Source organism: Humulus lupulus, chromosome 8, assembly GCF_963169125.1.
Source record: "Humulus lupulus chromosome 8, drHumLupu1.1, whole genome shotgun sequence".
In the NCBI taxonomy this organism is placed as follows: Eukaryota; Viridiplantae; Streptophyta; class Magnoliopsida; order Rosales; family Cannabaceae; genus Humulus; species Humulus lupulus.
Window position 1 is genome coordinate 176,123,966 of NC_084800.1, and position 72,089 is coordinate 176,196,054.

The following is a 72,089-nucleotide window of genomic DNA, read 5'->3' on the forward strand; positions in this document are numbered from 1 at the left end:
GGATATGTGTTCCGATGGACATTGATATCAGATGGGAGATTCTGGATGAATCTCATACTAATCCTTACTCTTTGCATCCAAGCAACACAAAGATCTATCAGGATGTTAGATCGTTGTATTGGTGGCCTAGGATGAAGAGGGATGTGGTGGAATATGTGGCTAAGTGCTTGACATGTCAACAGGTCAAGAGTGAGCATCAGAGGCCAGCAGGGCTATTATAGCCTCTGGACATCCTAGAGTGGAAATGAGAGGATATCACGATGGATTTTGTGGTAGGGTTACTTAGGACTATTGGTCAACATGATTCGGTGCTAATAAGCATGTTATAGCAATATCAGTGCTAATAAGCATGTTCTTGCTTATCATGCAGTAGTTAAGAGGTAGCTTTTTCTATGTATCTCATGTAGGCAGATAAAGTATTTATATTCTATTTAAGCAGTTAAAAACATAACCACATAAATAGTTACCAAATCATGAGTCGATCTTCAGTGGAGAATGTACATGCCTAGCCAATATACAGGAACCTTAAACCTTGGCACGCTCTGATACCAAGTTATAATGCCCTGGTTAGCCAAGACCATCACACTGTATACTTTAAATAGTGCTGAACTCGCTAAATGAGTCATTACGCCATAAACATGCATCTAGGTGTTATGAATGGGCCAGAGTGAAAATCTCGATCAAAAGGAATGGTTATATCTTACTAAAAACATTAAAATGTACATGGGATCCCATAAAAGTGTTTACAAAGTTGTTTACAATCCGAAATGGTCATTACAGTTCAAAAGTTACAATCTGCCGACCTAAGCGGCAAAAATAAGGTTAAACCCTAGTTCCCATGAGAAACACCTTGGCCGTGGTGGTCAAGCGGCCTCATATGTACACGTCGCCACCTAAGCTCTCCACTCAAGGATGGATAAGCTTTTCTTTCCCTTTACATGCACAACATAGCACCCGTGAGCCAAGGCTTAGCAAGAAAACTTATTACTGCATGTATACAATATAAATAAATGATCATGAAATCATTATGGGGCTTTAGCCATAATCAGATGATGACTATCAAGTCAATTTGGGGTATTGCGCCCTGGATATATGACTATTCAATCATTCTGGGCTCCTGTGCCATGGATAGATGACTATTCAGTCATTCTGGGGCCCCATGCCCTGAAAAGATGACTAATGAGACATCCTGGGGTCTTGCGCCCTAAAGAGATGACTACTGAGGCATCCTGGGGTCCTGCGCCCTAAGCCATGTGACTATCAAGTCACCTGAGCCTTTTAGCCTTGACTCTGAGTAAATAGTCATAGACTAGCCAAGCGATTTAGTTTTCTTTGACCAATAGGTTGATCAAGCATTTAATGCTATTGTTGATTAGATCTAATCATTTCAGCCTGTGTTCAATACACTATTGCCGCTCTTGACTCATAAGTCAATTTCATACGACCAGCGCTCAGTACTATTGCCGATCATGACTGATAAGTCAAAGCTTCACGACCAATACTAAACACCATTGCCAGTTATGACTAATAAGTCAGTGTCATTCACAAGTAAGCAATGCTGTCAGGCATTTATAATGCAAAAAATGTCCATAAATAGAGCACTTAACATGCATCATCAATAATCATGTATGTCACATACTAGGTGCAGTTTTCTTACCTCAGACTTGAGCGTAAAATAAATAAAGAATGAACCTTGAGAATGATCACGTCCTTAAGCCCTTAGCGCTCACCTAATAATAACCAAATATGAAATCCCATCAATAAAATGAGTAATAAAAGATTCATGGACTAAAAGCCAACTCCCGGGACCTCGAATCCTACTAAAACAGTTAGTAGATTTGATCCCGAGCCTTAAGGTTCAAAAACCCACGCTCAAAACTAAGTAAAACCATGCTTGGCCCAAATGAGACAGGCGAGTCACAACCTGCCCCCAATGGTCACAGCCCGCCCCTTACTACCCATGCTTACAAGATGCATCTTCTTTTTGGTAACCCATCACTTTAGAACTCTAAAGTTCATCGTGCTTGACCTGGAGTCGTGTCATGATGGGTGACCTCCTGGGAAGTTTTCTTAGGAAGTGTGTGAGTGAAGACAAAGCATGCTGGAAAGACTCCTGTTGGTTTGTAGGGCCAGTCGTCATTCCAAGAAGCAGCCAAAGTGATGTGGGGCATTACAAATGGTATCAGAGCCTTGACCCAGCCAGAAGTGTGGCCGACGAGGATGTCGAACCCCTAAGGGGGTGGTTGTGACAGTCAGAATCTTGTAATCTGCATGGGAGAGAACGGGTAAAAGTTATGCAATCCCACATCGCCTGGGGTAGGAGAAGTGTGATGATTCTAGGACTGTGTAGGTATGGGACTACACAGTTAAAGATGGCTTAAATGGATTGATGAGTACTACTTATGCCAACAAGATGCATCTTCTTTTCGATAGCCCATCACTTGAGAACTCCAAGGATAAGTGTGCTTGACTTGGAGTAGTCTCATAATGGGTGACCTCCTGGGATGTTTTCCCAAGAAGTGTGCGAGTGAGGACAAAGCATGCTGGAAAGACACGTGTTGGTTTGTAGGGCCAATCGTCATTCCAAGAAGCAGCCATAGTGACATGGGGCATTACAAAAAAAAAGTTGATTTTCATTGTCTTTCTCATCCTTGCTCACTACATGGCTCTACAGTCAAGGCATGACAGTCATGTAACATGGATACTTGTCCTTATGCCATCAATATAAGCCATTAATCATCTCATTCTTCCTCAAATCATATAGTTTGAAATTGAAAATTGTGGCCTTCAAGCTCTCTTCACTTGTACTATTACTCTTGTTTGTTGTGGTATTAAGCTCAAGTGTTGATGTTTCTATAAAGAAAGACTTGGAGCTGAAGCAGTGTAGGCACTATTGTGCACACCAGACAAACTTTGACGAAGCACATGAGCTAATGCACTCAAAAGTAATTTCTTATTTTCTTTTTTATTCTATTTTTGCATATATTAGTGTTATTTTTCATAATGCATGCAATGTGCTTGATGTAATACTTGAATAATTGAGAAATATTTTTTTAGTGTTAGTTTTTATAATTCTTTTGGTATGTTTATTTTTTTCATTTTATTAAGTGTTATTTTAGGGTTTGTTTCAGGCTCTTTCGATGTTTAGGTTTTCGGTTTTCTTGGGTTGTTGTTTTAGGGTTTGCCTTAGTAATAGATAAGCAAGTAAAGTATCTATTGAATTTTGTTTATGCTTCAAGTTTTATTCTGTTTTGTTGGTTTCTCATTTTTTTATTAGTTTCATAGGTTGTTTTTCTATTGTTTTGTAGTGATTGTTGTATTTTTGTAGCGTCATTTGTTGAGTATTTTTTAAAATAAGCAAGTGGTAAACGTGGACAGTGATACACTACCCATTATCTCTCTTTCTTTGTTTCTCGAGCCCAAAACCTCTCTCTCCATCTCTTTCTATATTTCTTCTTCTTCTTCAAATATTTACGACAACATTGACTTGTTATGCTTTGGTGTTGCTCTTTCGTTGACTATACATGTTTTGGATTAGACCATAGTTGTTACGATGTTTATCCGAGATTGATCTTATGTTGTTTTTTATATTCATGAATTAATTCATTTTGTGTGCCATGTTATTTAATTATTGTTTTCATTTATGTGTATCAATATCATTTTTATATTATAAAGATATATATATATATATATTTATGATATTTTTTTAGTTATTGTTTAGTTTCTTTAAGCGTTTAAGTTTGTTTTATTTCTTTTTTAAAGGTTAAACATGATAAAAGGGTGATCCTGTTCAAGAGAAAATTTATTCATTTTTAGATGGGATGAGTCAAGATGTTGTTGATGATACATTGCCCATTCTCTCTCCTTTTTCCTTTATCGTGCCCAACACCTCTCTCTCCATCTATTTCTTTCATGGGTAAATACTCATTTGGTACCCTGTGTTTTATCGAAATACATACTTGGTACCCTATGTTTTCAATAATACTCATTTGGTACCTTATAATTTGAAATCGTACATATTGGTACCCTGGACTTAAATTTTATCAATATGAACAAACTGTCATCAATTATATGAGTTTAAAATCAAAATTTAATTATTTAATTACATATAATAGAGGGCAGTTTGATTATATTGATAAAATTTTATTGTTCAAAATTGAGTCCAGGGTACCATATATGCACAATTTCAAATTACAGGGTACCAGATGACCATTATTGAAAACATAGGGTACCAAATCTGTATTTCGATAAAAAAACAGGGTAACAGATGGTCATATTCCCTTCTTTCATTCCTTCTTTTTCTTCAATTTTTTTTACAACAATGTTGTTTTGTTATTAATTTTGTGTTGATGTGTTTATTATATAGTTTGTATGCTAAGATCATTGACAACAACGTCAACACAACACGCCAACAACCTGGTAGCAACAATGTTTAAATTGAAATTTTAAAATACTTCCATGTTTTCATTATACTACCCAGAATTTTTAATTTAGTGTTTTCCCTTCCATATTTTTTTAAAATAACCATAAAACTAAATCAACACCACACAAACCTTTTAAGAATTAAAATGATTATGTTTTCAAACCTTTTCCCCTTATTAACAACATAGAGTTTTCCAATTTAAATATAAAAAATCAAACTTTTTTCAAACAACTTATAACAACAAATATTAAGAAACAACAACTACTAATCAACAAATATTTATTCATTTCTTGTGTCTTCATATTTTCAATCCTTTAGCATCAATTGTTCACTTGCTTCAAAATCAACATAATTATTTTTTATCATTCCGGTATCCATTGTTTTGTAAATGTGAGGTGAATACCATCTAAGGGAAAGTGCAAGGATGGTGGTATGCCACTTGTGCCACCATTCATGTAACTTATGATAGAGAGGTCTTCAAAACCTTTGAAGAATCAAGAGAAGGCAATGAGATCCAAATGAGTAATGAGAGGATAGATCCAAGGTATTGGGGAAGGGGAATGTTGATCTTTACTTTACATTCAGAATGAATGTTTTATTGACCAATGTGTTGTATGTTCCGGATATGAGTAGGAATCTTGTGAGTGGGCAGTTATTGAGTAAACCAGGCATCAAAGTGGTGTTTGAGTCCGGCTAGCTAATTCTGTCCCAGGGGAACTACTTTGTGGGGAAAGGGTATGTTTTTTATGGGATGATTAAATTGTGTATCAAAGAAAATTGTTTTGATAATAATGCATGCCCTTTTTCCTCATATATGATTGGCTTTGATTCTATTACTTTGTGGCATAATAGACTTGCTTATATAGGATATAGTACAATTAAAAGAATTATCAAATGTTGTTTAATTGTATGCAATGATGTTGAGCATGATAAATATGACTTATGTGTTAAATCTAAGATGGTAAGAGACCTATTCCAAGTGTTTAAAGGAAAACTAATTTGTTAGATTTGATGCATAGTGATTTATGTGAATTGAATGGAATAATTACTAGTGGTGGACATAGGTATTTTATTACCTTTATTGATGATTGTTCTAGATTCACATATGTGTACTTGCTTATGAATAAGGATGAGGCATTTATCATGTTTAAAATCTATAAACTCGGAGCTGAAAATCAATTGGAAAAGTAAATTAAAGTGATTAAAAGTGATAGGGGCTGTGAATATTTTTTCAATGAATTCAATGTGTTTTGTGAGAAGCATGGTATAATACATGATTTTACAACCCCTTATACACCCCCAACAAAATGGTACAGTGGAAAGAAAGAATAGAACATATGTTGAAATGATAAATGCTATGCAATTACATGCAAATTAGAGTTTTGCATTATGAGGAGAAGCCTTGCTTACCGCTTGCCATGTTCTAAACCGAATTCCTCTAAAGAAGAATAAAATTTCACCATATGAGATATAGAAAGGAAAGAGGTCCAACCTAGGGTATCTCAAAGTGTGGGGGTGTCTTGCTTATTGCAAGAGCATGAAGCTTAAAAGGACCAAGTTGGGTCCAAGGGCCATCAAATGTGTATTTGTAGGCTATGCCTCAAATAGCAAGGCCTGTGGCTATTAGATTTGGAGTCTAATGTGATAATAGAAGTTGAGTTCTTTGAGAATTGATTGTATAGTGACAATAAGCCTCAAGAACCAATATCATTAGAAGGAACTCAAGAGGAGTTACCTTCAAGGGTTGTAGATCAACCAATATTGCCTAGAAGAAGTCAAAGGCTTAAAGAGAGTGGATCAAAAAATAAATCATCTCAAGTGGAGGCTCTTTACCTAGTACAGGGAAACCACAAGGGAGACACTTGGAAGTATCCTATGGTACTTCAAGTGGAGGATGATCCTAAAACTTTCCAAGAAGCTATGTCCTCAAGGGACTCTAACTTTTGGAAAGAGACAATAAATGATGAGATGGATTCAATTATGTCTGACCACACTTGGGAGATTGTTTATCTACCACAAGGATCAAAGCCAATGGGTTGCGAGTGGGTATTTCAAAGAAAATACAACACTAATGGGATCATTCAAGCCTATAAGGCAAGATTGGTGGCCAAAGGGTTTAGACAAAAGGAGAGCATGGATTATTTTGATACCTATGCACCGGTAGCAAGGACAACATCTATAAGATTGTTGTTTACCTTAACATCAATACATAACCTATATGTTCATCAAATGGATGTCAAAACAACATTCCTAAATGGTTACGTTAATGAGGACGTGTACATGGAACAATGGGAAGGGTTTGTTCTAATAGAAAATGAACATAAGGTTTGTAAGCTTGTTAAATGATTATATGGTTTAAAACAAGCACCAAAACGATGGCATGATAGGTTTGATGAAGTCATTGTTTCAGATGGGTTTAGACACAATAATGCGGAGAAGTGCTTATACTCTAAGACTTGTGATGACTATGTCATTTTATTGTGTTTATATGTTGATATTAAGTAATGACATGAAATTCATAGTAGAAACAAAGAGGTTTCTATCTTCTAAATTCAAGATGAAGGACCTTGGAGAGGTTGATACCATTCTACGTATCAAAGTTAGAAGGAATGTGCATGGATATGCCTTAGGTCAAGCTCATTATGTTGAGAAAATGCTTGACAAGTTTAATATCAAAGAGGAAAACACACCCTTCAATTCAAGTCTAAAACTTGAAAATAATGAAGGGAGAGTGGTGGCTCAACTAGAGTATGCAAGTGCAATGGGGAGTTTGATGTATGTTGAAACGCCCTAACTCCTGGGACCGTTACGGTGTGCCTTGTAAACAGTGCTAAACTCGCTAATTGAGTCATTTGGCCAAAATCATGAACTAAGTATGATTAGCAGTTTAGGGATTAAACATTTTGGTTAGGGTGTAACGTTTCACTAGAACGTTTAATATATATATTGGGATCCCGGAAATATAAATTTCAGAGTTTATTACAGAAAATATTTACAACAGGCCGTTCTAAGCAGCAAAACAGGGTTCAACCCTAGTTCCACTTTAAACCTCGGCCGTGGCGGTCGAGCAGCTGCATATGTACACGTCATCACCTAAGCTCTCCAACTCAAGGGTGGTCCAGCTTCCTCTTGCCTTTACCTGCACCACATAGCACCCGTGAGCCGAAGCCCAGCAAGAAAACATAACACTTTTCATAAACATTATCAAATGATTATCATTATAATCACACTGAACATAAAGCTTTCAAACCAATGGGTGCACATCACATGACTCTAGCGGGAGAGTGGCAGTTAGGTAAGCCACTAGCCTCCAAGCTCTCTTTTCTAGCGGGAGAGTGGCTGTTAAGTGAGCCACTAGCCTCCAAGCTCTCTTTTCTAGCGGGAGAGTGGCTGCTAAGTAAGCCACCAGCCTCCAAGCTCTATTTTTGTTCATCGACCCTCAGGGTCGGTCAGGCATTAATGCTCCTTGAGTCATTCAATGCTAGTAGTCGATTAGATCTAATCTCTGTTGGCTTGCGTGATTCACGCTAAGGCCATTCTGACAAATAAGTTAGCGCTACCTGACCTGTGTCCAGTATCACTGCCGAACCTGACAAATAAGTCACAGCTTCACAGCTGATACCAACACTTTTGTCGATCTGACTAATTAGTCAGTACCATACACAAGTAAGCAATGCTATCAATATGTATCATATGCCAGTTATCCAAGAATAGGGCATTCAACATGCTTATTAAACAATTTCTAGCATAATCATGATCATGCCCAAACTCAGAGACTCAAGCTCTGACCAATCTCATATTCATCATTCATGGCATGCCCTAATTACATGTTTCTCGTGCATTACGTGCATCACACTTAATCATCCAGCATGCCTCAACAACAATCATATGCAAATGGGCAAGATTGCCAAGCATTCATTATGCTATCAACATTTACATTTAAACACCCAACACGCATCAATAATAACCATGCATGTCATACTCAATAATCAACCAACATGCTTCAATGATAACCATGCATGTCACATAAACACAGGGTGCAGTTTTCTTACCTTGGGTTCGAGCGAGAATTAATAAAAGAAACGACCTTTGAGAACGATCAGATTTTAATCCTTTAGCGGTCACCTAGTCATAACCAAACATAAAACCTCATCAAAATGAGTAATTAAATACTTCCAAACCCAACCCAAGCCTCCGGAACATCAAATCCCACTCAACTAAGTAGTAGGATCGATTCTAGGCCCTTAGAGTTAAGTTCCCATCACAAAAACACACTTTTGGGAAATTTTTCCCTTAAGGGCCGCGGCCCTACATGGACCATGCCGCGGCGCGCCCCCAAGACAGAGCCTCCACCACCTTCTTCAAGCTAGGGCCGCGGCGCCCAAGAACAGGGCCGCAGCCCAACTTCACACCAGCCATTTTTCTTCGTTTTTCCACTTCTAAAACCTTCCAAAAACCCATCCAAACATCTCTAAATCATCAAATCAAAGTTACCAAACTTCCCAATGGTCCAAAACCACCAAAACCTGAAGCTCAAACCAACCAAAAACTCAACAATTCACAAAGTCCAATTCTAAGCTTAAAAACTTAAGAAACCCAAAACTTAACTCAAAAACAGAGCACACCATTAAATTCATAACTGGAACTCACCTCAAACACGGTTTTGAATCCCCTTAAATGATTGAAACAAGTCCCCTAGCTGCCACCTTTGATTTCCTAGCTCAAAACCCCATGATGGCCTCAAAAACACCAAAGAAGGATGAAGGAAAGGTAGTGTACGGGAAGGGAAGAGGATAACCTCTGTTTTATCTTTGTTTTAATCTACCACTTTCCACAGCCAGCAGCCTTTAAATCATATATATCCAAAACCCAAAATGACCAAAATACCCTTAAGCCAATAAAAGCCTCTAAACCATTTCAAGGGTAAAATTGGTACTTTCCACCTATCCCGTTAATCATAATTAACGCTTCCCAATTCCCACTAATCTCCATATTCTCAAATACCAATAATTCACATCCCATTACCCTTTAATTCCCGGTAATGCTCTAATCATTAAATTCACCCCGAGACTCACCCCGAGCCCCGAACTTAAACCCGCTATGACTAGACCGAACACTTACATCTCATGATCGTCTCATGTCGATAGCTCGAACCAAACCACCCTATAATGTGGCTATATTAATTAATCTCAACCATGCACCCAAAATATACAATTACGCCCACAGTGACCAAATTACCAAAATGCCCTTGCATTTAAAATATGAGCCCATATGCATGCATTCACCATCATATAATAATATAATTCACATAAACATGCATATAATCATTAAATATCATAATAAATCAATTATGGCCCTCCCGGCCTCCTAATCAAGGTCCTAAACCTTATTAGGAAATTTGGGGCATTACATATGTCGTTCATTATACTAGAGTGGATATTGCACTTGTGGTTAGTAAACTAATTAGGTTTACTAGCAACCCAAGTATAATACATTGGGAGATCTTTGAAAGAGTATTTAGGTACCTTAAAAGGACCAAAGAGTTATGACTCCAATATTCTAAGTTTCCTAAGATACTTGAGGGACATTCCGATGCAAGTTGGATATCCGGTGTAGGAGATAATCTCTCCACAACTAGTTGGGTGTTCACCCTTAGTGGGGGTGTCATTTCTTAGGGATCTAAGAAACAAACATGTATATGTCACTCAACCATGGAGTCTGAGTTTGTAGCTCTAGCTCCAACCGACAAAGAAACCAAGTCGCTAAGAGATCTCATGTTTGAGATACTGAAAACTGTGGTTGATGTATCGATGATTTTGATACATTTTTATAATCAAGTCACTTTGATTAGAGCTTACAACAAGACATATAATGAGAAGTCTAGACATATAAGTCTAAGACATGACTATGCGGGGGAATTGATTGATAAGAGTATCATATCAATTTCATATGTGAAATCTTGTGAGAACTTAGCGGATCCATTTACTAAACCTCTTGGGAGAGATTTGGTGAGTTCTACTAATAAAGGGATGGGACTAAAACTGCTTGACCAATAGATTCCGCAATGATGGCAACCCAACTCAAAACTTGTATACATCAAGTGTAGAGTTCAACAGGTCAGAACAAGTCATTGATAAGGAAATAGTTTCAACATTAATAACTCAAAAGTCCCATCAAGGATGAGTTAATGTTGGTTGCTACTAGACATGAGGCTTAAGCCATAGGCTTTTAATGAAATTAAGTTGAAGAGCAACAAGCATCTCTAAAGGTAGCAAAGATGTTGTAATAATTTCACCTATGTGAACCTAGAGGTGATGCCGCCTCTCAAGAGAGTAGGAGTTTTCTCACCTGATGGTTTGTGAAAGGATCAAGCACGTGGTCATAAAAGTACTAAGTGCGAAAAATGGAAAACACATGAGTAATCAGATAGAGGTGTGTGAGACATTAACAATTTTTATCACTAGGAATGTAGAATTCAATCTTTTAAGAATACCTTAACATTTCGATAGAAACTTTGTAGTGTTTTCACTAAGATAAAGTTCAAACCCAAAAGGTACTTTATTTTATGCACTAGTATCATTTGGCTTGAGGATTGAGGATGTATTTAACCAAGTGGAGGATTGTTATGATTGGTTAAATACATGGTGAAATTGGTTAGGCACAAAGAGGTGCAAAAGCCATGACGGTTTCACTGAAGTCAATATGTGAGAGTTGAATTTTGGTATAAGCATTTATAAATCATATTTTTGGGTCCAAAGTGTTTCTTTGGAGTATATGAGAGTACCCAAAAAGTTTGTGAGAATTTTATGATGTTTTGAGACAAGTTTTAGAATGCCAAGGCAGAGGCATCAGGTGACGCATCACTCTCCTTTGAAAGAGGTACCCAGGCGATGTGTTGCCTGGTACTAGGCAACGCATCGTCTGCATCGCCTGAATCCAGTGACGTGTTTAGCTCCAAAATTCAAATTAAAATGCTCTAATCTCATTGGTTGAGTCTAATGGGTTCCTATACTATTTAAAGGGTTTATTTGAGTTAATTGGTGACTAGATCACTCCCCCCTCCCCCCCCCCCCCCCCTTTTCCTCTCTCTAAAAGAACTCTCTCTCTCTTTCTAGCTTTCAAGATTTCTAGTTTTCTCCAAGATCTTTATCAAGAAAGTTTGACTTGTATGTAGATCCAAGACTTGTGAATCTCAATCTTCATCATTATTAATTTTTAATTAATATTTTCATGCAATTAATTTGTTATATTTCAATTTGAAAAAACTTAGTTTTAATTTAATTTATGTTACTTTGTAGAGAAATATGGATAATTTTGCAAAAGATATGGACAAAGTGATAAAAAGAAGCCCAAAAGCAAAGTAAGAGCCCAAACCCAACTGAATCGCCTAAGCCCACTCTAGGAGCTAAGCCTCCAGCAGCCTAAGCCGAGTGCCTCTCTTGCTGCCATGTGTCACGAGCTGCTCCACTCTGACGACGCGGGTCCTAGTTTTTCTTTCACTCTAGGAGCAAGTGATGTGCACCACTTGCTTTAATTGGTGCATGTCAGTCATGCGAGCATCATGCCTCCTATCAGCCTTCCATGCATGAATTTCAGTGCCAAGTTTCCTCTTTCTTCACACATGGGACCCACCATCAGCTTGTTTTGTCTCCCATTTATGTGGAATAATGCCAATGAAAGAAGACGAAACTAAGAGAGTTTCCCATTTCAAAATATTCAAATAAAAGCTAATTTAATTATATTAATTGAAATTTAATTAGATGAATATTTTAAATTTGGGTAACTAGAGCATTATAAAAAAACTAGATTTTATGAAGAAAGGCACACTTCATTTTTCATTGTAATTTTTCTCTCTAGAATTTTTGTGGGTATGTTTTGTGTGATAGGCTAAGTTCTTCGGTGAGGTTAGAGATATCTTATATGTAGAGTGGATTTATTTGGGTTATAGATTTGAGTAAACTATTTTTCTTCAATCTTCTTTTGGGAAATTATTTATTAATATAATTGTGTTGTTATTTTTCATATAAATCTAGTCACACTCCTTTTATGTCAATTTTTCATGATGTAATTATATTATTTCATAATATTTTGCAAGTGTTAATGGTAAGAAATTGGTTTTTCTTGAATACATTTTAAAATATATATTTTATTTACAAAACATTGGTGCTAAATTTTCATATAAGTTCAGTCATGCTTTTCTTATGTGATTTTGTCATGTAATGCCATGTCAATAAGATTGTTTTGGCAAATTAGTCTTTTACTGCGTTATTGTGTTAGGGTATATTGTCATTCTTAGATAATTTGTAATATTAGCTTTCATTGAATCATACTCAAATAAGTGAGCGAAGCATAGATGGTATTCTCAAAACCTACTGTTTTTAATCGTTGATTTTCTGTAATGTCCCACAATTCCTAATAAGGCTTAGTGCCTTGATTAGAGGCCCCAGAGGGCAATGTTGGAATATTATGTGAATTAATTGGGTATTTATGTGATTATGTGAATTGCATGGGTTATATTATTATATAGCCGATTATGCATGTTTAGGTGTATTAAATGTGTGAAACAGGCCCAGTTTTATTTAAAGGGGCATATTTGTAATTTTGACCCGTTGAGGGTCTAATTGTAATTATATGATATTGTGTGTTTGATACCACGTTATTATGTGGATATATTTGAGATATTCGTTAGGAGTTGGTCCTTTCGAGCAAGATAGTGGTTTAGTCACAACGGGGAATTTATACCCGGCTTGAGGTGAGCTAAGGGGTATTTCAGTAATTCGGTGAGTTACCGAGACTCACTAGAGTATGAGTCGTATTTTGGAAGAATTTGTGATATTCCGGGTTTAGCGGAATTAATTGGGAATTCTAAGAGTTATGTGAGACGGTAGTGTAATTGATGATTTTGCCCTCAAGGGGTGTTGAGAGGAGAGAGTTTCCTTGAGGATATTTTGGTCTTAAACCATTAGTTATATTGAGTTGGCTGAGTAGTATAACTGAGGAAGCAGGGGGGAAACAGAGTAAAATAAGGCATGCCATTCTCTCTCTCTCTGTCTCTCTCTTTCATTTCTCACACTCTCTCTCTCTAAGCTTGGAGGATTTGAAGGAGGATTAAATTTTTAAGAAAGTTAAGGGCAAGTAGAAAGTTGTTTAAGTTTAAGGGAATCATAGCTCGGTCGAATTCAAGCAGAGGTAACTCAATTATTTGATTTTTAGTTCTGGTTTTCTAGTTTTTTTTAAAAGTTATATTGAATTCCTAGTTTGAAGGGATTTTGATTGAGTTTAAGATTGTTTATTGTATTTTTGAGCTGCTGGGACCATTATTATGGTTGAAACAGGTGAAAACCATGTTTTGGGGTGGTTTTTGGAGAATTGGCAATTCTGAAAATTGCTGGTTCTATGAGTTCGCCGTGTCGTGCCACGACTCTACTCTTGGGTGTCGCGGCCCTTATGAACTCAGAGGGACAAGATGGTGTCTCGAACCTCGTTGGCGTCGCGGTGCCAGGCGGATTGCGCAGTGGTGCGTGCCCTGTGGTTTCAGGCTCGAGGCTCTCTGACTTGTTGCATCGCAGACCTAATTGGGGGGCATCGTGTCTCTAATTGGGGAAATAAGAAAAAATGGGTTTTGGGAGCTGGGGACCTAAGTCTAAAGGCTCGGGAATGGTTCTACTACCGAGTTAGTAGAATGCATAGTCCCGGAGGCTAGGACTGAGTCTGAAAGCCTTAATTAGTTCCTTCTTGATAGTTATTCATTGCTATGGTTGCTGCTAGGGTGAATCGTTAGCCTCGAGAGGAAAGGACCATACTTGGGGGTCGTCAGATACTATTTACTCAAGACCTAAGGTAAGAAAACTGCACCTGGTTTGTGTTTAGGGCATGGCTCGGTTATAGTACATGATTATTACTATGCTTAGACTGTTTTATTAAACATGTTAATTGCGTTGTGTTTGCATGTATTAAGTATTAACTACTTATCTGGAAATCTAATTGTGAAACTTGACTTATAAGTCGAGGATTCATTTGTGTTATCTGATAAGAAGCTTGGTTTACTAGTCCAGGACATACCTGTTTTAAAAGACTCGAGTTATCAATCGAAGGTTAAAAGACTCGACTTATCAGTCGAATGTTAAAAGACTCAACTTATCAGTCAAAGGTTAAAAGACTTGACTTATCACTCGAAGGTTAAACGACTTTACTTATCAGTCGAAAGTTAAAAGACTCGGCTTATAAGTCGAGGGCGGAGATAGCATGCTAGGCACTGGCCGATGTGGTTGAACTAACCAAGAAACAAGATGTACGCTTAAACGGCCCTAAGGGCATCTAAAATGTTAAGCACTAGGCCCGCTTGGCCATCTCTAAGGTTTGTTATATGAGGAATTGGGTAATAGGCCCTAGTGTGATTTTATAGACACTTATCTGGATTGGAAGCATGCATGAGTAGGGTTGTTACTACTAGGCATGTTATTTATGATTTTGTAATCTAATGATTTACTGCTTATAAGCATGATTAAGTTTTCTTGCTGTGCCTTGGCTTGCGGGTGCTAAATGGTGCAGTTAAAGGAAAATAAAAGTTGGACCAGTCATGAGTTGGAGAGCTTCATGGGTAGAGTGTACATATGCTGCATGTTCGTCCCCCACGACCGAGGTTATCAGTTGGAACTAGGGATGGACCTTGATTTTTCCACCTAGGTTGGCTTTTGTATACACTCTATGTTGTAATTGTTTTAAACTCTGTTGGGATCCCATGTATTAAGATTAAACGCTTTTAATGAAATGGTTGACTTTTGACCGAAATTTTTATTTCGTAAACTTGTGGTTAGTTTCAATTACACAGTTTAAGTCCAAATGACTCGTTTAGCAAGTTAAGCACTATAGCGCCCTACTCCCTTAGAGCTATTACTAAGTGAGTTTAAAACGTGCATTTAACTCGCTAATCAAGGTTTTAAGGCAAAAGTGTAATTAAATCATAAACAGAGTCATAAACTTTAAAAGTAATTCCATTTACTAAAAATCATAAAGTGTTTAACATTTGGGATCCCAAAATACTATTTAGAAATATTTACAACTCAGAAATACAAATAGAGTCGACTAGACGACAAAATCTAAGTTTAGTACAATCATCTCCCAAAATACCCCTGGCCGTGGCAGCCAAACATGTACACGCTGCTTCACGCTCTCCGTACTCATGGTTCGTTGACCTTCCCCTTGCCCTTACCTGCACCACAGAGCACCCGTGAGCTGAAGCCCAGCAAGAAAACCCTCACCAGCAGATAACATATGCATATCAAACACTTAGCATATAAACAGGCCATCAATAGGCAACACACATACGGCTATGCCGTCCCAGGAACTTTACCAGGCCCTGGGTTCGCGATCCACACTGTGAGGATATCCTAGGCATGCTTTAGGGTCTCACCCTGGCAACTCGCACTCCGCGTGCTAAACGCTGCTCCCGGCCCCTTGTTGCACTCGGCCTTGCACTCCACGTGCCTAATGCTGTTCCCGGCCCCATGCCGTTCCTGGCATTGCCGACCTCAGCCTGCGCCATTCCTGGCTCCTGCCGAACATTTACACATATGCATACATAGCATAATAAAGCAAATACTAAACATGAGCAAACACAATCAAAGGGCTACGCCCTGCAACACAATCATATAGGGCCCTGCCCTGTATACAAGCTCTATGGGAACAATAGTTTTCTTACCTGCGTACCGAGCTTTCCAAGCATCGACGTCCCGAGCACAGTCTCCTAATCTGAGCCTCGAAAAAACCCTAGCCACAATGCATTAACAACATTCATCCATCAAGTTATAATTCAATAAATTACTTCGAGCCATAGTTCTAATCTCTGGGCCCTTGAATTCTATCAATTCGGGTGATAAAATCCATCCCAAGCCTTAACCTTTGAGTTCCCAAGCCAAAACACACCTTAAAGCTCAAAATTGCACTAAGAGTCGCGGCGTCATGAGGCCATGCCGTAGCCTGCCCTCAAAATAGAGAGCAACCCCAATTCAGGGCAGGTGCACCGCGGCCCTAGCTAGGGCATGCCACGGCCCGCCCTTCTCCCAAGCCACCAAAATGCTTCGGAGGGCCACGACTCAGTAAGAACTATGTCGCGACCTGACCCTTCGAACCTAGAAAAATCCTCCATTGATGCCACGAAAACCCATCCAATTCATCCCAAAATTACCCCAACAATCCCACTCAATCATCACAACATTTCCAGAGCAACCTTAGCAGCAAAACCCAACAAAACTATCCCCAAAACTTACCCAAACAATCAAGAGAAATCCGCCATTTTACTCACATGCAATCTCTGAAATTATCAGCTGAAAAGCAATATAATCCATCATGATAAAGGCTTACCTTTGCTTAATTAATTTGTGAGCTAATCTTCTAGGTTCCAAGCTTCAATTCCCCAAAGCTCTAGCTTGAATTCTGAGTTTTCCTAGCGTAATCCCCTCAAAGTTTTCCCCTTAGTATGGTTTAGAGAAAGAAAGAGAGAAAGGGAGAGGTTTGGGTCAATTTCTCCAATCTTCTAAATGTTTCCTTTGTTTTGTTTTATTTAACTTAAGCTTCTAAGGTTACCTCAAAGCAAGCTCGGGGTGCCAAAAACGTCCCCGAGGGCAAAATGGTAAATTTCCCCAATACTCCCTCCTAAACATTCTAACCTCAAATATATCTCCAAATATTTATTTTCATAACCCGATAACCCCATAAAATATCTAATACCCGAAATACCCCTGGACTTGCCCCGAGTCAGATTTTCAACCCCGTTGTGACTTTGTGGCTAACGGCTCCCTAGGACTGTCTCGGATCGTGCTACACAGATATATCACATTTATCACATTTATACCCTCAACGGGCTAAAATTACAAACATAACCCTACTAACCAAACGGGGTCCACATGCATATTTAATTCAACTAAACATGCATCTTTATCACATATTCACATAAAATCACATATTATAACAATAATTCACTTATTGCCCTCCAGGCACGCTAATCAAGGCCCTAAGCCTTATTAGCAAATTTGGGTCGTTACAAATATCCCCTCGTTACAGAAATTTCGTCCTCAAAATAACCTGAACAACTCGGGATGCCGCTCCCTCATCTCTGATTCAAGTTCCCACGTTGCCTCCTCAACCTTGCTGTTCCTCCACAACACTTTTACCAAGGCGATGGTCTTGCTCCCCAAGACTTTATCCTTCTGGTCAAGAACCTGAACCGGCTTCCCCTCATAGGAAAAATTCTGATCCAGCTCCAAATTCTCATAACTCAGAACGTGCATCGAATCTGGCACATACTTCCGGAGCATGGACACATGAAAGACATCATGAACCCCTGATAAAGTTGGAGGCATTGCCAGTCTGTAAGCTACCTCTCCAGCCCGTTTTAGAATCTCAGAGGGGCCAACAAACCTAGGGCTTAGCTTGCCCCGAACACCAAACCGTTTCACTCTCCTCAAAGGTGAAACCCTAAGAAACACATGGTCACCAACCTGAAATTCAACGCTCCTGCGTTTCAGGTCTGAATAACTCTTCTGGCAACTCTAGGAGGCAAGCATTCGCGCTCTAATCTTCTCAATCGCCTCATTGGTCCTCTGAACCATCTTAGGATCCAAATAACTCCTCTCACCTGTCTCATCCCAATGGATAGGTGATCTACACTTCCTTCCATAAAGCATCTTATACGGAGCCACTCCGATAGTCGCCTGATAACTGTTGTTGTACGAGAACTCAATCAAAGGGAGAAACTTACTCCAAGATCCCCCAAAATCTAGCACACAGGCTCGCAACATGCCCTCCAATATCTGAATCGTCCTCTTAGACTGTCTATCTGTCTGAGGATGATAAGCGGTACTAAACTGTAACTGCGTGCCCATAGCCTTCTGCAGACTCTCCCAAAATTTGGAAGTGAAGGTGGGGTCCCTGTCGGATACTATCGACCTCGGAGCCCCATGAAGTCGAATAATTTCCTTCACATACAACTCATCATACTGCTCTATAGTATAAGTCGTCCTAACAGGTATAAAGTGGGCAGACTTGGTATACCTATCCACAATCATACCGAGTCATGCTGTCCCGCAGTCCTCGACAAACCAACCACGAAGTCCATGGTGATATCTTCCCACTTCCATTTTGGAATCCCCAGAGGCTGCCGCAACTCTGCTGGCCTCTGATGCTCAGCCTTGACCTACTGACAAGTTAAGCACTTGGCCACATAATCCACCACATCCCTCTTCATGCCCGACCACCAATACAAAGCTCTCAAATCCTGTTACATCTTCATTGTACTCGGATGCAAGGAATAGGGAGTGGTATGCGATTCATCTAAGATTTCCCACCGGATATCAGAATCCATCGGAACACAAATCCGACCCTTGTACTTTAGTAACCCCATCTCTGAAATAGAAAAGTCCTTAGTCGCTCCGACTAAGACATTCTCTCTGTGACCTCTCAACTGGGAATCCTTCCCCGCGCCTCCTTGATCCTCTCAAGGAGTGCAAACTGAAGAGTGATGTTAGCTAACCGACCAACCACCAACTCTATACCCACTCTAGTCATCTCCTCAGCTAACTTATCAGAAATCTGTCTCGAACTGAACAACTGTCCTGGGCCTTTCTGACTCAATGCATTAGCCACTACATTAGCCTTACCAGGATGGTATAGAATATCACAATCATAATCCTTAGCCAATTCTAGCCACCGTCTCTGGTGCATATTCAGGTCCTTCTGAGTAAAGAAATACTTCAAGCTTTTATGGTCGGTGTATATCTCGCACTTCAAGCTTTTATGGATGGTATACCACCGCTGCCAACTCCAGATCATGCGTGGGATATCTCTGCTCATACTCCTTTAATTGTCTCGATGCATAGGCTATCACCTTACCAGCTTGCATCAACACACACCCTAAACCCTGTCCGGAAGCATCACAATAAACCACAAACTTCTCATATCTGTCGGCAGACTCAACACTGGCGCAGTGATCAGTCGCCGCTTCAACTCCTTGAAACTGCTCTCACATCTATCTGTCCAGACATACTTTGTCTTTTTCTTTGTCAATTCTATCAACGACATAGCTATTCTGGAGAACCCCTCAACAAACCGCCAATAATATCCCACCAATCACAGAAAACTCCTCACTTCAGGAACATTGCTCGGTCTAGGCCAATCTCTTACTGCCTCAATCTTACTTGGGTCAACCAGAATCCCCTCCTTACTGAAGATATGGCCCAGAAATGTAACTTGTGGTAACCAGAACTCGCACTTGTTGAACTTAGCATATAACTTATGCTCCCTTAACCGCTGCAACCGCAGATGCTGCTCATGCTATGTCTCTGACTGAGAGTACACCAAGATGTTGTCGATGAACACAATCACAAACTTATCCAAATAATCCTTGAAAACCCTATTCATTATATCCATAAAAGTTGTTGGGGCATTGGTTAATCCAAAGGACATAACTAGGAATTCATAGTGTCCACACCTCGTTCGAAAAGCGGTCGTTGGTATGTCCTCCTCTTTAATCCTTAACTAATGGTAACCTGATCGGAGGTCTATCTTTCAAAATACTATTCTTCTCTGTAACTGATCAAATAAATCTTCGATCTTAGGCAGTGGATACTTGTTCTTAATGGTTAACTTATTTAGCTCCCTGTAGTCAATACACATCCTAAGAGATCCATCCTTCTTCTTGACAAACAACACAGGAGCACCTCATGGTGAGAAACTCAATCTGATGAACCCCAAATCAAGTAACTCCTACAACTGAATCTTCAACTCCTTTAACTCTGCTGGAGCCATTCTTTAAGGTGTCCTAGATACTGGCTCCGCCCCTGGTGCCAACTCTATAACAAAATCAATCTCCCGCTGCGGCAGCAACCCTGGTAGATCTGCTAGAAATAAATCCAGAAATTCACATACCAATCTAGTCTCACCTGGTCCAATGGACCCTACCCTAGAGGCATCCACAACATTTGCTAGGAATCCTATGCAACCTTCCTGCATCAGGTCTCTAGCCTTCAAGGCTGAAATCATAAGTACTCGCGGTCCACCAACTGTCCCCACAACTACAAAGGGTAACTCCCCTTCTAGTTCAAAAGTCACCATCCTATGCTTGCAGTCAATCGTCGCCCCATACTTCGATAACCAATCCATTCCTAGGATCATATCGAAGTCATCCATCGCAAGCTCAATCAAATCAGCAAACAATTCCCTACCATCTACCTCTACTGGTAAAGCTCTAATCCACCTCCTAGAGACTACCAGTTCCCCAGTCGGCAATAAAGTCTGAAAACCCCTAGCATACAAAACACTAGGTCTACATAGCTGATCTATCACTCTAACAGACACAAATGAGTGAGTAGCTCCCGAATCAAACAATGCAGTATAAGAAGAACCAGCACTAGAAATTTGACCTGTCACAACGGAGGGGCTAGCCTCTGCCTCAGTCTGAATCAAAGTAAATACTCTGGCAGGAGCGAGACTATCACTCTGCTTCGGCTCCTCTTTCCTGACTTCTAGGCAGTCCCTCTTCAGATGACTGGTACTCCAACAGACAAAGTAGGCCCTAATCCTGCACTCACCCTAGTTTTGTCGTCTGCACCGTGGGCACACTGGAAAACTCCTCCAGTTGTCACTTCCACCCTGACGGCCAGTAGAAGCACCCCGTGCCCTCCTATCTGAACTGGGAGGAACAAAGGAATCTGGGGTCTTCCTCTTTTGCTCACTAGAGCCACCACCCCGACTGGATCCAATAAAAGGAGGCACTGCCCTCCTAGCATCGCGCCTAACAACGCTTTCCTTCCAAATCTGATCTTCGACCCCCTCACTTGTAAGGGCCTTGTGTACAACCTGAGCATAGATAGTAGTTTCTGGATCCAAGGTGATCTTCACATCACGACCAATCATAACGTTCAATCCTCGTATAAATATTTCTCTTCTTGCCGCATCAGTCGGCAGTAAATCTGGCGTAAACTTCGCCAATCTGTCGAATCTCAAAGCATACTCAGTCACGGTCAACCGATTCTGAGTTAGGTTGATGAACTCGTCAACCTTCGCAGCTCGAACTGCAACACTGTAATACTTCTCATTGAATATGTTTCTGAACTCTTCCCAAGTCATAACGGTCATATTCCTTCTTTGAACTACTACACCCCACCAGATACGGGCGTCCTCTCTGAACATGTAACTAGCACAAGCTACCCTCTCGTTTCCCTCAACCCTCATATAATCCAGAATTGAGGAAATCATATTCATCCACTGCTCTGCCTATAGTGGGTCTGATCCACCTTCAAAGGTGGGAGGATGTTGTTTCTTGAAATTCTCATACAAAGGTTCCCACCTGTTCTCCATAACAGGTTGAATCGGCACTGGCGCCACAACCTGTTGAACTGGCAACCCAGTGACCTGTGGTGGGGCCTGCTACCTCAGTTGCCGAATTTCTTCTTCTGTTCATTGCAGTCTCGCTTCCATTTCAGCAAACATCTCTTGCCAATTCTGTGGAGCAGGTGGAGGGTCCTGACCCTGGTTATCATCCTCAGCCCTACTACTGCGGAGTCTAGATGATTGCCAAGCCATCTCAACAAATATGCCTGCAACCAACGACGCTGCTCATCAGGCATGATAACAACATCCAAAACCACGTCCCAATCACATCAGCCAACCATAGAAATAATCCATATAACATAAAGATAACACATAACGCACAACGAGCCATGCCCTGGAATCGTGCATATGTTAACTCATTCATCATGCTCTATATGAATTAAGCAGGCAAACAGGACATTCAAGCACATATTCAAGCATACTAGTCAATCATACCAACCAACCCTGTGTCGAGCTTGTCACTGACAGCGAGCATACATGTTCGGTCAATCTCCAAAACCATAAACCTTGGCTCACTCTGATACAAAGTTGTAACGCCTTCTTCCTTAGAGTCATTACTAAGTGAGTTTAAAACGTGCTTTCAACTCGCTAATCGAGGTTTTAAGACAAAAGTGTAATTAAATCATAAACATAGTCATAAACTTTGAAAATAATTCCATTTACTAAAAATCATAAAATGTTTAACATTTGGGATCCCAAAATACTGTTTAGAAATATTTACAACTCAGAAATTCAAATAGAGTCGACTAGACGACAAAATCTAAGTTTAGTACAATCATCTCCCAAAATACCCCTGGCCGTGGTAGCCAGGCAGGCCAAACAAGTACGCGTCCCTTCACGCTCTCCGTACTCATGGTTGGTCGACCTTCCCCTTGCCCTTACCTGCACCACAGAGCACCCGTGAGCCGAAGCCTAGCAAGAAAACCCTCACAAGCAGATAACATATGCATATCAAACACTTAGCATATAAACATGCCATCAGTAGGCTACACACATACGTCCATGACGTCCCAGGCACTTTACTAGGCCCTGGGTTCGTGGTCCACACCGTGATGATATCCCAGGTCTCATTTAGGGTCTCGCCCTGGCAACTCGCTCTCCGCGTGCTAAACACTGCTCCTGGCCCCTTGGTGCACTCGGCCTTTCACTCCACATGCCTAACGTCGTTCCCGGCTCCATGTCATTCCCGGCCTTGCCGACCTCGGCCTGCGCCGTTCCCAGCTCCTGCCGAACATTTACACATATGCGTACATAACATAATAAAGCAAATACTAAACATGAGCAAACTCAATCAAAGGGATATGCCCTGCAACGCAATCATATAGGGCCCTGCCCTGCATACAAGCTCTATGGGAACGGTAGTTTTCTTACCTGCGTCCCGAGCTTTCCAAGCACCGACGTCCCAAGCATAGTCCCCTAATCTGAGCCTCGCCAAAACCCTAGCCACAATGCATTAGCAACATTAATCCATCAAGTTATAATCCAATAAATTACTTCGAGCCATAATTCTAATCTCCGGGCCCTTGAATTTTATCAATCTGGGTGATAAAATCCATCCCGAGCCTTAACCTTTGAGTTCCCAAGCCAAAACACACCTTAAAGCTCAAAATTGCACTAAGAATCGCGGCCCCATAAGGCCATGCCGCGGCTCGCCCCCAAAAAAGAGAGCAAATCCAATTCAGGGAAGGTGCGTTGCGGCCTTAGCTAGGGCATGCCGCGGCCCGCCCTTCTCCTAGGCCACCAAAATGCTTCGGAGGGCCGCGACTCAGCAAGAACAATGCTGTGGCCTGACCCTTCGAACCTAGAAAAATCCTCCAATGATCCCACGAAAACCCAGCCAATTCATCCCAAAATCACCCCAACAATCCCACTCAATCATCACAACATTTCCAGAGCAATCCTAGCAGCAAAACCCAACAAAACTATCCCCAAAACTTACCCAAACAATCAAGAGCAATCCACCATTTTACTCACATGGAACCTATGAAATTATCAGCTGAAAAACAATATAATCCATAAAGATAAAGGCTTACCTTTGCTTAATTAAGTTCTGAGCTAATCTTCTAGGTTCCAAGCTTCAATTCCCCAAAGCTCCAGCTTGAATTCTGAGTTTTCCTAGCTTAATCCCCTCAAGGTTTTCCCCTTAGTATGGTTTAGAGAAAGAAAGAGAGAAAGGGAGAGGTTTAGGTCGATTTCTCCAATATTCTAAGTGTTTCCTCTGTTTTGTTTTATTTAACTTAAGCTTCTAAGGTTACCTCAAAGCTCGGGGTGCCAAAAACATCCCCGAGGGCAAAATGGTAAATTTCCCCAATACTCCATCCTAAACATTCTAACCTCAAATATATCTCCAAATATTTATTTCCATAACCCGATAACCCCATAAAACATCTAATACCTGAAATACCCCTTGACTCACCCCGAGTCAGATATTCAACCCCATTGTGACTTCGTGGCTAACGACTCCCTAGGACTGTCTCAGATCGTGCTACACGGATATATCACATTTATTACATTTATGCCCTCAACGGGCTAAAATTACAAACATACCCCTACTAACCAAACGGGGCCCACATGCATATTTAATTCAACTAAACATGCATCTTTATCACATATTCACATAAAATCACATATTATAACAATAATTCACTTATTGCCCTCCAGGCACACTAATCAAGGCCCTAAGCCTTATTAGCAAATTTGGGTCGTTACAAGCACTATTTAATTACACAGTGTAATGTTCTATGATTAGGAGGATCTTGCAACTTGGTATCAGAGCCGTTTAGGTTTAAAGATTCCTGAAGATTGGCTGGTCATGTACATTCGCCGCTAAAGACAAGCTCGACTCAGGGTTCAGTAACTATTTATGTTAATCTGTGTTTACTTGCGTATTTGATATATGAATGTCTTATTTGCTTGCTTGATTTAGAATCATGAGTTATACTGATAGGGCCTGGCCCTTGACTGTTATGTGGATGATAAAGGATATGCTTATTAACACTATTACTACAATGAATATTAAAGAATATGCTTATTAGCACCCTGATTAAGCATGAATATGAATTGGCTTGCTTATTAGCATGATTGCTAAATGTGAATGCTAATGAACTGCTTATTAGCACTATTATTGCATGTGTATGCTAAATTGTTCGATCTTAGACCGTGGGGTGGTGTTGGGTACCGTTATTATTGCCTGATGTGTCGAGTCAATGATTGCAGATAGATTTGGAAGTATGCTTCCAAGGAAATAAAATGAACTAGTCGGCCCTGGAAGTCAGGTTAGAGACAACGACTAAGGTTAGAACCCTCCTCTAGCTCCTAAGAACTGGTAGCAGGTGTGTGCTGATATGCAAGCTATATTAAAGAGACAAGAAGAACAAATTCACCTACTGAGACAACACCAAGTTTCAGCAAGGAACACTGCACCAGCTGTTCCACCTGTTGTGGCACCAGTATTGCAGCAATAGCTAGGGGCTTAAAACAGGTCGGAGCCTCTCTATGAGCACTTTAGAAAACAACACCTGTAACGACCCAAATTTACTAATAGGGCTTAAGGTCCTTGATTAGTGTGTCGGGAGGGAATAATCAAAATATATGTGATTTAATGATTAAAAGCATGTTGTATGGCTATTTGAATATTTGAGATGCATGACTATGTGTATTAGTATGCATGTAGGCTCTCATTAGGGTAAAAATGGCATAATTGTAATTTTGGCCCATTGAGGGCATAACTGTATATATATATATATATATGCAATAATTGTTGAGACCACATTATTATGTGGATATATTTGTGATCTGTGATTCGAGATAATCTTAGTGAGCAGGTTAGCGAAAAAGTCACGGCGGGTATTTGTACCCGGCTCGGGGTAAGCTTGGGGGTATAAATGGGAATTTAGAGAACATATTGGGGTATATTTTGACCTCGAGGAATACAATAGGTGATTAATTAAATATCAGGAAGTAAGTGGTAAATATTAGAGACACTCGAGGAATTAGCGGGAATTGGGTGAAATGACCAAAATACCCCTAGGTGGATTAAAAGAGTTAGAGTTAAAAGGAAGGGTATTGTGGTCATTTGGCAGATAAGGACAGGCATAACTAAGGCTTTATGCTCAGTGGAGTTCGTAGAATAAAATAGAAGTCTGAAAAGAAAGAAAAGAAGGAAAAAGAAGGAAAGAAAAGAAAGAGAAAGAAGGGAAGGAAGGAAAGGTCGGTTTAGGCTTTTTCCACCATTTTTCTTGAGGGTTCTTGGAGCAAAGTTCAGAGGAGAGCTAGATCAAGTTGAGCCATAAGGTTTCTGAGTTAGGCTTGAAGAATTGGCAAGGGTTTAGTAAGAACAAACCATTCACTTGAGGTAAAACTTTGAAGTTTCTTCAGTTTTGGTTTTAATTTTTAACTAAGGTATTTAAGCTGAATTGATGGGGAATTCTAGGGAATTGGAGCCAAGGATTAGAGGAGGAGGAATCCAAGGAAGAGTAGAGGATATCCTAGCATCAACTCTCCAGTTAAAGGTAAGGAACTTTGATTTCAACTCTGAGATTTCTATGGTTTCTGCTAAGTTTCTGAGTTTAGGATCAGCTATGGTGAATTTTGAGATTAGAGATGCATGTGCTTGGGTTTTGAGTATTTGGGATGCTTGGGATGAGTGGAGTATGTTAATAAGCTTGTTTTCAAGTTTGGTTGAGGATTGGAAGAGTTTTGGTAAGGGTTGGCTTGGGGAAATTGCAGGAAGGGAAAATGTTGTGTTGCCTGTTTATGACTAGCGCTACAACGCTAGCCTTTGGGCGCTGTAGCGCTAGGCCAAGCATGCTGAGGGTATTTTGGTTCTGCTTGTAGTGCTGTAGTGCCCTCCTTAGAGCGCTGTAGCGCTACCCTATTTCCAGAAAGGGGTTTTTGAGTTATTTTCAAGGGTTTTTTCCCGGGGGTTCGGGGTTCGATTCCACTACCTCGTTTGGTGGAATTGGAGCTTCCTGAGGGCTCAGGATTGGTCCCAAGGCTAGGTTTTGGACTTGAGGTTTGGTGATGACTTTGATCTATGGTTGTGATTAGGTGAGCGCTAGGGCTCGAGAGGGATCGTGCTCAAGGAATCAAGTGAACAAAGCTAGCGAATTTAAAGGTAAGAAAACTACACCCGGTTATATGTTTGTGATGGGACTAAGAGCTCCCATTATCTGTATAATGTCAATGATGGTATTATGCTATGGGACATGTGATAGCGACCTAAGGGTGCCGTACACAATATTTGCGCACAGGGCGCGTGTAACGCCCTACCTCCTTAGAGCCGTTACCAAGTGCCGCGGAGTCTAGCTGATTGACGAGGCATCTCAACAAATATGCCTGCAACCAACGACACCGCTCATTTGGCAAGATAACAACATCCAAAACCACCTCCCAAGCACATCAGTAATCCACACAGAACAACTCATATAGCATATAACACACAGCGGGCCATGCCCTAGCATCATGCATATGTTAACTAATTCATCATGCTCTATACAAAATAAACAGGTATACAGGGCATTTAAACACATATTCAGACATACCAACCATCTTACCAACCAACCCTGAGTTAAGCCTGTCACTGACTGCGTGTGTACATGTTCGGTCAATCTCCAGAACCAATAACCTTGGCTCGCTCTGATACCAAGTTGTAACGCCCTACCTCCTTAGAGCCGTTACCAAGTGTGTTTAAAATTGTGCTTTCAACTCGCTAATCGAGGTTTTAATTCAAAACGTGTAACTAAGCCATAATTAAAAAGAAAACATTAGAGAAAGTAGTTTTTCATAGCTAATCATAAAAGTTTACACCTGGGATCCCAAAATGTTGTTTAGAAAATATTTACAATACAAAACTGATCAGAGTCATCAAAACGACAAAATCTAAGTTCGTTTACAAGCATCTCCCAAAATCCCCTAGCTGCGACAGCCAGGCTGGCCGGACATGTACACGCCGCCTCACGCCAGCTGCGCTCATGGTTGGTTGATCTTCTCTTTACCCTTACCTGGACCACAGAGCATCTGTGAGCCGAAGCCCAGCAAGAAAACCCAAAACAGATAACATATGCAGTACACAAGTCAAACATATAAACAGGCCACCAATGGCTAAACACATACGGCCTAGCCGTCCCAAGCGTTTACCAAGCCCTGGGTTCGCGGACCACACCGTAAGGATATCCCAAGTATCCTATTAGGGACTCGCCCTGGCAACTCGCAACCCATGTGCTCAACGCCGCTCTCGGCCTCTTGCCGTTCTCGGCCTTGCACTCATCGTGCTTGACGCCGTTTCCGGCCCCACACCGTTCTCGGTCTACACCGATCCCGGCTTTTGTCGATCACACATATAATATCAAACATAATATAGCAACAAGCACATAATTCAAGCATAGACAGATAAAGAGCCATGCTCTGCAATTCTAAAATATAGGGCTCGGCCCTGCATATCATTTCCATTCAACACATTGGGCTCAGCCCTGCACACAAGCTCTATGGAAACAGGGGTTATCTTACCTGAGTTCCGAGCTTCCTGAGCACCGATGCCCCGAGCACAGTCCGCTAACGTGAGCCTCGCCGAAACCCTAGTTACAACACATAACAATATCCGACCATCAAATTCTAACCCAACAAATAATCTCAAACCATAACCCTAACCTCCGGGACCTTGAATTCTATCAATCCGAATGATAAAATCCATCCCGAGCCTTACCCTTTAAGTTCCCAAGTCAAAAATATCATTAAAATCCTCACTGACACTAAGGGCCGCGACCCCTCCCACTAGAACCGCGGCTAGCCTTAAAACAGAGGCTAGCTCTCCACTGACCACCACGCGGGCCGCGGCGCGCCCTGCAAGCACCGCGGCGTGCTTAAATTCCCTTAGCCTCCCATGGCTGCGCGCGCATGTGGGCCGCGGCGCCATACAGCGAACCCAGATTTTCCATCAGTTTTTCATCCTTTCTTCAAGCCAATTCCCACCAAAGCTAAGCCAATAATCCCAGATAATAATACCTTCATTTCAGCTCAATATTAACACCAAAACTCAACAGAATTCTACTCCAAAATACAACTAGAACACCCAAGAACAGCCTAAATTCTATCCACATGCAAAGCTTAAAACTTGGCTGAAACTTGAACATAACTTCCATGGAAAACTTACCTCTTGCTGAATTCAAACCCCTGATGTTGAACCTTAATCCACAAGCTTTAAGCTTTTGTGTTAACACAACTGAATCCCCTTGCTTATGCTAGCTTGCACCAAGAATTTCCTATCAGTTTCCTCTTGAGTTTTACCTTAGAGAGTGTAAGAGAAAGGAAAGAAAAAGCTAACTTCAGTTCTCGGAAAGTATGGGTCGGTTTCTCAAGGTTTCTAAACAGTTCCCTTTTTTTTTTTTTTTTATATATAACTTAAGTCTAAAGGTTACCTCAAGGCTCGGGGTGCCAAAACGTCCCCGAGGGCAAAAATGGTAAATTCCCCAAATATTCCCGCCTAGGCATTCTATCCTCAAATATATCTCCAAATATTTATTTCCATGTCCTGATAATCCCATAACTCAACTAATACCCGAATTACTCCTCGACTCGCCCTGAGTATGAATCTAAACCTCGTTGTAACTCTCTGGCTAACCGCTCCCCAAGACTGTCTCGGATCGTGCTGTACAGACATATCACACGTATACAACATATACTTCATTTATCACATTTATGCCCCCAATATCCAGACGGGGCCCACATGCACATTTAACTCAATTAAACAGGCATCATAATCATATATACACATAAATTCACATACAAGCAAATTAAACCACGTATTGCCCTCTGGGCACACTAATCAAGGCCATAAGCCCAATTAGCAAATTCGGGTCGTTACAACTATCCCCTCCTTACAGAAATTTCATCCTTGAAATTACGTGAACAACTCGGGGTACCTCTCCCTCATCTCTGACTCAAGTTCCCACGTCGCCTCCTCAACCTTGTTGTTCCTCCACAACACTTTCACTAAGGCTATGGTCTTGCTCCTCAAGACCTTATCTTTTCGGTCAAGAATCTGAACCGGCTTCTCTTCATAGGACAAATCCTGATCAAGCTCCGAATTCTCAAAAATCAAGACATGCGTTGAGTCTGACATATACTTCCAGAGCATAGATATATGGAATACATCATGAACCCCCGATAAAGCTGGAGGCATCGCTAATCTGTAAGCTACCTCACCAACTCGTTCCAGTATCTCGAAGGGGCCAACAAACCTGGGGCTCAACTTTCCTCGAACGCCAAATCGTTTCACACCCCTCATGGGTGAAACCCTAAGGAACACATGATCACCCACCTGAAACTCCACGCTCCTACGTCTCAGGTCTGAATTACTTTTCTGTCGACTCTGGGAGGCAAGCATACGCGCTCTGATCTTCTCAACTGCCTCATTGGTCCTCTGAACCATCTCTGGACCCAAATACCTTCTCTCACCTGTCTCATCCCAATGAATAGGTGATCGACACTTTCTTCCATAAAGCATCTCGTACGGAGCCACACCAATGGTCGCCTGATAACTATTGTTGTACGAGAATTCAATCAAAGGAAGATACCTACTCCACGATCCCCCAAAGTCAAGCACACAGGCCCGCAGCAGATTTTCCAATATCTGAATCGTCCTCTCAAACTGGCCATCCGTCTGAGGATGATAAGCGGTACTAAACCGTAACTGCGTGCCCATATCCTTCTGCAAACTCTCCCAGAACTTGGAAGTGAAGGTGGGGTCTCTATCCGACACTATCGACCTCGGAGCCCCATGAAGTCGAACAATCTCCTTTACATACAACTTAGCGTACTGCTCTACAGTATAGGTTGTCCTAACTGGCAAGAAGTGGGCGGATTTGGTATACCTATCCACAATCACCCACACAGAGTCATGCTGTCCCACAACTCTCGGTAAAACAACCACAAAATCCATAGTAATATCTTCCCACTTCCATTCTGGGATCCGCAAAGGCTGCAATAACCCCGCTGGCCTCTGGTGCTCAGCCTTGACTTGCTGACAAGTTAAACACTTAGCCACATAATCTACTACATCTTCATCGTACCCGGGTGCAAAGAATAGGGAGTGGTATGTGATTCATCCAAGATCTCTCGCCGGAGGTCAGAATCCATCGGAACACAGATCCGACCCTTGTACTTCAGTAATCCCATCTCTAAAATGGAGAAGTCCTTTGTCGCTCCGACTAAAGCACTCTCTCTATGACCTCACAACAGAGAATCCTTCTCCTGCGCTTCCCTGATTCTCTCAAGGAGTGTAGACTGAAGAGTGATGCTGGCTAACTGTCCAACCACCAACTCTATATCCGCTCTGGTCATATCCTCAGCTAACTTATGGGATATCTGCCTCGAGCTAAACAACTGTCCTGGGCCCTTCTGACTCAATGCATCTGCCACAACATTAGCCTTCCCAGGATGGTAAAGGATATCACAATCATAATCCTTAACCAATTCCAGCCACCGCCTCTGGCGCATATTCAAGTCCTTCTGGGTAAAGAAATACTTTAGGCTCTTATGGTCAGTGTATATCTCACACTTCTCACCATAAAGATAATGCCTCCAAATCTTAAGTGCAAACACCACTCCTGCTAACTCTAGGTCATGTGTAGGATACCTCTGCTCATACTCCTTTAACTGCCTTGATGCATAGGCTATCACCTTGCCAGCTTGCATTAACACACAACCCAAACCCTGCTTAGACGCATCACAATAGACCACAAACTTTTCATTCTCTGTCGGCAAGCTAAGTACTGGCGCGGTAATCAATCGTCGCTTAAGTTCCTTAAAACTGTTCTCACATCTGTCCATCCAGACATACCTGGTCTTCTTCTTTGTCAGCTCTGTCAATGGCGTAGCTATTCTGGAGAACCCCTCAAAAAAATTGCTGATAGTACCCTGCCAAACCCAGAAAGCTTCTCACCTCAGGAACATTACTTGGTCTAGGACAATCTCTGACCGCCTCAATCTTGCTTGGGTCAACCAGAATCCCCTCCTTACTAACGATATGGCCCAGAAATGTAACTTGTGGCAACCAAAACTCGCACTTACTGAACTTAGCATACAACTTATGCTCCCTCAACCGCTGTAGTACTAATCGCAGATGCTGCTCATGTTCCATCTCTGTCTGAGAATATACCAAGATATCGTCGATGAACACAATCACAAACTTGTCCAAATAGTCCTTGAAAACCCTATTCATCATTTCCATAAAAGCTGCTGGGGCATTGGTTAATCCAAAGGACATAACCAGGAATTCATAGTGTCCATACCTCGTTCGGAAAGCGGTCTTTGGTATGTCCTCCTCTTTGATCCTTAGCTGATGGTAACCTGATCGGAGATCTATCTTGGAGAACACTGTCCTTCCTTGTAGCTGATCAAACAAATCATCGATCCTAGGCAATGGATACTTATTCTTAATGGTTAGCTTATTCAGCTCCCTGTAGTCAATACACATCCGGAGGGATCCATCCTTCTTCTTAACGAACAACACTGGAGCACCCCATGGTGAGAAACTCGGTCTAATGAACCCTAAATCAAGTAACTCCTGCAGCTGAATCTTTAACTCCTTTAACTCCGCTGGAGCCATTCTATAAGGTGTCCTAGATACTGGCTCCGTTCCTGGTATCAACTCTATAAAAAAGTCAATCTCCCTCTGAGGTGGCAACCCTGGAAAATCCGCTGGAAACAACTCCGGAAACTCACACACCACCCTTGTCTCACCCGGTCCAATCGGCACCACCCTAGAAGTATCCACAACGCTTGCCAGGAACCCTATGCAACCTTCCTGTATCTGGTCCCTCGCCCGTAAGGCTGAAATCATCGGTACACGCGGTCCACTAACTGTCCCCACAAACACAAAGGGTACCTCCCCTTCTGGTTCAAAAGTCACCATCCTACGCCTGCAGTCTATTGTTGCCCCATACTTGGATAGCCAATCCATTCCCAAGATCATGTCAAAATCATCCATCTCTAACTCTATCAAATCAACAAACAATTCCCTACCATCTACCTCCACAGGCAATGCCCTAATCCACTTCCTAGAGACTACCAACTCTCCTGTTGGCAACAAAGTCTGAAATCCCCTAGCATACACACCACTAGGTCTACAAAGCTGATCTATCACCCTAGCAGATACAAATGAATGGGTAGCCCCTGAATCAAACAATGCAGAATACAAAGAACCAACACTAGAGATCTGACCTGTCACCACTGAGGGACTAGCCTCCGCCTCAGTCTGTGTCAAAGTGAACACCCTGGCAGGAGCAAGACTGTCACTCTGCTTCTGCTCCTCCTTCTTAAATTGAGGACAATCCCTCTTCAAATGGCTGGCACTCCCACAAAAAAAGCAGGCTCTGATCCTGCACTCACCCTGGTGTCGTCGCCTGCACCGTGGACACATAGGGAAACTCCTCCAATTATCACTGCCACCCTGACGGCCGGTGAAAGCACCCCGCACTCTCCTATCAGTACTAGGAGGAGTAAATGAATCTGGAGCTCTTCCTTTCTGCTCATTGGGGCCATTGCCCCGACTAGTCCTGATATCGCCCAATAAACTCCTAAGCGGTCGCAGTAGTAATCGGGCTATGTCGTATCCACAGAGAGGCAAACACAACTAAAGATTAGATTAGTAAATAAAAGATAAAAATAAAGTAGAATTGAAGAGATGGATTTTGTGAAATTAAAATGATAGATTAAAGAAAGCGACCAGATAAAGAGCATGACAAGGTAGAGATGTAGTGCTGTAAAACCTATTCTAACATTGATATTAATTCAAAACACAGTTGCAATTCTACACCATTAATTGCAACTGGAAGATGTATATGGTAAAAGTACAAATTAAATAATCTAGATTAAATTGAATCTAACTCCTAATTTCATAGCATATCATATTATATATCCAAGAGCGACAAAATACCACTGGCAGAATGCAGTAAAAGACATACAATATAACAAATATACTAAAATAAATTAACAATCTAAGTTACATAAAAAAAGCATGACTGAACTTATGTAAGAGATGCTAAATAATTTTAGAAAAGAAATTAGAGGATGAGAAACAAAATAATTAATGAGATATGGAAATGAAGCATAAGAAGAATCAATATCACTATTGAGAATAAGAAATACAAAAACTACACTCTAACCTCACCAATATTTTTGTCACCTAATGTAACGTCCCTAAGGTAGGGTACGTCTGCCACATACTCGTAATTCTAGGGTTTACGAGTATGTAAGGCACTTGACCAAAAGAATTAAATAAAATGATACGAAGAAATACAGAAAAATTTAAAACTTTTATATAAACTTATTAGAAGAAATTATTACACGTATGAATACTTTAAATTTAAGGCAGCCATATGAAAACTCTAAAACCATTATTGCATTGCTACTGAGTCCGTGCTCCACAAGTTGCTCAACAGCTAAAGCCACACCTGGAAAAATGTTGGAAAATAACATAATGAGCTAACGCTCAGTAAGCAAATCTCATGCATACACATACACATGAATGTCGTGAGTTTGTAGTGCACATATACTAATATGCTGACTTATATACTTATGCATTTCATTTATTGCTCATGCACTTTCAAACTTTACTTTTATGCTCTTTCTTTTAGTTTCACATTTTTATGGGCCCAATATCACTTGTGCACACTGTTTGATTCAGCCAATGCCTGCAGGGCTTGTTACACATATCATATAGAATCCCATGGGTTCTCCTCCGGCTAGCCATCATCTCAGCTAGGCTCATCATAACACTCATTTCATCGTTGCCATAGCTGCCATACTTATTACACATATGGAGGAGAAAGACGGAAACATGGCAAACATATCTGAATGGTCAACTCTGACCTAGCCCACACTAGTGGGCAGCCACTATAAGTCTTATAGACTTCCGTCTTCTTTACTGAACTTACTTGATTGCTTCATCAAAACAGTGGCACCCTTTTTAAACATCTTATTATCACTTTGCTTAAGCCTTGTGTCATTAAAATGTTTAACTTTACATAAGACTTTTCAAGACATTTCATAACTTTTCTCATATTCATATGCATGGTCTTATAGCACATAATAATGTATCACATAACTGTACATGCCATGCATACATGCTGATGCTGAAATGCCAATGTTCGTGTTCATGACTGATGTTGATGGTATTCAATCAAGGCATTGTATCACATCTCATATAACTCAAAACATCTTTAGTCATAATACATGAAGCTTTGGGTTGGTGGCGTTGTTATACCTTAACGTAGAGCTATGGCTCAGGTCTAAGGTTTCCAGCCTAAAAACTTAAACGCTTCATATATCATAACATATAACAAATCATGAACATAGAGTAATCCACATATCCATCAACATAAGAACACATACTTGCACATAATTCATATCATTCTTAACCAAGTAAGACATCTTTCACATATCACAGAATTCATCAATTACATATCACACAACACCCTTATGGTGTTCATATAACCATTCTTCACATACTTATCATATGCATCATCATCATACCATACTTAACTCATCAGATGTACACAATCAATGTAGTCATGCATCTTACACTTAAGCACAAAAGGTGAGATTTACTTACCTTAGGTCCTTAGCTTATTTTAAAACGGCTCACCAAGAGTCAATCAATCAAATCCATACAAATCCTATTCAAGGCACATAATTTATTAAATTCTATCTAATCCGTAAATATACACTATTGATAGTGTATATTAATCATACCAGAAACTATATAAATGATAATAATAATTATAATCCTAACAACAATAATAATTATCGTCTATAATTAAACTTATTTCGATATTAATAACAAAATACTTCAATAGCAATACGTATATGGATGTATATATTCAAATAGTCATTTTATAAAAGAAATCATATTTGTAACATAAAGTTGTAATAATCAATATAATGATAATAATATAAATATAAATATTTATATTATTATTAGTTAGTCATAATATCAATTCCAGTGATATAATAAATATACTTTCTCCAAACTTCACCGGTCTTACAAATATCAATAACTGTAGGAAACTAATATTTGATATTATTTTAATATTCAAATATTAATATACAATAATAATGGTTAGATAATAGGTTTACTATAAATCATACTTTTCATATATATATATGAATCTGTATTCTTGATTTACTTAACAAAATAATAACAATAATAATTAAAATTACTTAATCATAATAATTTCCATATTAATATAAAATCAATTAAATATGTATTTTTATACTTGATTTAATATCTAATATTTTCTAGAAAATTAGACAGCACAACGGCTATAAAGTGGACAATTCCAAAATCAAAACCTGTATAAAAAATATATATAATCCCAGACAGCCAGTAAATTACAGAAAATATTCCATATATCAATAATATATAATTATATACCATAAATACACATAATAACAATTACTCTAATCAATCACAATTAAATCACAATATATAGGTTAAAGAAATTATACCAAAATGATCGGGTTCCACAATAAGTCAAACGATGATTTTCTGAGACTCAAAACGTACTTCGGAACCTCGAACACTAAGTTTCGACCGTCGGTCTACGGTGGATCGCGGTGGCTCGTGGTGGGCCCACCACCCAACTATGGTAGATGTAGGAACAAGTTATTGGGTTTTGAAGCCCACAACACGAGGAACACGATGGTGGTGACGGATCGGCAAACGGATGCCCGAGGTGGCTGAATCGCAACTTTGAAGTCGCGGGGTGGCCGAACTTAAATCGAGTGGTTGAGGCGTTTAATCGGCGAGTGAGCTCTAGATTCCCGCGTGGGTCGATAGTTCGGAGGCCTCTGAATCCAACGGTCCGGCGCGTGGCTAAAAATGGTGGCCGGAAAGTACTCCTGCGTCGTCGGCAACAGTAATACGCAGAGGAGAGAGAGAGAGAGAGAGAGAGAGAGAGAGAGAGTTTCTGAGGAGAGAGAGAGAGAGGGTTTCTGAGGAGAGAGAGAGAGGGGCTCGGGTAAAATGAAAGGCTGAAGCCTTTTATTTTATTTTATTTTTTTTTTATTTATTTATTTTTAAAAATTACACTTGGACCCAAAATACTAAAATTCTTTTCAAATAAGCCCTTTAGCCAAACTTTCTTAATTTTATAAAAATCCCCAATTAAAATTATTTGACATTTGGGTCCAATACTTGACTACTCAAGTTTCTCTTTCTTTAATCTCATTAAAAACATAAAATCATATTTTAAACACTATTTTTCCATTACTATTTCTTAAATTTGTAAAGTTGTACATTTTATGTATTAAAACTTTGATTTATAATAAATAAATGTATTATGAAAATGTTGGATATTACAATCCTTCCCCCGTTAAAATAATTTCGTCCTCGAAATTTCAAACTAAAATTTGATAATCGGAGACAATAACTACCATTACAAATAAACAGAACAACATTTCACAGCATAAGATTTTATACACAACACTTACTTTCACCCCGAAAACAAAACTTATTCCTGACTTCTTGTAATCCTTATCATATATAAAAAGGCGAGGATGTGTAAACACCTCACATGAGGACTACAATATAGATAGAAAGGAAATAAGCTATAACAATAGTATAAATTACAATGAATGTATACGAAAATACAAACGAATCCTCATCATCCATACTTTTGAACACAAACCACATAACGTAAGAAGAGAAAATGACCATCATCATGAAAACATCCTTGATCTTCATGTCTTACAGTCAATTTTTTTTTTTTTTTTTTTTTTTTAAGCAGATGCAATTGACTGGTTATACCTTGATAATAGATGCTAAATTGAGCAACAAGTTTGTTCAATAGAAAGTTTTTCGACATAAAAAAAATTGGATAACTAGAAAACAATTATATAGCCGATGAAGATTATTCTTTAAAACCAAGTCTCTGTGAAACCCTTTCGTTGTCAAAACCGACTTCTTGCCCTGAATGAGAAATAGTGAGATAGGCCATTCATTAGGTACCAGTTCAGAAAAGCCTGACTCTCATTCTTTCTCTAAGAAAACATTTAAAAATCAAAATTGTTTCCAAATGTATAAAATAATAAAGGGCATATTGATACTATGCTAGAATGCAAATAACCGTGGCCACTCGGAAATTCACACACTTAGCTTAGTATCCCTTCATTGAATAAAACATGGGATAAGTCTTGACTGACCAATCCACCACTTCATCTACGAAAACGAATAATTCTCACATGTCTAATAAGTTAGACATGTCTCATTTCAACACCTATACCAATAATACTCAGTCATCACTTCACACAAGTAATACATTATCTTACTTTCGGGATAAAACAGCTAATATACTATAATTTAATCGCCGAAAGTAATTCACACTACATAGTAATTCAGTAAATAACATTTATCACCTCGATTCATTCAACAATTTACAAATTGTTTCCATGTTCAAATCAGGATCGCAAAATCAATAGAAGTGATTTCCATGTCGACAACATCTAATAAGTTTGACTTTCATCATCAGAGAGGATAGCGTAACACATTGAACAAGATAAAATCTGTGATATCTATCTTGAAAACAAACAAATTCAAGGATCCAATGACCCAACAGTTCAACACATTTTTCTATAAATAAAATTCATCACATACACACTAAAACACAATCAATCTCAAGCTTTTGAAAACCAAATCATTATTACTTCCGTCCATTACTCAAGCTAAGCAACCTATGGCATCCTCATCATCTCAGCTGAACTTAGACCTAACTTTAGCTTTACCTGAGCCAAATCTTCCCACTATCGAATCTTCACCACAAATTTCTGCACCCCTACCACAGCTAATGGTGTATCCTACGGTACACATCCCAGAACGAAATACTCAATTTCCCAGAGTTTGGCTTCCCAAATTTTATTCTGATACTGGCCTTGTCACGGTGGAGGATTCAGCTATGCTCGATAAAAAGGTGGCCATTAGTATAGGTCAAAGCATACTCACCCCTAAAGACCAAATAATTTTATCCCATAGGTCAGACCTACAAGCTGTAAAAGATTCCTTAGTTCTTACCACTCAGGCGGCAGCATCGGTCTCAAACCTAGGCCAACGGGTTCTTGCAAGAGAACAAGAGGTTGACCACTTGAAAAGGTATATAGAAACACAAAAACAAGAGATGATAACCATTAGAAATGCCAACAAGGCATTGACTCGAGAGAAGGAGAAGTTGGTTAAGGAGAATGGGACTTTAACTACACTTCTTGCTAACTACTCAGTCGATATGAAGGAAAAATTTCAGACACTGCAAACTACTGGGGAGACCCTTAGAGTTGAACAACAAAAGTTGATTGACGAGGTAGAACGTGTCCAAAACCCCAATCCTTAATAGATTCTGTATTTTTTTTTTTTTTATCTATATATTACTACTGTTTCACTAAAGTCTCTTATTGTGTGTGCTCTCAGCAACAACCTAAAACTTTGCTCTCCAAAACACTAACCTGACATATTAACCCTTAACACACTAACTGAACTGATAGATCACTTTCAAAGCTTGAGAATATCAATTAACAATCCAAACATTGACATCGATAAATCATCAATTATTTATCACATCAATAATAAAGGCATGCATTCAGATAAATAACAAACTTCAATTTCTCTACCGTGCATGAGAATATTCATTTAATCCAAGCTCATACTTATATCATGGAAACTCAAACACACAATGAGTTTCTAATACAATTATACAACATCATTAACATACATTAACTAAAATATGGATAAATTATACTAACCATTAACGTGTGGCTTGTCTTGTGGCGGAACTCAGTAGCATTTCAGATCCCAAAATCTAATAACATAACGAGTATACGACATCTACAAACTCAAAGCTCTGATACCATTTGTAACGTCCCTAAGGTAGGGTACGTCTGCCACATACTCGTAATTCTAGGGTTTACGAGTATGTAAGGCACTTGACCAAAAGAATTAAATAAAATGATACGAAGAAATACAGAAAAATTTAAAACTTTTATATAAACTTATTAGAAGAAATTATTACACGTATGAATACTTTAAATTTAAGGCAGCCATATGAAAACTCTAAAACCATTATTGCATTGCTACTGAGTCCGTGCTCCACAAGTTGCTCAACAGCTAAAGCCACACCTGGAAAAATGTTGGAAAATAACATAATGAGCTAACGCTCAGTAAGCAAATCTCATGCATACACATACACATGAATGTCGTGAGTTTGTAGTGCACATATACTAATATGCTGACTTATATACTTATGCATTTCATTTATTGCTCATGCACTTTCAAACTTTACTTTTATGCTCTTTCTTTTAGTTTCACATTTTTATGGGCCCAATATCACTTGTGCACACTGTTTGATTCAGCCAATGCCTGCAGGGCTTGTTACACATATCATATAGAATCCCATGGGTTCTCCTCCGGCTAGCCATCATCTCAGCTAGGCTCATCATAACACTCATTTCATCGTTGCCATAGCTGCCATACTTATTACACATATGGAGGAGAAAGACGGAAACATGGCAAACATATCTGAATGGTCAACTCTGACCTAGCCCACACTAGTGGGCAGCCACTATAAGTCTTATAGACTTCCGTCTTCTTTACTGAACTTACTTGATTGCTTCATCAAAACAGTGGCACCCTTTTTAAACATCTTATTATCACTTTGCTTAAGCCTTGTGTCATTAAAATGTTTAACTTTACATAAGACTTTTCAAGACATTTCATAACTTTTCTCATATTCATATGCATGGTCTTATAGCACATAATAATGTATCACATAACTGTACATGCCATGCATACATGCTGATGCTGAAATGCCAATGTTCGTGTTCATGACTGATGTTGATGGTATTCAATCAAGGCATTGTATCACATCTCATATAACTCAAAACATCTTTAGTCATAATACATGAAGCTTTGGGTTGGTGGCGTTGTTATACCTTAACGTAGAGCTATGGCTCAGGTCTAAGGTTTCCAGCCTAAAAACTTAAACGCTTCATATATCATAACATATAACAAATCATGAACATAGAGTAATCCACATATCCATCAACATAAGAACACATACTTGCACATAATTCATATCATTCTTAACCAAGTAAGACATCTTTCACATATCACAGAATTCATCAATTACATATCACACAACACCCTTATGGTGTTCATATAACCATTCTTCACATACTTATCATATGCATCATCATCATACCATACTTAACTCATCAGATGTACACAATCAATGTAGTCATGCATCTTACACTTAAGCACAAAAGGTGAGATTTACTTACCTTAGGTCCTTAGCTTATTTTAAAACGGCTCACCAAGAGTCAATCAATCAAATCCATACAAATCCTATTCAAGGCACATAATTTATTAAATTCTATCTAATCCGTAAATATACACTATTGATAGTGTATATTAATCATACCAGAAACTATATAAATGATAATAATAATTATAATCCTAACAACAATAATAATTATCGTCTATAATTAAACTTATTTCGATATTAATAACAAAATACTTCAATAGCAATACGTATATGGATGTATATATTCAAATAGTCATTTTATAAAAGAAATCATATTTGTAACATAAAGTTGTAATAATCAATATAATGATAATAATATAAATATAAATATTTATATTATTATTAGTTAGTCATAATATCAATTCCAGTGATATAATAAATATACTTTCTCCAAACTTCACCGGTCTTACAAATATCAATAACTGTAGGAAACTAATATTTGATATTATTTTAATATTCAAATATTAATATACAATAATAATGGTTAGATAATAGGTTTACTATAAATCATACTTTTCATATATATATATGAATCTGTATTCTTGATTTACTTAACAAAATAATAACAATAATAATTAAAATTACTTAATCATAATAATTTCCATATTAATATAAAATCAATTAAATATGTATTTTTATACTTGATTTAATATCTAATATTTTCTAGAAAATTAGACAGCACAACGGCTATAAAGTGGACAATTCCAAAATCAAAACCTGTATAAAAAATATATATAATCCCAGACAGCCAGTAAATTACAGAAAATATTCCATATATCAATAATATATAATTATATACCATAAATACACATAATAACAATTACTCTAATCAATCACAATTAAATCACAATATATAGGTTAAAGAAATTATACCAAAATGATCGGGTTCCACAATAAGTCAAACGATGATTTTCTGAGACTCAAAACGTACTTCGGAACCTCGAACACTAAGTTTCGACCGTCGGTCTACGGTGGATCGCGGTGGCTCGTGGTGGGCCCACCACCCAACTATGGTAGATGTAGGAACAAGTTATTGGGTTTTGAAGCCCACAACACGAGGAACACGATGGTGGTGACGGATCGGCAAACGGATGCCCGAGGTGGCTGAATCGCAACTTTGAAGTCGCGGGGTGGCCGAACTTAAATCGAGTGGTTGAGGCGTTTAATCGGCGAGTGAGCTCTAGATTCCCGCGTGGGTCGATAGTTCGGAGGCCTCTGAATCCAACGGTCCGGCGCGTGGCTAAAAATGGTGGCCGGAAAGTACTCCTGCGTCGTCGGCAACAGTAATACGCAGAGGAGAGAGAGAGAGAGAGAGAGAGAGAGAGAGAGTTTCTGAGGAGAGAGAGAGAGAGGGTTTCTGAGGAGAGAGAGAGAGGGGCTCGGGTAAAATGAAAGGCTGAAGCCTTTTATTTTATTTTATTTTTTTTTTATTTATTTATTTTTAAAAATTACACTTGGACCCAAAATACTAAAATTCTTTTCAAATAAGCCCTTTAGCCAAACTTTCTTAATTTTATAAAAATCCCCAATTAAAATTATTTGACATTTGGGTCCAATACTTGACTACTCAAGTTTCTCTTTCTTTAATCTCATTAAAAACATAAAATCATATTTTAAACACTATTTTTCCATTACTATTTCTTAAATTTGTAAAGTTGTACATTTTATGTATTAAAACTTTGATTTATAATAAATAAATGTATTATGAAAATGTTGGATATTACACCTAAAATAAGTAAAACTAAACTAGAAACAAGAAAAGAAACAAAATAATAAAGTGTATTTTTCCCACTCTACAATCTGATAACTTACACTGGCTTTGGTTCTCTATTTATAGAGAAAATAGGACCCAAAACGTGTAAAATCGTGTACATTATAGTGGGAAAATGGCTCAAAAAGCTGATGAAAATGGGAAGTGGCTGCTGGTAAAGTGGGGGACAAGGAGCAGGCGAGTGGGACAGGTGGCAAGATTTCGTTGGTTCGGCAGGTGTGTGCGTCAGGCGCTGCAGGAGCGTGGCAGGCACGTCAGGGGGCAGCTCGGCTCGGCTCGGCTGGCGTCAGGCTGTTGGTGGGACGCGTGTCACATGTTGGAGGAACGACTTGGCTTAGGCGCGGCTCGGCTGGGCGAATGACGATCTGCCACGTGGCAGCGTGAGAACAGCCATAGGCTGGGTTTGGGCTCCATTTTGGGCCTATTTCTCCTTCAAAAATACCATTTTCTTCATGATTTCTTCAATTTTAATTCTTTCTTTCTCCTTTCTTTTTCTTTGTGTCAAAAATATATTTTATTTCCTGAAAATTAAACACAAATTAAATTAAAATTAATATTTTCAAATATAAAATATATGACAATAAATCCATGAAAATATTAATTAAAACTTAATTAATTTTACACTTTAAAGACTAATAAAATGATATTTTTGAGCACTAATCAGGTCCCAACAAAAGGAGGCACTGTTCTCCTGGCATCACGCCTAACAACACTGTCCTTCCATATTTGATCCTCAGCCCTCTCTGCAGTAAGGGCCTTATCCACCGCTTGGCCATAAGTGGTAGTCGTTGGATCCAAGGTGATATTCACATCGCGGGCAATCACAACATTCAACCCCGCACGAACCTATCCGTCCTGGCCGCATCTGTCGGCACTAGATCTGGCGCAAACTTCGCCAATCTATCAAACTTGATTGCATACTCTGTTACTGTCGATCGATTCTGAGTCAGGTTGATAAACTCATCAACCTTCGCAGCTCGCACTGCCACACTGTAATATTTCTCGTTAAAAACACTTTTGAACTCCTCCCATGTCATAACCGCAACATTCCTCCGCTGGCTCACCACATCCCACCAGATGCGAGCATCAGCCCTAAGCATATAGCTTGCACAATTAACCCTGTCGTGTCCTTCGACCCTCATAAAATCCAAGATCAAGGAAATCAGGTTCATCCACTGCTCTGCCAGCAATGGGTCCGAACCACCCTCAAAAGTAGGAGGTTGCTGCTTCCTGAACCTTTCATACAAAGGTTCCAACCTATTCTCCAGAGTAGACTGAACAGGTACTGGGACTGCAGCCTGCTGCATTGGCAGCCCAGTAACCTGAGGCGAGGCCTGCTGCCTCATCTGTCGTAGCTCTTTTTCTGTTCTCTGCAGTCTGGCTTCCATTTCAGCCAATATCTGTTGCCAGTTCTGCGGGGCAGGTAGAGGGTCATGACCCTGATCATCATCCTCGGCCCTACTGCCGCGGAGTCTAGCTGATTGACGAGGCATCTCAACAAATATGCCTGCAACCAACGACGCCGCTCATTAGGCAAGATAACAACATCCAAAACCACCTCCCAAGCACATCAGTAATCCACACAGAACAGCTCATATAGCATATAACACATAGCGGGCAATGCCCTAGCATCATGCATATGTTAACTAATTCATCATGCTCTATACAAAATAAACAGGTATACAAGGCATTTAAACACATATTTAGACATACCAACCATCTTACCAACCAACCCTGAGTTAAGCCTGTCACTGACTGCGTGTGTACATGTTCGGTCAATCTCCAAAACCAATAACCTTGCCTCTCTCTGATACCAAGTTGTAACGCCCCACCTCCTTAGAGTCGTTACCAAGTGTATTTAAAATTGTGCTTTCAACTCACTAATCGAGGTTTTAATTCAAAACGTGTAACTAAGCCATAATTAAAAAGAAAACATTAGAGAAAGTAGTTTTTCATAGCTTATCATAAAAGTTTACACCTGGGATCCCAAAATGTTGTTTAGAAAATATTTACAATACAAAACTGATCAGAGTCGTCAAAACGACAAAATCTAAGTTCGTTTACAAGCATCTCCCAAAATCCCCTAGCTGCGACAGCCAGGCTGGCCGGACATGTACACGCCGCCTCACGCCAGCTGCGCTCATGGTTGGTTGATCTTCTCTTTACCCTTACCTGCACCATAGAGCATCTGTGAGCCGAAGCCCAGCAAGAAAACCCAAAACAGATAACATATGCAATACACAAGTCAAACATATAAACAGGCCACCAATGGCTAAACACATACGGCCTAGTCATCCCAAGCGTTTACCAAGCCCTAGGTTCGCAGGCCACACCGTAAGGATATCCCAAGTATCCTATTAGGGACTCGCCCTGGCAACTCGCACCCCACGTGCTCAATGCCGCTCCCGGCCTCTTGTCGTTCTAGGCCTTGCACTCATCGTGCTTGACGCCGTTTCCGGCCCACACCGTTCTCGGTCTACACCGTTCCTGGCTCTTGCCGATCACACATGTAATATCAAACATGATATAGCAACAAGCACATAATTCAAGCATAGACAGATAAAGAGCCATGCTCTGCAATTCTAACATATAGGGCTCGGCCCTGCATATCATTTCCATTCAACACATTGGGCTCAGCCCTGCACACAAGCTCTATGGAAACAGGGGTTTTCTTACCTGAGTTCCGAGCTTCCTGAGCACAGATGCCCCGAGCACAGTCCGCTAACGTGAGCCTCGCCGAAACCCTAGTTACAACACATAACAATATCTGACCATCAAATTCTAACCCAACAAATAATCTCAAACCATAACCCTTACCTCCAGGACCTTGAATTCTATCAATCCGAATGATAAAATCCATCTCGAGCCTTACCCTTTAAGTTCCCAAGTCAAAAATATCATTAAAATCCTCACTGACACTAAGGGCCGCGACCCCTCCCACTAGAACCGCGGCTAGCCTTAAAACAGAGGCTAGCTCTTCACTGACCACCATGCGGGCCGCGGCGCGCCCTGCAAGCACCGCGGCGTGCTTAAATTCCCTCAGCCTCCCATGGCTGCGCGCGCATGTGGGCCGCGACACACCCCTCCTAGGGCCGCGACGCCATACAGCGAACCCAGATTTTCCATCAGTTTTTCATCCTTTCTTCAAGCCAATTCCCACCAAAGCTAAGCCAATAATCCCAGATAATAATACCTTCATTTCAGCTCAATATTAACACCAAAACTCAACAGAATTCTACTCCAAAATACAACTAGAACACCCAAGAACAACCTAAATTCTATCCACATGCAAAGCTTAAAACTTGGCTGAAACTTGAACATAACTTCCATGGAAAAATTTCCTCTTGCTGAATTCAAACCCCTGATGTTGAACCTTAATCCACAAGCTTTAAGCTTCTGAGTTAACACAACTGAATCCCCTTGCTTATGCTTGCTTGCACCAAGAATTTCCTATCAATTTCCTCTTGAGTTTTACCTTAGAGAGTGTAAGAGAAAGGAAAGAAAAAGCTAACTTCAGTTCTCGGAAAGTATGGGTCGGTTTCTCAAGGTTTCTAAACAGTTCCCTTTTTTTGTTTTATATAACTTAAGTCTAAAGGTTACCTCAAGGCTCGGGGTGCCAAAACGTCCCCGAGGGCAAACATGGTAAATTCCCCAAATATTCCCGCCTAGGCATTCTATCCTCAAATATATCTCCAAATATTTATTTCCATGTCCCGATAATCCCATAACTCAACTAATACCTGAATTACCCCTCGACTCGCCCCGAGTCCGAATCTCAACCTCGTTGTGACTCTCTGGCTAACCGCTCCCCAGGACTGTCTCGGATCGTGCTGTACAGACATATCACACGTATACAACATATACTTCATTTATCACATTTATGCCCCCAATATCCAGACGGGGCCCACATGCACAGTTAACTCAATTAAACAGGCATCATAATCATATATACATATAAATTCACATACAAGCAAATTAAACCACTTATTGCCCTCCAGGCACACTAATCAAGGCCCTAAGCCCAATCAGCAAATTCGGGTCGTTACAGCGCGGCTTGGCCACTGGTAGCTGAGGACAGCTTAATATTCACTAAGCTCGGTTTAAGCGGGCCGGAGTCAGTGGGATAACGGAGGGTGTGGCTTGAGGGTGCTAACCCTAGTTATCATTGTAATTGATGTATGACATGAGTTAATATGTTTGGTATGCTGATTACTTGGTTATCATGAATGTTTAAATGGTTGAGAACATGTTTATGGAGTATGTGATATTGAATCGTCTGTCGATTGCTTATGCTATGTTATTGTGTTTTCTTGCTGGGCCTTGGCTCACGGGTGCTGCGTGGTGCAGGTAAAGGCAAAGGCAAGTTAGACCAGTCCTGAGATGGAGAGTTGTGGGGCTGAATGTACATAGTTAGCTGTTCGGTCGCCTTGGCCGAGGAGTGGATCAGGACAGGGATCGCTAAACTGTCTATTTTGCCTCAGTATGGCTAATATTGTATTTAAATCATGAATCTTTTGTAAATGATTTTAATCTGATTATTTTTTGGATCCCGTGTAAACAAAGAATAATTATTTATAAAGAGAATGCTGTTTTTAAGACCAAAATCTTTTAACCCTAGTTCCATTATAGTTTTAGTAACACGTTTTCAACTTAACGACTTGATTAGAAAGTCTAGCACTTTTATAAACGCACAATGTAACGGTCTTGGCTATCATGGGCGTTACAACTTAGTATCAGAGCATCCTAGGTTTATGGGTTCCTGAAGACTGGCTGGATATGTACATTCGCCGCGAGAGACAAGCTCAACTCAGGGTTTGGTAATTGTGTACACCTGATTATGTGCCTAAATGATTTGAGTGAGATATGATTGTTGATATTTGTTTGATTAATAGGGAGCATGAGATACTGATAGGGCCTGGCCCTTGACTATTGCATGATGTTATTGAGGCGTGCTTATCAGCACTGCTATGCATGTTGATGAATATCTGGATAAATGGTTATAAATTGATTGCTTGTGAATGATTGGAGTTCCACTGATGGATCATGAAAGGATTATTACCTTGTCATCATAGCCTGTTTTCTGAGTCGTTGATTGCAGATTGACTTGGATAATTATGCATCCAAGAAAATCCACGCGATTGGCCTGCAGGTCTGGGGCTAGAGATGATGATCACGGCCAGACCCCTCTGCCAGTCCCTGAGAACTAGCAGCAACTGATGGCAGATATGCAGGCTCAGCTTCAGAGCCAAGATGAACAGATTCGAATTCTGTGGCAGCAGGCTCCGTTTGGGAGTGTTGCCCCTATTGTGCCACCTGCAGAGGTACTTGTAGTGCAGCCAGCTGAGGTTGGTAATAGATGGGAGCTGTTGTATGAGCGTTTCAGGAACCAGTAGCCCCGATCTTTGAGGGAGGACCAGATCCACTGAAGGATGAGCAGTGGATGACCATGATTACTACCATTCTTGATTTTATGAGGGTAGAGGGGCATGACAGAGTGGCCTGTGCCACATATATGCTGAGAGAGGATGCTCGAATCTGGTGGGAGGTGGCATCACAGACCATGGATGTTATTGCTTTGACTTGGGAAGGATTTAAGGATCTATTCAGTCAGAAGTATTATAATGTTGCCATTGAGGGAGGGCCAGATCTGTTGCGAACTAAGCAATAAATGGGTATGACCACCTCCATCCTAGACTTTATGGGGGTGGAAGGTAATGATAGAGTGGCATGTGCCACATTTATGTTTCCGGAGGACGCCCGAATCTGGTGGGAAGTGGTATCCCAGATCAGAGATGTAAAGACTCTGAGTTGGGAGGAGTATAGAGAATTGTTTTGTAAGAAATACTACAATGATGCAGTCAGAGCTACAAAGGCAGATGAGTTCAGTAATCTGGGGCAGTGCTCCATGTCTGTTACAGAGTACACCCTGAAATTTGATAGGTTCACCAAGTTCGCTACAGACCTTGTACCAACTGATGCGATAAGAAAAGAGAGATATGTTCGAGGACTAAATGTTATGATAGCTCGGGATGTTAAAATTACTTCAGTACCTGGAGCGATGACTTATGATAAGATAGTGGACAAGACCCTTATTGCTAAGGGCACTGAAAACAAGATATGGTGCAAGAACGCATGCATAAGGGACCTCCCTTTATTGGATCTGGAAGGGGCGGAGGCCCTAGTGACCAGAAGAGGAAGACCCCAGACACCATTACAATTCCAAGCCCAGACAGGAGGCCACAGGGTATACAGGTTGGCCAATAGGGCAGCAATGAGAGTTGGAGGAATTATCTGGAATGTGACAGAAGCAGGAGACGTCATCTGAGAGAATGTCGGGTGAAGGCCTACTTTTTATGTGGTACAATTTGGCATCTTAAGAAAGATTTCCCAAGGGGGAAGAAGAAAGGACCAAAGAAGGCAGACAACTTGACTCTAGCACGAGTGTCCGCATTGACAGAATCAGAGGCTGAGGCTCGACCCTTAGTAGTGACAGGTCAACTTTCTAGTGTTGGCACTACTTATTATGTTTCGATTGATTATGGGGCTACACATTCCTCTGTGTCTAGTAGGGTGATTGATAGGTTATGTAGACCATGTGAATACTATGCAGTTTGATTTAGGACATTATGTTGGGAATAGTGTCCTTAAAGCAATTGTAGTTGACAAATATTCTAAATGAAATAAATAATTGAATTGAATTATTATATATATATATAGACTATGTCTTATATTATATGATAATATTAAGTGAATATCAGAAAATTCCAAAGTTTATCAATGTGGTCTTAATCTCATATTGGTATGGGAGGATCGAGATTAAGATAATAAACTTAAATAGTTTGCAGTAAAACAATGTTATGGAATCTTTAGATTAATTACTGCTAGTATGGTCTACTAGTATTATGAATACATGTGACCTAGATCTAGGTTACTAGTGTAGAAGGACACTTTAGTGGAGGTACTTTGCATGCTGAGAGTATGTAGAATTGGACCAGATGTGATTTGTTAATACTTGTTTAAACACTGTTTCATAGTATTAATCAAACACATTAAATGATGATCATATACACGATGATCTTAATCCTAAGGCTACTATGAACTCCTATACATGTCATCTGATTCTTTGATTCATGCGTTAAGGTTTGTCAGAGTAATCAAGCTAAGAACAATTGTTTTGGGGACTCAATGATGTATATGGCTGGGGACGTAGTTTAACATATATGAAATTTATACCTTCTTATAGATTGAATAATGGTTCCCTATTGGGTTGACTTTTGGAACTGAAAAGGTTATGAATGCTCATGTCGCAAACTTGTTGTGACACAACCTTCACTAGTAAAGTCAATGGTACTCTAGGAACAAGATATAGCTAAAAAGGTGAAACAGCAATTTTAGTGTCTTTTAATTATGAACCATTAATAAAGGATTAACGTTGTATGTAATGATTATATCAATGAAAACTTTATTATTAATAAAGTACTTAGTAAATATATGTCTATAATTATCAAGAGTTCAATCTCTTATTTTTTGTGGAGTAATCATGAGATTAATAAATACGATTATTTAATCAAAAAGCTTTGATTAATAATTTAATATTTATTGAAGCTTGATATTATAGGTCCATAGGTCCCCAGGGTGGCTCTATCAACACCATTTCAAGGTAAGAGTTGATACATGGGTATAAATATAATTTGAGAATTTGAGAAGAATTTTATTCTTCGAGTCAAGTATGCAAGTTTATGATAATTGAGGTTGAATAATTAATTTAGAATTAATTATTAATTTCAAAAATATATTTTTTAATTTAAATATATAAATTTTTTAATTTCATATATATATATATAAATAAATAAATTAATTTTTGAAATTAATTATTTTATTTGAGTGAGAGAAAATAAAATTGGTAAGTCAAAAATAGTTTTTGATTTATTTAATTTTAAAAGATGATGATAATGATGATCATCAATTTGAATTTTATAATTTAGAATTTAGAATTTAAATTTTGATATATGGTTGTAATCTTTTCCTTAAAAAGAGAAATACCTTATTTTGTGGGAGACTGATTTAGTTGAATAATTAAATAAAAGAAAAATGCAAAATCTCCGTGTGACTTGTGAAATTAGCTAACGGTCGTATGTACAGTATACGACACCTTTTGAATGAAATGAATACAATATATGACAGAGTACAAATATCTTAAATAAAGACATAGAAACTTTATAGTGGTTCAGCCCTCTTCTGATGAGCAGTAATAACCTAATCCACTTAGTCTTTGGTATCGAATCACTCCATAGATAATTACACGGATGAATTGAAGTATTCGCTCATCACCAATTTGCCCAAAGTTTCCCCAAAATATCTCTCTCAAAATTGTTCCATGAAAGAAAGATACCAAAAAGTCCCCTTTATGAAGCCTTGGGTTCTTTATTTATAGTACCCAGGGGCTATTACATGATCAGTAATACTGGAGATCATGGTTTGGTACACGATTATTGGGCAGTGGAGATACATGTCCACCTCCCCATGATTATGAGATGTGGGTCTTCTCGTTGTTTCTCTGGATCGTGGTTGATGATGCACAATTGAAACCTTTGGGAAAATGCTAAGTCTCGGTTGGTCCATGAGACTTAGGTACTAGACCTGATGACCCTTAAGAGCTTGGGTGCTAGGCCTGATGACCATCTAGGTGCTAGGCCTGCTAATCTTCTGGGTGCTAGGCCTGATGATCTTCTGGGTGCTAGGCCTGATAACCTTATGAGTGCTAGGCCTGATGATTTCAGCTGGAACGAGTGTGAACTTTATCCAGCAAACTGTATTTGGGAGTTTAGGCCGACCACCCTATGAAGAATAGGGTGGGCCAACCAACCATGTGGCTCATGTCAGGCCAATAACCCCTAGGGGTTGGGGTCAGGCTGACCACTACTAGGGGCTAGGGCTAGGCCGACCACCCCTCGGGACATTACGTAGTACTTTTACCAAGTATCAATAATTTGATCAGCACTTATTTTTTTAAAAATAATTGTAATTCCTAAAAATAATTACATTTTTCAAGGAAAATTAATTTCCTAAAAATCTGGAATATTTTTCAAGGAATTTAGAAGTCCTAAAAATATAATATATTTTTCAAGGAGTTTTGAGGTCCTAAAAATATAATATATTTTTCAAGGATATTAATTCCTAAAAATACAAAATATTATTCAAGGAATTTGAATTCCTAAAAATATAATATATTTTTCAAGGAATTCGAATTCCTAAATATATGGTTAGCCATAGAGGCTATAAGTAGGGCCTCACTCATCAGACTCTTGATCCATGCGCCTCCTTCAGGTAGTTATGAGCTGTGGAATTCGCCAATTCTTCATCAACTCTATGTATCTCCTCTTTGGTAAGTATTCTTTCCCAATCTTTACGTCTTTGATGAATCTATCTGAATTTCCTTACTTTGCTCTGCTTTGATTCAAAACAACTGACTTGTCTGAACCAAAAACTTGTTTTTAATAAAAAAAATTACCTTGATCCTTGCCTCTTTCTATGTGATGCTTTAGGGTTTAGAGGTCAGTAAGACAAAAACCTTCATATTCACTTGATTGAGTAATTTCCAGGCTTGTAAAACCCTAACCTAGGCCGACCACTCTTGAGATTCACTAGCTTGGGAAGTTTTCAGGATTGTAAAACCCTAGACCGACCACCCTTAAGTTTCCTTGTCCTGGGCGATTTCCATGTTTATAAAAATCAGGGTTGGGTGATTTTTAAGGCTTCACATCTAGGCATAGGCGACTTCCAGGGTTTCAAATCCAAGTATATGCGATTTCCAGGGTTCCAAATTCCATCATTGGCTGACCACCCCTAGGGTTTCCCTTGCCTTGTGTGATTTCCAGGCTTACATATCCCATCATGGGCGAGCACCCCTAGGGCTTCCCTTAGCTTGGGCGATTTCCAAACTTGTGAAGTTTATCATGGGCCGACCACCCCTAGAACTTCCTTGGATTGGGTTATTTCCAAGCTTATAGACCTTATGATTGGGTGATTTCTAGGGTTACAAAATCTAACTCTAGACTACATTCCCCATGTCCTGAGCGATTTCCAGGGTTCCTTGTCCTAGGTGGTCGGCCTAAACCTTAGCATAGGCCGACCACCATACTCCCTGGGCAATTTCTAGGGATCCAAGATCTAGGGTGGTCGGCCCAACCATAGGGCGATCACCCGAGACCCTAAATTTTTTTTCCTTCGGTTTCTTCAATTTTTCTCCTTAGTTAATGGATATGCCCTCAGCTATTGGCTTCATTATGTTGATGCACTAACTTTACTCTTTATTTTTCATTTCTTGCCGATGTCCAGCTTCTCTTTGTTTGACAAGTCTTTGAGCGAGCATACTCCCCAAGAGTTGTTGGAAAGGGTGAAAAAGACTCTCCCCCGTTCCGCTCTATATTTATTCAGTGACAAAGATTTCTTGAAAAGGTATAGCCCAATGGCAAGAGCAAAACAAACGACTCAGCAAACCTCCAAAGATAATCCTCATATTGCCAGGCACATCACTCAGGGATCTTTGCCTAACTCTTCTCAGATCTCTTCTCAACATAGTACTCCCCATGGCTCTCAGGGCACATCTCAGCAAAGTCATTCTTCTCAGCAGAGTATGTCTGGTCAACGAGACTCCTTACAACGCCCTTTGCATCGGGATGCCAATCGCGTTCCCCATCACTCTTGTTCTCAGCGAGAACATATCGAGGGCTCTCATCGCCATGCTACTAATCCTCGGGAGCGTTTTATTCACAAGTTCCGGCCTAAGGTGGTTTGCCCTTCTCCCAAGAGAAAGACGGACTCGCCAGCCGCGTAGCAGAAGAAGAGAAAACAAAAAGAGTTCCATTCATGAGATTTTGGGGCCACCTTTGCCAATGAGATTATATAAAACCGGTTGAGAAGCCTCGCCCTGCTGATTACGAGGTGATTTGGTTCAAAGGGGCTGTGTCTGACGTGACTGAAGACAAGGTAAAGAACTTAAGGAAGACCTTTGACCTCTCTGACATTTCTATTACTATCCCTGGTCTAGATGACAGAGCTGAGGACCCCCCTTTAGGAATGTGTGCATGGACACGTTCTGCCATCAAGTCTAGCGCCCTACTTTCTCTTCATCCATATTTCGGGAGCATGGCAGATTATTTTGGAATTAGTCCCTCTCAACTGGCTCCCAATGTGATCTTGGTGTTATCTGTGTTGTACATTATTTATCATCGTAGAAAATGGGCTGCTCCAGTACCTCATCATATCCATTACTTATTTGATCTACGAACCCTTCTCAGTGCAACTTGGGGTACTTCCATTTCCACCATTATACGAGCAAGGGTTTCCGACACCTTCTTGGAAGAGATCGCTGGAAATAGCAAGGAATTTAGATATGTCGACAACTATTTCTTCACTAAGGATGCAGAGGCCAACTACTCCAAGTTTAAACACGTCGGACCTTTTTATAGACCACTCCACTCCCGACCAAGGCTATGACTGTTAGGGCTAAGGCGTTGATTTCCATGACCTTTGAGGAGAAGAATGTCAAGATCCTCATTACTTTAGAGAACCTTAGGAAGGTGGGCTATTTCCTTCTACTATCGCCGATGTTCTAGATGAAGATGGTCCCGAGCCCGTGAACGCCATAGACTCCCCTGGACCTATTCATGTTGAGGATACCCTCTTCACCAGTGCTGGCTGTACAGGAGGGTGATGAGGTGGGTGCATCTGCACACTTGCTGCTTGCTTCAGATGATTTTGATGAAGCCACGTTTGAACCCGAATCTCATTCAAAACGTCTGATTCTTTTATCATCTTTGTTTTATGTTTCATCTGTAATTAATATCTCGCTAATATTAGATCTTCTTTCGCAGGTTCAGATATGTTTGGCCTTGTTAATACCTAACAAAGTTCGAATTCAACCAAGACTAGCCCTTCTTTTTGAGTGGCTAAGAGGGCTAGGGTTGAGCCTGAGTCGATAATGAAGTGATAAGGTCATTTTCGTATTAATATTTGATAAGTTTTTTCATGCTTAGATGGTGTTATGATAGCATTTTTAGTAGTTTTAACTTATTTTCGTGACTCTACAATATATTTTATACATTGCTGTTGGCTGTGTTTTTAGCCAACAACGTGAGAACGTCAAAAACGATAAACCTTCAAGAGAATTTAAACGACACAGACAGTTTTATCAAGAAAAGTAAATAACACACAAGATTTTTATAGTGGTTCAGCCCCGATCAGTCGGTAATAGCCTAATCCACTTAGAGTTGTGATTATAGATCTGTACTCAAGATCAGATGGACTGAGCCAACTGAGTTTCTTCAGTACAGATTGCAAAAATACAAGAATCCTTTCAAATACCAGCACTTTCTCTCTCTAGAATACTCAGACCCAAATTTTCTCTCTCTAGAATACTCAGACCCAAATTTTCCCAAAAGTCTAGAAAGAAGAAACAACACACCCCTTTAATCCCATCAGCCCTCTATTTATAGGCTTAGGGTCATACATATGGTATCCCCTAGAATCGGGATATTTTATTATATTTATTACATTTAAATTACAAAAAACATTCAAAATGTAACAAAACCCCCCATTTGTGGGAAGAATGAGAGATTCCCGCGTATCTTGTTGAAGCCGTTTCTGGGAATCTTGACTTAGTCCTCCTCTAGCTAGTTGATCCACCTCACCTCCACTCTGGTCGATCATACACATGCTGGTCATACATACACTTGCTGGTAGGACACGCAAGTGCTGGACATGCACTTCTCTCCTCTAACATGACACTCTCCTCTAGCATGACATTTCTTTATTTGGACAACCATGCACTGGTTGGACATATGCATAAAGACCAAATTCTTGGGGTCTCCTCGGACCACACCCTTGGGGTCTCCTCAGACCACACCTTGGGATCTCCTAGGATGCACTCTCCTTAGCTCTCCTAGGATGCACTATCCTTAGCTTTCCTCGGACCACACCCTTGGGATCTCCTAGGATGCACTCTCCTTAGTTCTCCTAGGATGCACTCTCCTTAGCTCTCCTACGATCACACCCTTGGGATCTCCTAGGATGCACTCTCCTTAGCTCTCCTCGGACTAAGGTTCGAACACATGCTCCTTGGCTTCTCCTCGGACCAAGGTCCGACCCCATCTCTTAGACCCCTCGGACTAAGGTCTGACCGGACCTCTTGGGGCCTCTCAAGCAGTCCAAATTCTTCGTCAGTCTACCGGATCACTTTATCACAACTCTGAGGAGTCAATATATTTATTGACTATTAATATGTCTTTTACTGACCATGCACTGCCACTTGTCACCTTTATTGCCACGTCATTGATCTCCAATTTTTGGGGATAACAATTGCATTTTATGATGATAAATCTGACATTTTGATGGCAAGTGTAGTTTATAAATCATAGGTTGAAAAAAGACTCACTAAGATGAGGTTAAAATGAAGTTTTAGAAGCATTCCAGGCTTTCGGTATTGAAATGTTGAAGTGGCAGCAGCATACAAGCTATCTATGGTCGAGAACTGAAGAAATTGAAGATAGGCAGCGACCCATAAAATTCAGGCCGCGACACTTTAATTGGAATTAACGTTTTAGATTTTATGTTCCAGACAGGCCGCTACCCAGATTTTTTAGGCCGCTGCCTATTGTGTTAGAAAATTAAAGTTGGGCCGCAGCCCAATTTTTTCAGGCCACTACCTGCATGGCCAGTTTTGCCTATATTGTGCTTTAGGCCGCAACACACATTTTCCAGACCGCGGCCTGTGACGTTGTTTTTAGATTTTTAATTACATTTTAAATATAATTTAAAGGAGACTATAAAATATTATTAGGGTTAATCTTGAGATTAAGTTTTATTACAGTTTTGGAGAGAAAAATACTCAGAAAGAGCTAAAGAGAAGACTACAACACTACAACACTGTTGTTCATCAATCTAGTTTCTTTTCTTCCCTTAATCTCTTTAATCTTAATTATAATTATGTTTTTTATTATGATTGCTATTATGGAGTAGATTCTTTTTAGGTTAAGGGTTAATTCAAAACCCAAGACATGAATTCTTGATTGTTGATAATGAGTATTATTCTTTAACTTCTCTCAATATTAAATTGTTTCTATTTTTCCAATTGAATGTTATGAATTTTGTGATTTCTTGTTAGGTGGCCAACTAATTAAGGTTTTACATTGTTCAATTGTAATCTTAGAATTACTACTCACCTAATAGTTTAGAATTCTAAGTGTATGTGATAAATTGCAATTGATAGTAATGTCAAAAGAATTGTTGATTGTGATGAAAAATAAAACTTAGGTCAAATGAATTATATGCTTCATTAATTTATTGCCTAGATTAACTTGTCTCCATATCACTTAATGCTTTATCTAAGTTAAATAGATTGTATGCTTCATAGATTTATTGCTTAGCTAAAAGAGTTAATTATTGAGCGTATTTCGCCTTGATTACTTGTAATATGGAGACTGAGATAATTGTCTGCTTCAGCGTTATCTGCGGGGTTAATAGTTTAATTGAGAAATTGAAATAATATTTATTATTAGTGATTGAGAATGATTGTTGAGGGTGGAGATTAACCTTTAACTATTTCTTAATATCGTAATATCAATCTTTATTTGCTTTATAGTTTATGTTATTTAATTTTGAGTTCAAAATCTAAATCCCCTTTTAAGTTTTAGTGCTAACTATTGAATAATAAAGTGAATGATAGTCCTCGTGGGTTCGACCTGTGCTTGCTATTATACTAAAATAATTGGAGTATTGAAAGAAAAATAATTGTTAAATTTTTTGTGGTATACACGCATCACGGAGGTTCCTCCCAAGGTGTCTCCTCCAACTCCTTTGGTGTCTAGTCCTGTCGCAGAGGTAGAACCATTCTTGCTTACAGTGGTTCCTCCCAGTTTCACTGATGCGGGTGCCTCGTCTTCTGCACCTGCTCCCTTATCTGAGCCACACCAATCTTCCATACAGAACTTAGGTGCCATCATGGGCCAAGCATCCCATCTAGAGCTAACAACAATGATTTTTAATGGGATTAAGAATGAGTACTTGAGCACCATCCTCACGAAGTCACTCCTTGACATTCAAAGTGTAAGTCCTCTACAATTTTCTTTTTGTCTAGTTAGCTTTTGTGCTGACGTTACCTAATACTTATATGTTTTCTTGTAGACGCTGATGTTGGTCTCCCATGTCTATGATAGGTCTGTAGAGTATACCTCTACACTTTCCAACCTTCATTCTGAGCTTGAAGATGTCCACCATGAGGTGCTTGACATTAGGCACGTTCTTGGCTCTAGGAACGGGGACATTGCTTTGAAAGATGAAGAGATCAGCACTCTCCGTAGTACCGTTGAACTTAAACAGTAGGAAGTGACCGAGTTAACTCTTAGGGTAACCCAGATGGAGGGGAAACTTGTCGATCAACTCAAACAGTCTGAAGCTGAGAAGGAGAAGTTGATTGCTGACATGGATCAACTGCGGAAGGATCCTCTTGTCGAGAAAGAGCAAGAGGTCAAAGCTACCTGGGAAAAGGCTCGAGGGGAGTATTCAGAGACATCTTTCTCTTGCTTCTACTTGATCTGGAAGTCCAATAAAGATCTGAACTTGGATTTCCTTCCCAAGAAGATGCGAGCGAAGGAGCTTAGGAAGTGTCTGGCTCATGAGGCTGTCGAGACTCAAGGTGGTCTTTCAGATGATACTCCTCGCCGTAGTTAGTCTTTTTTTTGTCTCTTACAATGTCTTTCCTTTTATGCCATTGGTGGGGCACCTTGTACTTGAAATTTTTTACATATGACATTTTATGCCTTTATGCTTTTTTGTTATGAGTACTCAGTGTATTGATTGAAATTTTTTATTTCCCATGCTTACTAAGTATATCAACTCAGAACCCTCATTGGTTCAGGTATCAGTATACTTTTAACACATGTATTTCACGTGTCATACTAACCTTACTCCTTTACATTTTTCATGATAAAAACCATGGTAATGTGAGTAGTATAATACTTCACCAAGTACCATGAACAAAACAGTCAGGTCGACCACCCCATAGAAGATAGCCGACCACCTTATAAGGGTTGGTGGGCATGCCGACTGCACTATAATGGAAATGGCTAGGAGTCTCCTTACCAGTGCCTTTGTGTTTTTGTTTTTTGCACTTTTGGATCATATGTTGAACAAATGTCCTAGAAAAACTTGAGCTTGCTTAATACTTAAGGTCACATCCTCATTTCTTGTGTGTACACTGATCAGTATGTACAATATGCCCCCCAAGTGATCATAGGTTTAAAAGCCTCAGTCACTTGCTACTTGACCATGCCTTGCTTCGAGCGTTTAGACACATAGTACTATCATTTTCAACCAATGATGCAAGCAGAAAATGCTTGTCCCTCATTGGTAGTAGGGTGATGGTTTCATACTCAGTAGTAATGATACCTATACATAGATGCAGATTGTGTAGCAAGTTTCAATCACGATCTACGTAATCTCTTGTGTACTCGTTATAATGATTGTAGACAAAAGTGTCTAAGTTGGAACAATTGGGTCTAGATGGGCTAATCGAACCTGTAACAAGTTTTAGATCAAATTATTTATCGGTCCATCAAGGACCAGATTCAATTATGATCTGATGATGGCGACTAGTCTTCGGACCAGTCTCTTTTTTGATCGTATGGATCGATAAGTTCCTCAAGAACCAAGATCAAACATGATGAAATAATTTGGCGACAAGCTCCTAGGACCAATCTCTTTTTTGGATCATATGGGTCGATAGGCTCCTCAAGAACCAAGATCAAACATGATCCATAATGGCGATAGGTCCTCAGACCAATCTCTTTTTTGGATCTTATGGGTCGATAAGTCCCTCAAGGACCAATATCGAACATGATCCATAATGGCGACAGGTCCTCGGACTAGTCTCTTGTTTGGATCTTATGGGTCGATAGGTCCCTCAAGGACTAGAATCGAACATGATCCGATAATTTGAAGACAAGGCCCTTGGACCTATCTCTCTTTTGGATCGTATAGGTCGATAGGTCCCTCAAGGACCAAAATCGAACATGATCCGATAATTTGACAACAAGGTCCTAGGACCTGTCTCTATTTTGGATCGTATGGGTCGATAGGTTCCTCAAGGAACATAATCAAACATGATTCGATGGGGTTGATAGGTCTTAAGTAATCAGTCCTTCATTGAAAGAAATTTAAAGAATTAAGTGAAAGTTAAGAAATTAAATTCATTCATTCATTGAAGCACAATGGCTATTACATAGATAATTCGAAAATAATACATTTGCCTCCTGCTCGGCTATGCTTCTATCTGCCAAGTATTCGACGGGAACGAAATTCAGGGTGTCTGTATCTTTGGCACTAGCAAGCTTGGCCAAGGCAATAGCATTGGCATTCTGCTGCCTCGGGACTTGTGTAATCGAGTATCTCATGAAGTGTGCCAACAAGTCCTTCACCTTGTTCAGGTATTGCACCATCCTAAGTTCCTTGGCTTGATACTCCCCTAGTACCTGACACACTACTAGTTAGGAATCGTTTAATACCTCTAGGGATTGTGCATGCACATCCCGAGATAAGCATAATCCTGCTAGAAATGCCTCATACTAAGCCTCATTTTTTAAGCGTCGAATCCAAATATGAGAGTATAGTGATTCGATGATTCTCCAAAATGATCAGTATGATTCCTGTGCCTGAGTTGTGTTCAATGGATGCTCCATCAACATATAGCTTCCATATGGGAGTATCTCCTTCCTTCTCGATATCTCCATTCTCTGATTGGTAGGAAGGGTCTTCAAGGTTGGTTCCTTCGAAAATGAAGTCTGCCAATGCTTATCCTTTTATCGTTGTCCTCGAATGATAAGTGCTATCAAAATGTCCTAACTCCACCGCCCATTTGAGTAGTCGTCCCGAGGCCTCTGGTTTCTGAAGAACTTGTCGTAACGGTTGATCGGATAAGACTCGGATCTAGCGAGCTTAGAAGTATGAGCGCAACTTTCGAGAGGCAATTACTAAATAGTAGGCCAGCTTTTGAAGAGGGGGATACCTAGACCCCGCACTTACTATCATTTTACTAATATAATACACAGGGTGTTGTACCCTGTTCTCTTCTTTCACCAAAATAGCGCTAATGGAATGCTCGATGATTGCCAAATAGATGAATAGTACTTCACCATATATTGGCTTTGCTAGGACAGGCGGTTGAATGAGATGCTCCTTCAAGGCTTGGAAGGCTTTGTCACATTCCCCGGTCCATTGGATCTTCTTGCTGACCCTCAGTGAGTTAAAGAAGGGGACACACTTGTCCATAGAATTTGATATGAACCTACTAAGGGTAGCTACTCTCCCTGTTAAACTTTGCACTTCTTTGATTGTGGCACGTGACTTCATGTCAATCAATGCTTTGATCTTCTCGAGGTTAGCCTCGATTCCACTTGAGTTCACTATGTATTCGAGAAACTTACTAGAACTAACTTCAAATGAGAAATTAAGAGGATTTAACTTCATGCAATACTTTCTAAGTATTGCAAAGCATTCCTCCAAGTCTTGAACATGCCCTCCAGCTTCTTTGGACTTGACCAACCTGTCATCGACCTATACCTCCATATTTTTGTCGATCAAATTCTCCTAGCACACTTGCTATCTTGCTTCTAAGATCCTTTATTTTTTAGTCTAGCTCCTTCCTTCCCCTGTTTAATAAGTTCCTAAGGTCGTTGCTGGGCGGAGCTTATGTTTTATTCTTCTTCATGAAAAAAGTTATGGGGAATTTTTCTCCCTTGACTCCATCTTCTCTTTGTTGGGGCATGTCTCTCTCATCCATCAGTGTCTCCTTGGAGGCGGAGGTGTTTGCTCCATGTGTTCGCTCCCAATTTCTTGGCCGCGTCTTTGGCATGGAACCCCCATGGTGCTCCAAACATGGGGAATTACTTTTTAAAAGTTGGATCCTTCCACCATCGACTGGTAAGGTTGTTTCCTTCCTTCCCTGTTTCTCCCCTGCGCACATGGTGAAAGGTACGCCAAACTTTGCTTGCACTGTGTAGTTGAGTACTTCTAGCATTTTTTGCATCGTTTCTTCTATCTTCTAGTATTTTAGGCTTAGCCCATTTATATCTCTCTCATAGGTTTGAGTTCTGATCTCCTCGGTGACTCAAGGGACTAATTTTTGTGGGTTTGGTTCCTCATGTATCACCATTGCCAAGGGTTCCCGTGGTTTGGAAGCTATCCTAAGGGAGGTGTTGTAACACTCTCTGTCTTCTATTTTCTCTCCTTTCAAGCTTGCCACTCCTCCTGGTGTGGGGAACTTAATGGATAGGTGATAAATGGAGGTCACTGCTTTCAATTCTGTCGGGGAAGGTCTCCCTAATACCGCATTGAAAGTTGGGGCCCAATCGAATACAACGAAATTTGACATAACAGTGGTTTGCCTGGATTGCTCCCTCAGGGTGACGACTAACTTGATCATCCCAAAGGTGGTATCGTGTCCCCAGTGAATCCATATACAAAGGTGCTGCATGGTTTCAAATTCTTGATTCCGAAGCTCATCTTCTCTAAGGCTGGGCGATATAAGATATCCACTTAACTACCATTGTCCACATGGACTCTGTGTACTCTCATGTTGGTTAGCTCAACGGTCAGCACTAGAGGATCACCGGGAGGGAAGTGCACGCCTCGAGCATCTTCCTCTGTGAATGTTATCGTATCATTTTCCCCTTTAGCTCTTTGGGGGATGTTGTTCGAAGCTCATCATGCAAGGAGGTGGGCTTCGCCTGGCCTCTCGGGCGTATCAAACTATTCATTTTCTCAAATCTCCTTTGAATCCAGGACCTCCAAATATTTTTCTTGAGCTCGTTGCGAGGCTTTCCTATCCTTTGGTCTCAGGTTCTCTCTTCTAACATACCTGCCCAGGTGCACCCTGCGTATGAGCTCCTCAATTTCCACTTTTAAATGGGTACACTCTATTGTGGTGTGGCCTATATCCTTATGGTATTGGCAATATTTGTTGGGGTCCCTTTTAGATCGGTCTTGCCTCATCGATGGAGGTCTCTTGAATGGGACCTGGTTTTCACTCGTGGGGAAGATGTGTTCCTTGGTATTTTTCAGGTCTCTTGATACGTATCATGTTCATCATCAAGATCATCCAAGTGAAAGAAGGCATTAATTTCCGCACTACTCCAATCAACTATCTTGTCCATTACAGTTGTTTTAAAAGAATAATTGTGGTCAGAAGCATTAACATAGAATTCTCTCAATACTCACTACTACAAAATCCCCCTTTTGTGTCAGTCAAACATGTCAATCAAATTCATTAACTGGTGCGGTTGACTTTGTTTGAGCATTTGTGTCAGTTGGAAAATGACACAAATAAAAGGGCATTTGCATCATTTATAAGACTGGCGCTGTTAAAAATAGCATTTGTGTCAATTTTCAACTGACACAAACAATTTCATTTGTGTCAGTTTTGCACTGACATAAATGAACTTGTTTGCGTCAGTTACAAACTGACAAAAATATTATTTTTAATTTTTATTAATGTTTCACTAAATATGGGCGCATACCCTATCAGCCCAAAATCGTAACCCTAACATTTTTCCCTCCTTTTCTCTACCAGCCACCCCCATCTCCTTCTCACTTTCTCTCTCTCAATCTCTATCTCCATACCCATCTCTCTCTTTCTCTCCTCTCTCTCTCTCTCTCTCTCTCATCTCTCTCTCTCTCTTAGCCTCTCCCTCTCGTGGTCTCTATCAATGGTCACTTTCTTTGTTGATTTCTCTCATTTAATCTCACTATTTCCTTTGATTTTTTAGGTTTAGTGGTGGTAGGTTTTGATAGAGGCTCGACTACGGGCAAGGATGGGTTTAGGGTTGTGATGTTGGGGTTGTGAGGCTCAGGTTGTAGGGCTGGGTGTGCGCATGGGGGGTTGGGGTCGCGGGGCTGGGTGCGCACAAGGGTTAGGTCGCGAGGTTAGGTTGGGCTCGAAAGTTTGGTTCGTGGGTCTCTTTCTCTCTTTTTCTCATTTTCATTTTTTTTCTAATATCCTTTCCATTGCAGGTTGTGGTCATGGTTGTGGCTCGTGATTAGGGTGGTGGTGGTGGGTGCTCGGTGGAGGCAATTAGTGGAGAAATTTTTCTGTTTTGTTTGATTTTTGTTTGTGTAAACTCTTGATATTTGAAAAAAAATGTAAAATTATGAGGTATTGGGACTTGTAATATCTACGGGAATATCTTATTTTTGTATAAATTTTTATTTGGTTAGAGGTTGTAAATTTGTTTTGTATTTTGTATTCAATCAATTTTGAGTTTGATATTGTATTTTTTATATTATAAGTTTGGTTTTAAAATAAATAAATATAGTTCTGTTTGCTGGTGGTTTTTAAAATATATATTTTTAATATATCATTTGCGTCAGTGGAACACTGACGCAAATGCCAGGTTGGTATGCGTCATGGGATTCCGCATCACTTTTAAAACTGATGCAAAAATAAATTGTGGCAGTTGGGAACGGATGCAAATGACAATTTTTGTAGTAGTGACTAGAAGAACTGCAGAGACAAATGGAGCATAGAAAAGTTGCCATTTGTGAGCATTATGAAATTGACATATTCAAGAGGCACAACGAATGCACCAACAACATTTGTCGCAAACCCTCTTTCCCTAATCATACTTCAAGGCTTTTCTTGCCTATACATATGATTGATGGCAGTAGAATCATCATGGGGGTTGGGGTCAAACTCAATTTCTGGCTCTTGGGGTGGTGGTGGTGGTTTTTTTTTTGGGTACTTTAGGATTTCTACCTAGATGGCCTCATGGCAATAGTACCAACAATTCAATAATGACCACAACATCAAATTTTTACAAGTTTGGGAACAATAAATTCACATAATACACCAAAAATCCTTACAAAAAAAATTAAACAATTCTCAAATATCAACAACTATCACCAATTCAATAAGCATATTCAAATTAATGCAACATTTCTTTCCCCAAACTTATGCCCTAGAAATGCAAACTCCCCAAATTTCTTCAAATGTGACCCAAATTACTACAAAAAGCAATGCAATGTATATCTATAATCCACAATAAATACAAGAATTACATCAATTTGCATGTCAATTGCATCATAATATCAATAATTTTAAAATTCCCCATTTTAGGTCAAAGGTTCTCCCAAACTTTCAATTTCTCAAGAAAATTCAAATCAAACAATTTCCCAAGAGATATGAAGCACAATAATCCAACAGTAATCGAAAAATAATGAAAAAAATGGACATAAACACTTGTATTTTCGAATAACTCATGAAAAAAAAAAGTTTCACATGAAAAAAAATTGAAGAAAACTTACCTTGATTCTTGAGGAAGATGAAGAGTGACCATGGAAGAGAAGAAGAATGAGAAGATTAAGAGTAGTAGAAAGATGATAGAAAAGGTGGGGAGTAGTGGTAACGTGGTCCCGCGGCCGCGCCAGATCCATTTTTGGCGTCGTTGGCGCGACCGCAACCAAACCACTATGACCGCGCCATTGCAACATTAAGGGCTAGGCGTCTGTGGGCACGGCTGTGGCAAGATCACCATGGTTGCGATAATTGCCTAGGAATCCTCTTTTTTCACATATTTCACGATTCAATCATTACAAAATCAATACTAAAATTTAAAAATATAAACTAAAACCTAAGAAAACAAAAACAAAAATGTTTCAATGAAATTCATTTTTACATACTAAAAAAATAATAAAATAAGTGGGTTGCCTCCCAATGGCGCTGTCGTTAACCTCGTTTAGTCAGAGGCTGAAATCCTCTTCAGAGTGGCTTTAAGAGAAGGACAGACTTGTCTTGATCAATAGGACCACCAGACTATGGCTTAACTCGCTAACCATTCACTTTGAACGTTTCATTGTTCTTATTTTTCAATTCCACCACTCTATAAGGAAAAATGTTCACCACCGTGTATGGCCCTGAACATATTGACTTAACTTTTCTAGAAACAACTTCACCCTTGAAATAAACAATAATGCTTGTTGCCTAGGTTTAAACTCCTTGTGAGCAATATTTTTATCATGCCAAGCCTTAGTGTGTTCCTTATAAATCTTAGAATTCTCATATGCTTCATTCCACCATTCATCAAGTTCATTTACTTCCATGAGCCTATTTTTACTAGATAATTTCAAATCCATATTCAACTGTATCATTGCCCAATAAGCTCTATGCTCCAGCTCCATCGGTAAGTGACACGCTTTACCAATCCTATAAGTCTGGTAAGCTCTACGCTCTAAGACTAAGTGGTAAGGAGACATACCAATGAGAGTTTTAAATGCCGTCCTATAAGCCCAAAGCCCATCATCAAGCTTTTTGGACCAATCCTTCCTTGAGCTATTGACTTTCTTCTCTAGAATGTTTTTAACCTCTCTATTGGACACTTCTTCTTGACCATTTGATTGGGGATGATAAGATAACGATGTTTTATGCCTGATTTCATACTAAGCAAGCAAAGCATAAAAACTTTTATTGTAGAAATGACTCCCTTCATCACTTAGGATAGCTCAAAGAGTTCCAAACCGAGTGAAAATATGCTTTTATAAGAAATTTAGAACTACCTTGACTAGGCTTTATAAACCTTTTTTTGTATTACAACTCAATGAAAAAATCATACAAGTAAATCAGTCTCATAGAATAGTTGAACACGAATTACATAAACACAATGGATAAGTAGACCTTCCTTGAAGAACAAACCCTAGGGACATAAAATCACAAGCTATGATTTTATGTGGGAAACAAAAGTGACAAAGCTTGAAACAAATGAAGAATCGTCATCCAAAGATCTCTATTCCTAGCCTTCCCTTTGAAGATTCTTGAACCTACAACAAGTGGAATGAGATTGGGATTCACAAGCCTTGGATCTCCATACAATTCAAGCTTTCTTGATGAGAATCTTGGAGAAAACTAGTAACCTTGGAGTAAGAGAGAGAAAGTTCTTCTTCGGTGAGAGACAGAGAGGTGAGTGATCAAATCACCAATTAACTCATTCGAACACCTAAAATAGTATAGGATCCTCACTAGCCTGAACTAATGAGATTAGAGCATTTAAATTTAATTTTTGGAGCTAAAACACGTAACCGTACGGACACTCCATAACAGACTAGGTGACGGGTAGCTTAGCACCAAGTGATGCATCGCCTGGCAGGTGATGCGTCTATTGGCGAAACTTATACACGATCTTGTTTATTTTCATGTAGATCTTATATTAAATGAATTAATATAAGAAAACCTAAAACATGTTTCTAAAATTGAATTCAAATAGAAATAATGATAAAAATACTTACATTATACGTAGCGGAATGATATAGTCCTTCCTTCAGTTTCTCTAACCCTTGTATCCTTTCTGTCGCAAGGTATTACCTAGAAACTAAACTGCTCTACAATTTTCTTCACAGCCTTCCAAAGTATCCTTAGAATCACCTAGACTGGGGTGGGAAATTCTCAACACACGAGATAGATATAGAGAGAAGAAGAGTAAAGAATAATGAGGCTTTAAAAAGACTTATGTTTGTAGAGAGAATTTAAAACCAACTAGATCTTCTGATCTTCTCAGAAGCTTATGTTTCAAAACTCTAATTGCAACTCTCACTAAGCATTCCTTTTATAGGCTCAATTAGGTCATTTATTTAATTAAAAAATCAATAAAATAATAGCCAAAAATCAGTCCTAGGTTGAAATTATCATGGGCTTTAGGCCCGTGAAATTTCTCTTAATTATAAAGCCCATTGGACTTAAAATCAAGGCATGTATTATTTTCTATTGATTAAATTAATTAAATAATTATTTAAATCATTTATCAAATTAATTATTTCTATTTTGAACCTTGATTTAAAATTATTTATTAATTTAGATACCAATTTATCTTAACTAATAAATCTGCCATAATTTCTCTGTGAAACAATCCAAAATTGACCTAGTAAACTTTGATAATTCTAATTGATAATTAAATCAATTAATTGAGACTATCTAAATGTTTTTATCTAAGGTACAGTGGGGACCATGGGCCTATGAAATGGAGCTCCAATAAGTTATCATAAATTTAAGAAATAAATTTTCTAACTTATTAATTCCTCGTGACTTCACTAAAGACTCGGAATTGTACTTTAGAATTCATAGAACGCTCTATAACAAATATAGATACATTATTAATTATCCATTGTTACAACTGTTGACAGTGAGAACTCGTCAACGATGTTAAGTTAGAAAAATCGAAGTATAGTGCTTTTGAATGAAGAACCTCAAAAATCTAATTAGAAACTTAGAAAATAATTGCAAAAGAAAAATGGAGAAAGGAACTTGTATTTCTCTGTTGTATCAAGCTACAATGTTTTTTCCAACCCCCCTCAATGTTGAAGAGGGGTTCCCTTTATAGTAGGCTCTAATGGCCTCTGATACATTTTAGTCTAGGGGACCAGATTGTACACAAGTACATTGTCAGGAGAGTGGTATCAGGTGTAGTGGTGTTGGGAGAGTGGTGGTCGGCTCTAGCGCATGTCAGAGGCGTGGAGGTGGCGCTACCACTCCTTGTACTCCCCCCTACCACCACTACTTGTCGGGTACAAGTGTCAGGCCTGTGCCTTGATCCTTGCAGGCATGTACGTACCAATCTAGAGGTACCTTGTTCGTACTTCTTGTCTCTTGTGGGCTACCTTGAACAACATACTTGGTTGGCCTTATATATTCTAACCTGATACCAAATCATCACGGGGTATTTCCTCTATCTGTGAGTTATTCCTCCCCTTGCACATATTCATGGAGTTCCAGACTTTGTACCTCGTAAGAGGTCCCAATTGGCTAACTATAAAGGGTGTACCTCATTGGTGGCCCCAACCTCAGCAAGTGATGTAGGGCCTTTTCAACGAGGTGGGTGGTGCGTGTAATGAGGCTAGTGAGATCTCGTGCGGACATGGGGAGGGGAGACCATGGCCTCTTTCATGGATGCTAAGAGGCAAGGTTTAATGTTTCTCATGGACATAGGAAGGTTTTGGCGCCTCATGCACTCTGAGGCATGAGGCGCCATATGCACTTGCGAGGCAACATGGGTGCGAGGTGCTACATGCACCCGCGAGGTGTTGTATGCATCCGTGAGGCGCGAGGCGCCATGGGCGTCTGAGGCAATGCGACCTCGTGAGGCACCTGGGCGTGCGAGACCCATGTGGGTGTGCGAGGAGACGAAGCTCACGAGACGCCTGGGGCGCGCGAGACCCATGTGGGCGTGTGAGGCAACGAGGCTCACGAGACGCTTGGGGCGCGCAAGATGCTTATGGGTGTCTGAGGCAAAGTGGTCATTTGGAATAAGGTTGATCCGCATGAGGCGCACCCAGAGTGAGCTCACCCTAGGCAGCTGGTATTGAGTGAGGCTTATGCATTATTAGCCTATGCTTCATTTCATATCTCCACCCTCATAGTGTTTGAGCACTACTTTGAGGGATCAAAGGGACTTCAGACATGGTTGCTTTGGACCTCCCAGTGACCTTAGACATGAGATGTTGGTCTTTTACCGGTGTAGAATTTTCAGCATCCACAACAACCATAATTGTCACTCAATCCTCTATAGACGATCTACAATGAGATTGGACTAAAATATTGTTTTACCCCTCATTGTATTTTATCCTTAAAATACTTAGTTCCTTGTAAATGATATTTCAGTAAACTAATATTAATCACTGAAATGAGATCTCTATCATTTAGCTCCTTGAACCAAACTAAAGGGAAACCATCGTTTCACTTCTTCATCAGAAGCTATAGATGTTCATATCTATGATTAACACTCCCACACAATTATACTAGTGAGTTCCCAAGATGTAAGTATGGGCTAGTCCGTAGGGTAAGCTGGTAACGAACAAGTCAAAGAACTCAAATAATACAATCAGTTAGAATACTAACCACTCAGAATTGAGAATGAATTGACCTATGGTCGACTATATGATATGACTAGAATAGATAGTAACGGTATGTTTACTTATCCTATCAACTGTCAATATCGATCCATCCTGATGTAATAAATACATCTGATTTTCTCTACTTTGCTAATGCTCTTGAAAGAGCATAACACTGCGATGTGTAAATAGATAATATCATAGATTGGCAAGTCATTGTAAATCCTGTGCACTGAGTAATCTTAGGAATAACTTATTTTAAACATATAATCATATTTATATTCCACTGTGATTACATCACTATAAATATGATTAGTTATATGCTCGGGATTTAATAGAAGTTTATATTTAACAAATAATCATGAAAATAAAACATGTGAGCAAAGTGATTGACCAAGTCAAAAAATGATTTCTATTCTTTTATTGATAATAAATGAGATTATAAAGAAATTGGAATTTAATTAGGGCATAAAACCCCAACAAACTCCCACTTGCACTAATTGAAACTAATACCTTAATTCTACTAATTCCACTTTTTTTATATGCTTATCAAATGTAGCTTTCTGTAGTGTCTTTGTAAACGGATCCGCAAGATTGTCTTCAGATGCAATCTTCATAACCTTCACATTTCCCTTGGCCAAATATTGTCGAATTATGTGATACTTCCTTTTTATATGCTTACTCTTCTTGTGACTTCGAGGTTCTTTCGAGTTGGCAATCGCTCATGTGTTGTCACAAAACAACACAAGTGGTTTATCCATTTTTGGAATAACACCAAGATCTTAATAGAAATTCTTTATCTAGATTGTTTCCTTAGCTGCTTCTGACGTAGCTATGTATTTTTCCTCCATGGTGGAATCTGAGATTGCAGACAGCTTTACGCTTATATCACAGCTCCACCCCCAAGAGTAAATGCCATTCTCGAAGTAGACTTCCTGTCATCGACATCAGTCTGAAAATCTTAATTAGTGTAGCCTACAGGGTTCAGAACACCACCCTTGTAGACTAACATATAATCCCTGGTTCGCCTTAAATACTTCAAGATATGCTTAACTGTTATCCAATGATCCAGTCCTCGGTTTGACTGATAGCTGCTAACTACTCCCACTGCATAGCAGATATCTGGTCTAGTACACAACATAACATACACCAGACTTCCAACTGCAGATGCGTAAGGAACTTTTCTCATTGCATCTTCCTCTTCAAGAGTCTGGGGAGACTGCTTCTTTGAAAGATGAATTCCATGGCGGGACAGTAGACGTCCTTTCTTAGAATTTATCATTGAGAAACGTTCAAGCACTTTATTAATGTAAGCTGCTTAAGATAGAGCTAAGAGTCTGTTCTTTCTATCCCCGATAATCTAGATACCTAGAACATAACTTGCTTCACCCAAATCCTTCATCTGGAATTGAGTGTTCAGCCAATTCTTCACATCTGACAATTTCTTAACATCGTTTCCAATGAGTAAGATATCATCTACATAAAGAACCAGGAATACCACTATTTTCTTTGCCATCAATTGCTAAACACAAGGCTCATAAATATTTTATTCAAAGCCATAGGTTTTGATTATTTCATCAAACCTAAGATTCCAGGAACAAGAGGCTTGCTTAAGTCCATAGATGGACCTATTCAACTTGCAAACTTTTCCTTTTTTTTCCAGCTACTTTAAATCCTTATGGTTGATCCATATAAATGACTTCGTCAAGCTTTCCATTAAGAAAAGTTTTCTTGACGTCCATTTGCCAGATCTCATAGTCGAGAGCGGTTGCTATGGATAGGAGGATGCGAATGGACTTGAGCATCGCTACCGGACTAAGTTTCCTCATAGTCCACATCTTCGCTTTGGGTATAACCCTTTATCACTAATTGAGCTTTATAAGTTTTGATATTTCCATCAACACCTCGTTTCTTCTTGTAGATCCACTTGCACCCAATGGCCCTAAAGTCACTAGGTGCTTCCACAAGATCCCAGACAGAATTTGAGTGCATGGACTCCATTTTTTATTTCATGGCTTCGAGCCATAATTCCTTTTCAGGGCTAGCAATTGCCTGTTTAAAAGAAAATGCATCATCATCACCAGTGTCACCAACAACCATATTAGTTTCACCATCCAAACCATAGTGAATTGGGTTCCTAGAAACCCTCCTACTACGACAAGGCTCCGTGACTATTTGCTCAGGAATAGTGGTACTTTCTTCATTTAAATCGACTTGCGTCGGTTGTACATGAAGAGTG

The 72,089-nt window shown here is 39.7% G+C and overlaps 2 long non-coding RNA genes across 2 annotated transcripts; both read right to left on the reverse strand.

The window, feature by feature from the left end:
• Positions 1–34,106: 34,106 nt before the first annotated feature.
• On the reverse strand, positions 34,107–38,782 carry LOC133798687 (uncharacterized). The gene is made up of 3 exons (XR_009875974.1): positions 36,320–38,782; positions 35,424–35,487; positions 34,107–34,263 (listed from the first exon to the last, which is right to left on the reverse strand). It is a non-coding gene; the product is annotated as an uncharacterized LOC133798687 (long non-coding RNA).
• A 1,035-nt stretch (positions 38,783–39,817) lies between these two features.
• LOC133798688 (uncharacterized) lies at positions 39,818–42,873 on the reverse strand. The gene is made up of 3 exons (XR_009875975.1): positions 42,031–42,873; positions 41,135–41,198; positions 39,818–39,974 (listed from the first exon to the last, which is right to left on the reverse strand). It is a non-coding gene; the product is annotated as an uncharacterized LOC133798688 (long non-coding RNA).
• Between the last annotated feature and the right edge of the window lie 29,216 nt (positions 42,874–72,089).